Below are 70,811 nucleotides of genomic sequence, written 5' to 3' on the forward strand. Positions count from 1 at the left end.
TGGAGTGTCCCACAGGTTCCAGGCAGGGGCACAGGGCGGCCCGTCGCCAGGGGTGTTCCTCTGCATCTTTGGGTGCTGGGCGGGAGAGCCAGGGAGTGCGGAGGTCAGCAGCCTGCTTGTGCATCAGAGTTGTCCAGCCCTCCAGCCACTGCTGCCCAGGCAGGGTCTGAAGATGCTCCCTGTGAAGGGGTGGTGTGCCCTCAGCCTTGCGGGGTTTCTCGGTTACCCCTTCCAGGTGTCTCATTCCACACTGGGCAGGTGCCGGGCCATCCCGAGCCCTCAGTCATTGTCCACACTGAGCCGGGACACCAGGATCAGGTTAACTGGGAGGCTGGACGGCCCGGCCCAACCTGGTCGTGTTAGAGGAGGAAAGAGACCCAGAAAGCAGATGTGACTTGTTCAAGGTCATCCAGGCCATTAGAGCAAGTCCATGGTCACGAAGAGGAAGAGAGCTCAGAGGCTAGGAATCGGGGAAAGTCAGAGTAGGGGGAAGCCCCAGCTCCAGGACACCCAGAGAGGAGGTGCCACTTGCCTGAACTAGTGCCAGGTGTACGAACCATCCGCCTGACAACCTTCCCATTAACCACCGCCACGCCCCTCCCTCCTTACTCTGGGGCTGGGGCTGCGGCTGCTGCTGCAGAGTGTTATTTGGGTGGTGGTGGTGGGAGTGGGGTGGGGGTGGGGAGTGGGGGGAGAAGGTGGGGAGGGAGATGACAATGCTGTCCTCACACCTGCTCAAGGCCTTGAGCAAGACAGCCTACAGCCCTTAACCCTCTGGGGGGTGCTGACATTGAGCCAACATCCCCTTCTGGCCTCGTGTCCCGCCTGGGGTGGTGGGAGCCACTGGGTTAGTGACTGCCCAGAGGGTGAGAACAGAGCAGTGAGCCAAGCAGCTGGCGGGATTTATATGAAGGAAGTCTCCAGCCCCGTCCCCTCCCTTGGGGATGGATCCCAGCTTTATGTGAGGGCCTCCAGGAGCTGGTGCAGAGAGGCGCCTCGAAGAGTTTGCAGCTCAGCAGGTGGTCAGGGAGGGCTCTTCCTGGAGGGCGGGGGGGGGGGGGGCTGTGCGTGGCACCACTTCCTGTTGGGGCTGCCTTTCCTCCAGCCTGGTGGGTGTTGGGCTGGACCCCTTGGCTCCCTCAGCTCCAGCTGAAGACGGGGCATTTCTGAGTCTTCCCGAGGCTGAGACTGCGCCAGAGTCCACGTGCTCCACAGGTCCGCCTGGGGCCCTCTGGATCTCCGGAAGCGGGAAGCTTGTGCCAGGGCCGTGGGGCCTGCCGGGGCCACTCGATGAGGCGAGATTAAGGCCTTGGGGAGGGGTGTGCGGATTCAGCCCAGGGCCCCAAGCTGGTGGGCTTCCTTGGTGAGGTCCAGACCTGCCTCCAGGGGGGTCTGCGGGGCAGAGATCGCTGGGCAGCAGCCAGGAGGGAATCTGAGGCTGCCACGCCGATGTCACCACATGGCACCACCAGGTGGGCCTGAGAGCAAGTCCCCAGGGCCTCTCTGCCTTGAAGCCTCAAGAGTCTTCCATGTCATTGAATAGATCACGTCTCCTGGCTGGAGCCTCTGCCCCAAATGCACTGCAGCCAAGCACGGTTCCCTGTTGCAAAGAAGGCCCCGTCCCCCACAGTGTGACACGGCTGGACGGCACCCCCGTCCCAGAATGCAGCTGACACGGGTGCCTCTCTGCCCCTCAGCCCGAGTGGGTAGAGTTTGCATTAAGTCCTTCCCGAAAGTGTGTAAATGACTTAAGCTGCTGTCTGGTCTCTCCACTGACTGCTGTGACTCCATCCATTCTTTTGGGACTGTGTTTGCTCGGACAGCCGCTCAGTTCTAACACCCCGCTTGCAGGGTGTCTCCCCTGTCCTGCTCACCTGCTCTTTAGCCAGGAACTCACACATCCACACTAAATACACGGAGGGCTTCCAGGCCGGAGGAAAAGGCCCCGGTGACCCTTCTACCAGTGTTGGGGGGGGGGGGATGGTTGTCCGTGGGTTTGTAAGCGTGACTTAGGGGTCCTGGGCTGTCACCATGGAGACGAGTGCCTAGCCCACGAAGCAGCAGGCCGAGGTGGTCTCTCCGGCCTGGCTACAAGCTTGTAAATCTGGTGACTTGCAGTTTTGGGGTTTGCTCTTTCACCCTTTTATTTGAGGGGACACTGGCCACGTGCTCCTCCTCTTGGGGGATCCCAGGTTTAAGTTGTGCTTCCTCTCCACCCCCAGGGGCTGTCACCCCCACAGCAGCCCACAGTCCAGGCAGAAAGGAACCTTTGACCCTTCTAGATCTCTAGTCCAACCTCACCTCACCCACTGATCTTACGGGGGGGCGGGGCAGGGGGAGGAGGGGGGAAACTGAGGCCCAGACAGGGGGCATGGTCTGTCTAGGTGGTAGCTAAGTTGGGATGGAATTCAGGCCTCCTGACCGCTAGTCCAGGGCTCTTTCTAGCAACCAATATATTACAGCTTCCAAAGCTCCCCCCCCCCAGGCCCCCAGGCCCCCGCCCGCCTCCCCTGCCCCAACCCCCCTACACATAATTCGGGTTATAGCAGAGCATATTGAACTCCAGGCTCTCGTCCCAGTGCCGCAGGAGCACGAACAGCTGCAGGGCGGCGGCCTTGAGCGTGCCCCGCGTGCGGCCCTCCGGCACCTCCTGCTGCTCCAGCCACGCACTGGCCTTGGCGGCCACCAGCTCCCACTCAACAAAGTAAGACGCCGAGCTGTGCTCCAGCCACGCCAGGGCCACCACCGTGGCCCACAGCTTCCCTGTATGTTCTGTCACCGCGCTGAGCTCCCAGCTCGCCTTGTTCCCTGCCAGAGGCTCCTCGGAGAAGGTGTCACAAGACGGGTGCCGAGACGAGGGGCTGGTCTTAGACGCGGGCTGGCGGGCTGTGAGGGACACTCGGTGGCAGGTGAAGGGTGAGGTCCACTTGAGCTTGTCCATAGGGATGTGGATGGCCTCGCAGAAGGCCTGGTTCATCAGGAAGGCTCCGGAGGCCAGCTGCAGAGACACCTGTGGGTGCGGGAGCCCCTCAGTGGGCCTCCAACTTTTTAGGTGGTGGAGCCCCAAGCCATGCAAAAGTCTGGGTCCACACAGCCCACCATTCATCTTCCTGGGGGACCTGCGGGGCACCCAGGCCCACTGAGCAGCTCCCTCCTTTATCCCACAGGCACTCCAAACTGATCACTCTCCAAGCCCAACGCAACGCCTTCACTCCTAACCTGCCTCTTGTTCTGGGCGGGTGGGCCCATCCCGCCCACGGAGACTGTCCTCGGCAGTCAAGCCGGCTCTGGGCAGCTCACCGCCCTCTCCCACCCTCCGAGCCAATCAGCTTCCAAGTGCCAACAGGTCTGCTTTCTAAACATCTCTGGAGTCCACCATCCGCCTCCCCGCATTGTCCCTGCCTCTACTTCCTTCCTTCGCCCCCACCCCCTCATCTTCCCAGCACCACAAGGGGTCTGTAAGGCACAGATCATGTCACTCTCTGACGTCAGTTCAGTGGCGTCAGTTTTCTCTTAGAATAAGTCCCAACCATGATTTCCAAATTGCTGGTTCGTCCTCAACTTTTCCTCCTCAAGCCCCATTCTCCAGCCGCCGCTCTCTCTCTCTCTCCTCTCTAGGCTGCCAGCTATCACTCCTCGGCCTTCAGGTCTCAGCTTGACCTTTATGCTCCTCAGTCAGCCATGCGTCATTCCTTCCCGACCGACTGACCGACCAACAGCCTGGAGAAGGTGCCCCACCCGCCTAGCTTTGCCCCACCAACCCGAGCTCTCCTATCACAGCGCCCAAGGGGCAGAATTGCCTGGCTCCTTGTCTGTGTCCCCACCACAGCGCCATGAGCTCAGGGACTCTGCTCAGCTGGTTCAAGGTTGTCTCCCAGGGCCTAGCACTGGGCCTGGCTCAACAGGTCCTGGTTGAGTGAACCCCCGCACAGCGCTCTGCTGCCCCGGATGGCTGGAAAGGCTCCGTGCGCTCGGGGTGCAGGGACCGGAGCCACACAGTGAAACTCTAACCATGTCCCTCCTGCCGGCACCTCTGCTCCCCACGCCCCCTGGCCCGGAGGTGGCAGGCCACGCCCCCTGGCTCCTCAATTCAGAGATGTCCACGCCACACCTGGCTTCCCACCCTGCCACAGCGTGCTGGGGCGTCTGCAGAGCCGCTTCCCAAACACAGTGCATGCTCGTGGGGTGTGAATTTTACTCACCTGGGCGTCCTTTCAAGGCTTATTGTTATGCATTGAAAATCAGACACATGTAGATGGTGGGGTAGAATGTGGAACTCCCGTGAATTTTTAAAAAGGGCAGCCGATTGCCAAGATGATGCTGCCGCTAGCTTTTAGCAACATTCCTAGACCCTGGGTGGGGGTCTTGTGCAGACCCCTCTGCCCTGCTGACTACGTGGGTGCGAGGCCTAGGTTTTCTTCCCTTGGGGGGGGGGGCGGGAAGGGGGCTCCCGGGAAGGCCCCTCTGTGGAGCAGCCGGCGCCTGGGGCACTCACCAGTGGGACGTAGTCGAAGCTCTGGCTCCCCGGCGTTGACTCTGGAGTCTTGGTCAGCGGCTTGCCCAGGAAGCCCCTGGCTGCTTGCGTCAGCAGCCTGGACTTTTTGAGAGTCAGCCTGTGTGGGTGGAGCAGGGAAGAGCGGCCACAGCCACCCCGGTGGTGTCCCTGGTCATCCCACCCCCCGGTGCTCACTCAGCAGCCTCTGAAAGTCAGGCCAGAAGGGATCGGATAGGTGGCTTCCTCCAATCTCCTCATTTGACAGCTGGGGAGACTGAGGCCGGAGGGGTGTGCATTTTCCCTGAGGCCCTCAGTGAGTGAGTAGCAACCTGGACGGGGACCAGGCTATGCTTTTTTAGGACGGTCTTTAGCCCAGCGGTCAGCGTGTCTCAGGCTGGCCCTCCCAGGGGGTCGCGTTTGCAGAGACACCGCCCTGTGGGAGACGAACCACTGAGGTGGGATTTCTGCAGTGGGATGCCTGGAGGACAGTGATGTCTCTGGATGGGGCCTTCTTGGCACCGTTTGGACTGTTCATTTTTGTCTGAATGTCAGGCTGGGCCTGCCTTTGGCCTTCCAAGCCAGGGACAGCCCCTGGGAGACGGGTGGTGGTGGAGTGTCCCCCAAGGGAAAGCCCACATACCTGGTTCCAAATAGGGTCTCAGAGGTCTTCAAGGAAGAAGGGGTGTTGGTGGCCAGGCCGTGCTGGGGACCTGGAGAGCCACACAGTGACAGTTGTTGCCTGACAGAGGACCCTGTCCAACCGCTCACTGCCCAGCTGGGGAAACGGAGGCCCAGAGGGGAGCTAGGGGACCGTTAGGCTGCTTTCTGTTTATGACCCAGTTGGTACGGGGAGGAGTGACATCTATCAGCCCATGTGTAAGAAACAGGCCTCCAAGTGTCCTTGGCTGGTGGCCCCTGGCATCTTCTGGAAGGTTCCCTGTTGGGGCAGTGACAGCCTCATATGAAACCCTCTTGTCCCCGGATGGGGACATTGATTTTCCTTCCCTGGCACATTGCTGGAGGAATCTAGGCAGAGTGTGGTGGTGGAATGGTCAGCTAGAAACTGGGAGGCCGATTCCAGGCCTGGCTTCATCACGGACTTGCTGTGTGACCTTGGGCAAGTCACTTTACTTCCCGGAGTCTCCGTTTCCTAGCCTTTAAGTTGGGGATATTCCTATTTATCTCGCACAGGGTTGCTTTGAGCAATAAATGAGCCACTGAGGACTATGTTGGGCTAAGACACTCTCTTGGCCCGAGGATCAACCACGATCACTATCTTCATTAAGGGGAGAGCCGGGCGGTGGTTCACATACCCTCAGAAGCAGCGTACTTCTCCCCGCCCGGGGATGTGGCATTGCCGGAGGGCACAGCGGGGTTTTCCTCCACATCTGCAACAGAGGGAAGCCAGTGAGGCCTGAGCCCCCTGGCTCTCCCTTTCTCCTCTCCCACCCCTGCCAGGAGAGTGATGGCTGAATTCACAGAACCTGGGGCTGGGCTGGAGAACAAGGTAAGTGTTCCATCCCTAGTTGGATGGGCCTTTGTCTTTAAGGTACCACCACTGCTCTGCCATAAGAGTCAGGATGCCTGGGTTCCAGTCCCAACTCCCCCATTGACTAACTGTGTGACCCTGGCAAAGGGACTGCCTTCATAAGTTTTGATTGCAAATTAGGGATAACAGTATCGGTCCCACAGTATTATAAGGATTCAGTGAGATACTTGGCTCATAGTAAGTGCTCAATGAAATTCTGAGCTACAGACCCATCAGGGAAGCAGGAGTAGGTCAGGGGCTGAGGGTGGAAGTTGGGGGTTGGGGGAGAAGTGGGCATGAAGCACCAGGTCTGTGTCTCATTGAGGAGGGTTTCATGCCAGCACTCTAGGAGGCACCAGAACATGGCTCTGAGCCTCAGTTTCCTCATCTGTAAAATGGGGGTGATAATTATACAGGGTTTGTGCAAAATGTGTCATCAGGGTAGTTATTCTTAGGATCATTATTTCAAGAGATGGAGAGTGATGGGCAATCTATACTAATAAGAGGGTAATATACTAATTAGACCGGATAGACCGGACGTCTTCTGGATGTCCTTCCGGACAGAGCCGCGGCGGCTGCGAGGGCCGAGAGCAGGCGGCTGCGGCGACTGGCAGAGGCAGCAGCAGCGGGGTGGTGGGGGCAGCGCCTTCCCCTGATCGACCCGGTTGCTTCCTGCAGAGGTAGGACATCCCCTGAGGGCTCCCGGACTGTGAGAGGGGGCAGGCCGGGCTGAGGGACCCTCCCCCCCCACCCCAGTGCACGAATTTTCGTGCACCAGGACTCTAGTATACTATAAAAGAATAAACCAAATTATGGAAAAAGCTTCATGCACAGATATGTTCATCAGAGCCTCTGGTCCCCTATGAGATTGTCAGGAGCTCCATGAGGGCCAAGGAGCTCTGGTTATCACTAGGTGCTCGGGTGGAGTGGGGCAGCATGGGAGTGAACTAGTGACTGAGGCAATCAGGAGGCAAATTAACCTGGTGGTTAAACTCCTGGGTTCTGGGGCCAGACAATGCCTGAGTTTAAGTCTTGGCTCTACCTTATATCAGCTGTGTGACCTTGAGTAAGTCACTTAACCTCTCTGAGCCTAAGTTTTCTCATCTCTTAATGGGGACAATAAAATAAACCAACTCAGATGATTATGAGGAGCCATGGATAATTGGGACAGTGCCCAGCACACAGGAAACTCTCAGTACGTGTTAGCGATTATCACCCTTGGGGAGGGCAAGTGCTTGGGATAGAGAACAGCCTAGATATAATAGACACTTGGGTCTGAATCAGAGGACAATTGAAAAGAAGGGATTTTCGCCCAGCCGGCGTGGCCCAGTGGTTGAACATTGACCTATGAACCAGGAGGTCACACTTTGATTCCAGGTCAGGGCACATGCCTGGGTTGTGGGCTCGATCCCCAGTGTGGGGTGTGCAGGAGGCAGCCGATTGATGATTCTCTCAAGTCATCATTGATGTTTCTATCTCTCTCTGCCTCTCCCTTCCTCTCTGAAATCAATAAAAAAAAAATGTTAAAAAAAGAAAAGAAACAGAAGGGATTTGTGATTTTGATGGAAGTCATGGGCCACCGCTATGGAGAAAGGAAGGCATTTCCTCTAGACTGGAGGCTCAGCATGGCTCAGGGGAAGAGCAGGTTCCCAATTTTGGAGGCTCTGATGGAACCAAAGAGTTGGCAGAACTCTTTAATTCTAAAGAGCTCCTCCACCCGCTTACCCACTGTTCCCTTTTTAACCCATCAATGTCCGTGAGAACTTTCTAACCCTCAGGTTAAAATTGAATTATGATCTGGGCATCCTGGCTTGCGGCCAGGTGGGTCGTCCAATGTCCTCCCTGTGCACAGAGCAGATCTTCACTGCACACCCGGGGGCGTGAAGAAAGGGGTTAGGACTGGTGCAGCTGTTAGGATGTCTTTAGAGCAGCGGTTCTCACCCTGTGGGTCGTGACCCCTTTGGCGGTCGAACGACCCTTTCACAGGGGTCGCCTAAGACCATCCTGCATATCAGATATTTACATTATGATTCATAACAGTGGCAACATTACAGTTATGAAGTAGCAACGAAAATAATTGTATGGTTGGGTCACAACATGAGGAACTGTATTTCAAGGGCCAGAAGATTGAGAACCACTGCTTTAGAGGGACAGAAAGACATGCAGACATTCAGGACACAGAGAGTTGAAGCCTCCTGTGAATAGTGTAAAGTCACAAAAAGGCCAAACCACGGATCTTCAAGGACCAAGCTGCAGGCACAACGCAATCAGGTGAAGGCGGGAAGGAACGAGGCAGATGGTAGGGCCCAAACGATGGACCTGCCTCGTTGCTCTCCACTTTCCCCTATTTGTCAGGTTTTCTGGCATTGGATGCCTGGCAGGACTCAGAAGTTGGAGGCAGGGAATAGCCACCGGGGTTGGCGGACCTTCAGAGGGGAGAGGTGAAGGGATGGTGTGGGCACGCAGGCAGGGAGGCCAGGCTGCTCCTGGCTCCGAGAAGCTCTCCCAGCAACGCTGTGTTAAGGCAGCATGCTTGGGCCATGCTGCACCTCGCTGCCCATCTCAGGCCTCAGAGGGCCCGGGAGGCCTGGCCTCACCCTGGTCCTGCAAGGGCCCAAAGTGCAGACTCAGAGTGAGGCCTCCAGGGTCTTGGGCACGAGGATGCCATGACTCAGGAGCTCAGGATCCAGAACCCGCCCCAGGTGGTTCTTACTTAGGTTCTGGAATCTGCCAGGTCCTGCTGCCGAGTCTTCCGTGAACACGGACTGGGACCGACTGAAGCCAGCAGAGCTGCCCCTCCACTGTTGGTTCAGGGCCCGAGAGCTGGCCATCCGCAGTGCAGCACCTGCGTGAGGACAGGAGAAGGGGTCAGGTGGGTGCAATTGTGCCAGTCCTTTGCCTCCTTCCCAAGCTGGCAGGAAGGATTCTGGCTTCAGCCTGTTAATTATCCAAAGACAGGGAGGCTTTGTACAAGGTGAGACCATGAGCTTTGGAGCCAGAATGACCTGGGTTTGAACCCCAGCCCATCTTTTAGTAGCTGGATGGGGTGCTAACCACTCTCAACCTCAATGTCCAGATCTGGAAAATGGGGATAATACCGACTTTGCTAGGTAAATACTGCTGCCGAGAGAGAATGTTCAGAAAGCAGCAGTGTTTTCTAGTTAGTCTAAAGGCTGGTTTTCTCAAGAACACCCCATTTCCTCTCATTCCCCGTTGGCTGTCTCAGAGACCCAGGTCCCATGCCCCCCGCCACAGGCAGGTCCCTGCAGTCTCAGGGCATCACCAATGGGGCATGGATGGAAGCGAGATGAAGCTACAGCACCCAAGTGTGTTTTGGGGAACCCACTCTATGAGAACACTAGTCTGTAAGTTATTCTTTAAAAAAAAATAAAGAAGAGTTCTATTGGGCAATAAATTTTGAAGAAGCTGCATACTATGGTCCATTCTCTGAGCCTCCTGATGTATATTAACATCCCAAAGGTTCCTAAGACTCTGCTGTGAAGAAAGCCTTTGAGCTTTATTTAGTTCAGTGTTTCCTGAACTGGTATTTAGTTCAGTTTCTTCCTGATCTGATATTTCCTGTTCAAAATTTTTTTTAAAAAAGTTGATTTATAGAGAGAGAGGAAGGCAGAGGGAGAGAGTGAAACATCAATGTGAGAGCAAAACCCTACTGGGGATGGAGCCGACAACCTGGGCATGTGCCTGGACTGGGACTCAAACTGGCAACCTTTCGGTGCATGGGATAATGTCCAACCAACTGAGTCACATGGCCAGGGCTGGGATTTCCTATTTTTGTGCTGAATGGCCATTGAGGGATGGGGAACAAGGGTTCTAGTTTCCTGGATCACACTTTGGGAAGTGCTGAGCAGACCTTTGGGGTTGGCGGGATGGTCTCCATACCTCCCAGACTGTGGCTACAGAGGCCAGGAGGATGGTCAGAGGCGGGTGGGAGGGACAGACATCCTGAATAAGCATGCCAGTCAGGACGACAAGGCCCAGTGCATAAACATGGCCAGTGGAGCAACAGCCTGGCTGCTGGCCAGAACCCGAACTGAGAACAGTGATGACTATAAACAAAAGGGTGCAGGGCACAGGAGGAAGGAGGGAAGGCACATTCTGTTTCCAAACACAGTTCTTTCAGGAGGTCTGCTAAAAAAAAAAGACACTACAAAGAACGGGAAAAAGTAATTCAGGAGATGAAAAGAACACGTAGTTCCCAAACAGGTGAACAGCATCTCACCCCAAAACTAAAAACTAAAGAAATTCCCCAGGGAGCGTCTTTCCTCACTATCAGACTGGCAGGGTTTAGAAAGATGAACAACAGGCAGTGTTGGCGAGGGCGGGCATCGGAATAACTCTTGGGCCTGGGCCAGTTTGGTAACATCCAGCACAGTTTTAAACGGGCAATCTTGATACGCAATCTGACTTCTGAGAGTTCATTAACCCTGAGCAGATAACCAGACAGGTGCACAAAGATGTTCTTAGCAGCATCATTTATAATTGTCAAAAAGGAAATAAACTGAAGGTCTAATAATGAGGGGCTGATTCAGTAGGTTTTGAGAAACCGTAAGAGGCAGCTGGAGAGGAGCGGGGTGAGCAGAGATTCTGGAGCCAGATCCCTGGGGTTCAAAGCCTGTCTCTGCCTCTTCCTGCTGTGTGACCCTGGACAAGTTACTTAACCCCCTCTGCCTCTGTTTGCCCATCTTTAAAATGGGTGTAATAGTATCTGCCTAGCAGAGTTGTTCTGAGGACTAAATGATTATATATATCTCCATATATCCATCCATTCCATATCCATATATCCATTCCATCCCTGTCAAATTGACTATTACAATTAGTATTTTTCTGCATCAGGAAACAACGCAGCTGTTAAAATGATGGTAGATATTCACCTTCCCACCCATATTTCGTAAGGAACAGCACACATTGATATGATCCAATTCATGCAAAATTATGTTTTTTTGATTTCTCTATGGAGATATCCATAGAGAGAAGTCTGGAAGGGTGGTCACCAAGGAGGTAATCAATACTCATCTCTGGATGACTGTCACTTCTAATCACTTTTATTTATTTTCTGTCTTCCTACATTTTGGAATTTTCTACAGTGAGCACATATCATTGTCCTCATTGGAAAACTTCAGTGAAGTCATGCTTATTTGGTGGGCATAAGGGAGTGGCGTGGTTTCACAGGTTTCTGTGCCTCATGGTGGCTACACCATCTGCTTTTGGGGTCTTTATGCTTCTAGGCCAGCGGTTCTCCACCTGTGGGTCGCAACCCCTTTGGCGGTCGAACGACCCTTTCACAGGGGTTGCCTCAGACCATCCTGCATATCAGATATTTACATGACGAATCATAACAGTAGCAACATGACAGTTAGGAAGTAGCAACAAAAATAATTTTATGGTTGAGTCACAACATGAGGAACTGTATTTAAAGAGCCAGAAGGTTGAGAACCACTGGGCCTTTCTGTGTACCCCATCCTGCAGCTCTGCCCCTTAAGGTCCCAGCCACCTCCTCCAGCCCCCGGGGGCTGCCTGGCCACCCCCTGCCTTACCGGAGCTGGGGTAGGCCACCACGGTGGGCAGGTACAGCCTCTGGCTCACGTCCACAGGCACGTAGGCAGTGTACTTGCTGATGATGTTGCAGGCCTTGCTGGTATGCACAGCGTTCACCTGGTAGCGGCGGCTGGATCCTGCGGAGGGAGAAGCTGGGGTGACTGTGTGGACTCAGAACGTTCTCTCCCACACGGGAGCTCTGGAAGCCAGAGGGAAGGCTAGACCAGTGGTCCCATCTTTAGGATGAAATAAGCCCTTCAAATCAAGGGGTTTCCAACTTGCCGCTTAAGAACATACCGCCCCCCCCCCCCCGCAAATTGTTACCCTCCACTATCACTTCATACAATAAGGATGTTTTAAAGTAAAAGAGGTAAGACATCTAAGACTAAAAAAGACAGTTACTGCCCTTAAATAACTAGTGTTATTAAAGACAACCAAAGCCGTCTGTGCTGTCTGCATTTCCTATTTTCAGTTCGTAGCTGCCTGATGAGACTCTTGCCGCAGGACTTCATAGTATCCTGGCTGAGTGTGGGCCACTGGTCTGGCCCATTGGACAATTCTGCAGGGAAGGTTGGAAACCAGAGAGGGAGAGCGGCAGGCACAGGTCACACAGCGAGGTAGTCGTGGATTGGGATCGGGACTTAGTGGTGGTCTGTTCCCAAAGCCCAAGCTCTTTCCACGCAGCAAGTTAGCAGTCTCTGTGGCTTGCCACCTCCAAAAGGCTGTGTGAGGAGCCGAGGACATGCAGAGGGGACACGTTTTGTAAACTGTAAGGTGAAGTGCTCGTGGGGAAAAAAATAACATATTATGTAATGTTAAAATAAAAACCAAACAGAGATCAGCCTTGAAAATTCCCTGAGCAGGCAAAACCAGTTTCATTAAACAAACAAAGTTTAATTTAGCTCATTTTGCAAGACTAACGTGACCGGGGACATTTTTTGCTTCTGCCTCTGAGACTTGAACTGTTTCCCAAGGTTACTGTAAGGTAACTGCTGAAAATTCCAACTTTATAACCAATCACCATGAAGAATTAACTGTCACTGCTTCCTCACTCTATAAGCTGCTTTATGATAATACTAGAGCCCAGTGCACAAAATTTGTGCACAGGTAGGGTGCCTAGGCCTGGCCAGAGATCAGGGCCGATCTGTGGAGCTACCGGCAGGGTGATCAGGGGGCCCCCGCTGGCACCTGCATTAGCTGGCCTGGGGCCTGTGGGCTGGGGGCAGCTCCTACATTGAGCATCTGTCCCCTGGTGGTCAGTGTGCATCATAGTGACTGGTTGTTCCACAGGTTGGTCCGCTATTCAGTTGATTTGCATATTAGGCTTTTATTATATAGGATACCCCTGAGCTTCATTCCATATGTTGGTTTGGGTGCTCTTGATTTGCGAACTGTCTTTTTGGTGTGTGTGCAATAAGTTTTTTCTAATGACGACTTTACAATACAAATAATATAAAATATAAATCATATTATGTAAATAAAGCATACACTGTAACAAATAATAAAATATTTTCTATTTCTATCTCCATCTGTCTAGTCTTCAAGTGGACTCCATCAGGATCCCAGGACTCACTTTTAAAGAAAAGTTTGTCCCAATTCCTGAGCTAAATGAGCTTCCCCACCACCCTTGTTATACAATCTCTTGTATCCCTATATTTCTTCTTAATAGCACTTAGGGCAAATGCGGGCAATTAAGAGTGTCTATACTTATTTGATTAATGCTGGCTCTCCTGCTAGTCTGTGTCAAGCACTGGTAAGGGCAGGGATGCTGGTCACTGTGCTCAGCCCCAAGGCTGGCCCCCCGAGGATCTGCGTTCAGTAAGTGGCCTTGATGAGTGAGTGAGTGGGCCGAGCAGGTCTAGGGCAGTGGTTCCCAATGTGGGGCACACACCCCACAGGGGCAATTTGTTTTGTAAGGGGGGCAATTCGAGAGTGAGTGATTAACAGTGAATTTTTTGCATTTCTTATGGCTCTAGGGGCCTCATATACAGTATATAAGTATATATCGTGAAATGTTTATGCATTTCAGTTCTCTATTATATGTTTTGAAACTTTATTTGCTACTTTTCATAGCACTTCATATTATTTTTTAAACAATTTCTTAGTGATTTCTTCCTCAGTACTTCAACTGTCCTTTCACATTCTTTTATTTTTCTCTTTCATGGATGCCATGTTCTTTGGAAGCTTGTTTAGACTAAGTGAATGGCCTTTTAGGCTTCCTCCAGGCGAATAGGAGTTCACTTTTTGAATAATAAGAATTATATATCATGGGGTGGGGGCATCAGGATTTTAGAGATGCTTAGGTGGGGCGTGGCCAGAAAAAGGTTGGGAATCGCCGTCTAGTGGGGTCTGTGGGAAGGTAGGTGCGGTCCCAGAGGAGCAGAGTGGGTGGAATAGGGCTGTCCCCACTGTTCTGTCTTAGACGGCGCTGTGGGGAGAAGGTTGGGAAGTGAGGAGGGGTGGAGGACCAGAAGCAGAGGGCACGGAGGAGGGAGAGGAGGAGGGGGAGGAGAGGACAGATCACCGGTGAGGGTGGGAGGGCTGGAGGATCCCAGGGCTGGTGGGAGGAGGCAAGGGGATGGGGCAGATACCGGAGGGGCTGGAGCCTTGCGCTGCGTGTGTGTGTGTGTGTGGGGGGGGGGGGCGGGGGGGGCACCTGGAAGCAGCGATGCTTTGGGGAGTTGAGCACTGGGCGGTTGGGCGGTGGCAGGTCTGTGTGGAGAAGGGACACGTGTAGCCGGGGGAGGTGGGCGGGGCATGGGGCGGGGCTTGCGGAGGGGGGCGGGGCTCGGAGGCCAGGAGGCAGGCGCAGGCCCTGGCGCTCACCTTGCTCGATCTCGTCCTCGCGCTCCGCCAGCTGCTCGAAGTCGCGGATGATGGCGCGGGCCGCCAGGTGGTGGAAGGTCTCCTTCCAAAGGTCGGCGTCCTGCGCTCTGCTCCGCTCGTGGCCCGGGGGCTCCAGCTCGAAGCTCACCTCCCATTGTAAACGTTGGCTGTCGCGCAGGCCCTTGACCACGGCCTTGCCCACCACGGGGTCTGGGGTGGCTGGCCTGCCGGTGCTGGCCTGCGGCTCCCAGGCCGGGGAGGTCTGGGTCTCCAAGGAGGAGGGTTGATGGACCGGCTCTGTGGGCGGAGGGACGAAGAGGACAGTGCTCTGAACTGGGGGACAGAGGGCCAGTCCCGCAGGGGACAGCATCCGTTCCCAGGGCACAAACACCCCTAAACAAACAGTACAGCACCCCAGCCGCACTCCCAGGGATCTCGAAACTCCTTTCTTAGAACAGGTGGGGTGGCATGGGCTGGTCCCCACCTCCCAGGAAGCCAGGACCTGAGGGGTCCGGTAGGATGGGGTGGGGCACTCCTCGGGGAGAAGGTGCCGCAGGGAGGACGTGCGGTAGGGGACAGGCCTCTCAAAGGCCAGGTTGATTGGGAAAAGAGGGGTTGGTGAGGTCCTCAGGGAGAGAAGGGGCCACAGCAGACTCCCCCCACCCCCAAAGGGCACAGGCATCTGTCCTCTGGGCCTGTCATCTGCAGTCAGGCCATAGCCAAGGAGTCCTCCCTGTTCCCCGTCAGGCCCCGGGCCCTGAGGACACTTACCCTGGTCCCCAGGGCTGAGGCTGTCTGAGGCAGGCTGCAGGCTGTACCCAAGATCCAGCTCCCTCATGGGGCTCCAGGCCTGGGTCTCCTGGTCAGAGGGCACGAAGGGCTGGCAGCCTTGGGGCAGCAGAGAGGGCCTGCGGGCCCCTGGGCCCCGGAGTTTGGGGCCCTGGCACAGGTCCCAGCCGCTGTTCAGGAAGGGCTAGGAAGGCAAGAGGAAGGTGAGGAGGCTGGGCCGCTCCCCCCCACCCCAGCTCCGCCTGTAGCACCCAAGGACAAACCACTTACTCTCCACTACCCATGAGAAATGTCAACATGAATAATCCCAAACCATGGATGAAGTCCAAACCCCGGAAGACGATGGAAAATCACATACCATAGATAATCTACACTCACTTATTTTTGCCACAAAGTTTAAAACGTTTGTGTGTGTTTAAAATTAACCCTTTCCTTAGGCCTTCTCATAGGTCATGCTTAAAAGGTCTCTCCTACTTAAAAAAAAAAATTCCTATAGACTTTTTGTGATATTTGTTTGTTTGCTTAAATCTTTGATTCACATGAAATTTATTTTCTTGTAAGGAAATAGGAACCAGCCTTTTCGTTGTTTTTTTGAGTCCTAGCACCGTTTATTGAATACCGTTCCTTTCTGGAGTCTCTAGGGCAGCGGTTCTCAACCTGTGGGTCGCGACCCCTTTGGGGGTCGAACGACCCTTTCACAGGGGTTGCCTAAGACCATCGGAAAACACATATATAATTACATATTGTTTTTGTGAATAATCACTATGCTTTCATTATGTTCGATTTGTAACAATGAAATTGGGGGTCACCACAACATGAGGAACTGTATTAAAGGGTTAAGGCATTAGGAAGGTTGAGACCCACTGCTCTAGGGTTTATGAGTTCCCCACCTCTATGCCGACAAAGCTCTCATGCACATTTGGTGTTATTTCTGGGCGTTCTGTTCTGTTTTGTGGACTCAGTCTGTCCAAAAGAAAACATCGAAAGGCCAGGGGTAAACTGGGAAATATATGTGCAACATGCATGACAAAGCTCATTTTCAAGAAAATGCTCTTAGAAATCAGTGTGGAGACACACTCGATGAAATAATGGATTAAGGGCCTTTACAGCCCGTTTACAGAAAAAGTATCCAGTAAACCCATGAAAACATGCTCAGCTCTTGAGTGTTGCTCTAAATTAAAATGAATGACAGTCCTGGCCAGGTGGCTTCATTGGTTGGAGCATCATTCAAGAGTTCGCTTCCCAGTCAGGGCACATACCTAGGTTATGGGTTCGATCTCCAGTTGGGGTGCATATGGGGGGTAACGGATCAATGTTTCTCTCTCACATCGATGTTTCTCTCCCTTCCGTTCTTAAATCAATAACAATATATCCTCAGGCGAGGATAAGAAAATAAAATGAAATGAATTATGATTTTTCCCATTTTCCAGACTAGAAAATATGTAAATGTCTGATGACACGCAATGTGGTCATGGGGAGACGGGGGTCCCCCATGGACTGTTGGTGGGCGTGCGCGGTGACGTGTACTTGTGGAGAACGATGCAGCCCCGTACTAGCTGTCAACATTAACAAGGCCCACGCTCCTGGACCCAGCGATTCCACCTTTAGGAATTGAATCCTGTGGAAATACACAAGGTTGCAAATATCTATGTACATGTACTGTATCTTTGTTGCAGTATTGTTTGCTAAAAAAAAGAGTTTGTGAATATCTGGAAACTGTCTGAATGTACTTCAATAAGATTGGCAAATACTGGTAAGTTATGGTACGTCCATGTGTTGGAACACCACACAGCACTGCAATAAAACAGGCAGTTTCTTAAAAACTAATTTGGGAAGATGTCTAAGAGAAAACATTAAAACATTTGCAACTCTTCTGTATTCTGATTGTGGAAATGGTTACATGACTATTCATTTGTCAAAACTCATGGAGCCATTCACCAAAAAGAATAATTTTACTGTATATAAAAAAGTGAATTAAGAAGATATTAGAAAAGCAATTAGAAGGAAGTTTGTATATGTGATTATTTAAATCACGTATGTGTGTTGTGTATGTGTGTTTGTGTGTGTGTGTGTGTGTGTGTGTGTGTGTGTGTGTGTGTAGTATTTCTGGAAGGAAACACTCAAAACCAAATAGGTTGGGGTACTTTTCTTTTTACTTTATACTCAACTGAACTGTGTGAGGGTGTGATTTTCACAATCTGAGTATGTAGAATGTTTGTAATTAAAGAATATTAAATTAATTAAAAATGAATTTGTGTCTCTGGCAACATTTGCATTGCCTGATAGGAGACAGGGCGCAAGGGCACTTACTAGGTGTAACAGAGAGAAAAGACGTTTCTCAGTCTTTTAGGCCAACAGCTAACTGGGTGGTCTTTCTCATCACTACCAAGTATTTATTGGGAAGGGGCTGTACTCCCCATTGATGGGGGCTCCTGCTCCTTGGGGCAGGGGCTGAGGTGTCCGTCTCCTCTGGACCTGAGGTCCTGGGATGGTACAAGGGTGTGGGAGAAGACTGGGACTGGATGGCCTCAGTGGGAGCTGGTACCCAGCCGGGGCTGCTGCATCCCAGGGCGTCCCTAACCTCACCTCCCTCATCAGAGACTAGGATTCCTCTCACCTTTGCCCCGCCATCACCACCACATTGAGAAACAAGCTGCTACAGTCTCCATGGCAATAGACTAGTCTCAGGTTCAGCCTTCACCCAGCCAGAGGCTGTAGAGCGTGTATACATGTGTGCACATGTTGTGTTGGGGAGAATCAGATTGGGGAAGAAGCCAAGCAGGGGATGGGGCAGAGATGAGCAAAGATGGCCAGAAGCAAGTAGGAGAGAAGAGAAGCCACACTGCTCAGAGCGCTCACTAACCAGACCTGCATTTAAAGGACACCTACTGTGTGCCAGGCACTGCATCAGGCACTTGATCTCTTATCACCCGATGCCTGCAAGAGTCCTCCACTTGTAGTTGGCTCTCAGTACCTATCTGTGATGGCTGTTAGCTCAACCACCCACGCAAGCTATTCTCCCCATTTCACAGGCGAAGAAATTGGGGCTCAGAGAGGTTGAGGAACATGTTTGAGGAGCAGCATCTGCCTGACTCCAAGGTCAGTGTCTTCCAACTGCATCCCTGGCTAAGGACAGAGAAGGACCTCAGGGACGAGGTGGCAGTGTGTCTGCCCCTGGGGAGCGTGGGGGCTGATGCGTCTGTGGAGGCGGGGATGGATGGAGGTTGTGGGTGGGCGTGGGGAATGAAAGGCGGCTCCTGTGGAACCACAGACTCACCCTGACGAAGCTCCATCAAGCCCATTGTTTTAGGAAAGTGTTCCTTAAACTGGTGATTTTGCCGCCTTCCCCCAGGGACATTTGGCAATGTCTACAGACACTTTTAGTTGTCATCACTGGGGGTGGTGGTTTACTGGCATTCATTTGATAGAGGCCAGGGATGCTGTAAAATTTCTACAATTTCTACACAAGAGCGCCCAACAACAAAGAATTATCATGTCCAAGGTGCTGAGGCCAGAAACTGGTCTAGCTGGACAGGGGGCAACTGGCCCTGCTGTGGCTGTAGCGCTGAGATCACCCCTGCCCTGGGTGGTGTACCATCCTTGGTATCTGCAGGAGGTGCAGTGTGTGATGGAGAGGGAAGCAAGAGCTTTGCAGGAAGTGGGTCCCAGGTTTTAATCTCCAGACAAGCTGTGTGACCTTTACCCTTCATTTCCACACCCCCTCCTTTCCCAGGGCTGCTATAAAATCAAATGAGAGAGCAGATGGGGAGGCTCCTTGACAGCTGGGAAATGCTGTGTGCAGAGAACTGGTGCTGTCATTGGCCAATGGGTATCATTGTAAGGAAGGGGTCACTGAGGGTCAGGCAGATGAAGGAAGAGGTGACTCACTTCTCAGTCAGTTGTGGACAGGCTCCATCCTTCCGGTTGAAGCAGGAGACACAGCTCACCCCTACCCATGGCCTCCCCCAACTCCATCCTGCCCCGCCCGGGTACCTGCAAATCAGTCTGTCTCGGCTGGGCACCTGGGCTGGGCTGGTTGATGAGGTCCTGCAGCTTGGCTTTCCGCAGTGGGTATCTCCTGGCAGCCATCGTGGGGTCGCTGACCGTGGTGGCCCTCGGGGAGGGCTTGTGGTCGATGATCTGGTTGGTGCTATATGCCCGTCGTCGCTGGGAGAGGCCCACACCTGGACAGGGGCGGTGACAGGGGAGCCACCAGAGTGCAGGAAGAGGACAGCGGGCAAAGAAGGAGGGGCTTGCATACCCTTTCATGCCTGAAAACTTCTTGATCTTTCCACTGCTCACCTACTGACGTATGTTTGCCTGCCTCACCTCACCTGGCATTCAAAGCCTGGCCGAACCGGGCCCTAATCTATCACCCAGCGACTCTCCTTTCTGTTCCCTTTTCAAGGTTCCATGTGTCCAAGTATAGTAGCTGAGTAACCAGCTGTGGCTGTATTTTCTAGGTGTCACACCTCCACACCTTTGCTCGGGCAATGTCTGCGGCCCAGAACCTCCCTTGGCCCATGTCACTCTGCTTCCTCTCAGAACTAAGTCCAATTGTATCCCTCTCACCAGTTGGAGAGCTTCTGAAGAAAAGGCCACGTTTGAGTCATCTTTGCTGCTCACACTGTGCTCAGTACTTAGCCTGGGTAGGTGATCAGGAAATGCCCTCCGAGTGGAAACTAAAACCATGAAGTGGCTCTGGAGGCAGACAGGTCTAGACTCTCTGTACTCGACCTCTTTCAAGTTCCACGAGCTCAGCCAAGTGACTGAAGTTCCCTGTCTCAGTCTCCTCATCTGTAGAATAGGTGGTAGCCCCCCCCACCCCGCAGCTGCTAACTATTCAGTGCGACTGTTTGTATAAAGTGCTTAGCACATAGTAAGTGCTCAGCAAAATGTAGCCATCATAGCGTCTGGAGAAGTGAGGGAAGCACAAAGGGCGGCAGACTTACCAGGACTGGTGGCGGGGTCGCCACTGCACGGCCGGGCATCTGTGTCCTGCTGCAGGTTGAGGGGTTCCCCCAAGCTATTGGGACAATTTGCATTGTCTGAGCCGGGCCCCTCATCCTGTGAATGGTAGAAGACAGAGCTGCTGGACTCCTGAGAGTGCAGCATGCTGTATCGTCTCCTCTTGTCCTGGAGGAAGGGAGAGAAAGAAGGTTGGGAATTAGGCTAGATGGCAGGAAGAACAGCCACAGAGCAGCAAGCAGTGTGAGGCAAGGTGGTGGGGAGTCCATGTTAGAAGTGGAATAATAATAAAAAAAGTGTTCTGCTAGCTTGGAGAATTTAGGCAGACTTCTGTTTATGAGATGGTGAATGAAAATTACTTCATATCACTTACATTGTTTATATTTTAAATTATATTCTTTATTAAAAAATTTAAAAGGTAATTCTAAATGTCACTGCTGTCTCCAAATAAGTAAACAAAATGAACAGAATGAACCATCTAATTCCTCCCATTCCATTCTCCATAGTATATACATACATATAAAACATAAAGGCTTTTGGGGATCATTTTTGTTTTACAAAAACTGGACCATATTACTTTCTATTTAGCAGTATCTTGAACACTGCACTTTAAACATTTTGGAAGTCCTGCACGTCAACTACTCTTTTAAACATTTGATGATTGTGCAATATTCTACCACCCCTATGGTTAAGCATTCACGTGGTGGCTGTATTTATATTCACATTTAACGTTTTATCAGTCAAAAAGTCAACATGTCATCCATTGATAAATACAAGGTGATGACATAGGCTACAAGAATCACAAAGAAAAAATGCTATTAACCTTCATTCCTTCAACAGTCAGGCCTGATCAGACAACCAAAGTATAAGTCACCTGATGTAGGAAAGAGGACAAAGTAGAAAAGGAAAAAAGGAGTACAAAATCACCTTAAAAAATCAATTCAATTAAAATAAGTATGTGAGACCACAGTGTCTTATGGTACCTATTATTGTTGATCTACTAAACAATAGTTTGGGAGCTCTGGGGAGGCAATGGGTACCTTTGGACTAGAAAAAGAAGTTTATGAAGTCTTGGAATTTACAAGAGAAAATTAGAAACCGAATTGACCAGTTCAGTTGTACAAATTGTTGTCCTCTCTCAATAATTAAGTTTATTTGATGAGAAATTCATATTCTAGCTACCACATCATTTGTAATAATGTCTTTCACAATATTCTCCTGCTGCGTGTAACATCAAACGACATTTTGAGGGGAGCAGCATTAATATGTGGCCATAGTTTTTGCCACCACAAAAAATGCTACAATAAATCCTTGGACATAACTCCATCATATCACTTTATTTCTGTTAGATCCCTTAGAAGGGATTTCTGGGTTGAAAAGTTATGTCTTTCCAATCTCATTAGTTATTTGTAGATTGTGTTCCATGGCCTGGCATCTATACCTCACAGCTATAAGCCCAGATCCAGTTCGTTCCTTCCTGCCAGGAACAGTCTTTCCAGCGAGGATGGCCGCAAGGGCATGCTTCTGGACCCCCACTGACCCCGGGCATTTCTAAGATACTTACAGATCTGGAGTTGGAGATGTATAAGGAGGCATCACACACAATGCCGTATCCCACCAGCCGTTCCCCAGGGAAGAGGGTGCTGGTGCTCAAGGGGGAGACCAGCACTTCGGTGGTCTCCGGGAAGACCCACTCCACAGTCACATCACTCAGGACTGGGGCCATGGCCTTCTTCAGGGATTTGACCATCTGTTGGGCAGAATCAGAACACCGGTTGGGGAGATGTGTGAGCAGGGGTATGTCCAGACGCACGAAGCCCAGGTGGGTATGACCATGCGGGGATGTGAGCAGGAAAGAAGTGACAAGAGGCCTTGGGGTGGCTTGCCCGCCAGTGAGCATGCCACTTCTTAGGCTCCTACAATGCCAGAGTTGGAGCAAATGTCTGCTGGCATCTTCTCTAAGCTTAGCAGTTTATAAATGAGAAAATCCAGGACTCAAAGGAGGGTTGTGACTAGTCCAGGGCACCCAGAAAGTTTGTGTCAAAAACGTGAACCAGATAGTGATCTTGAGCAAGTCGATTTGCTTTCCCGGGCCTCCTTTCCCCCACGTGTTAGAGTGAGGGTCCAGCAGCAGAGGGACTGGGGTCCTTCCACCTACCTTGGGTTGCAGTCGCTCCCCCTCCATCAGGAACTCAGCACTGCCCTTGGACACGGTTGCCAGCCCCTTCACCAGCCTGTGGCAGACGTTGGGTCCAATTCCAAAGCTATAGCACCTGGGCAGGGGAGGAGAGAGGCTGCCACTTCCCATCCTCTCTGCCATCTTTGTCTCCTGATGGGGCGCATGTTCCAGGCGGACTCTCTCACAGCTGGCCCAGCTTCAGGCAGAGGGCCGGGGAAGAGGGCCATCAATGGGCATTTACACTCACACAGGAAGCCCATGACTTCCGCCCCAGCTCAGAGTCTAAGCAGCAGAAAGGGCTTCCTTTGCCCAGGCTGCTGGTTGGGAGCTGGGTGCAGAGGTGTGGGCATCTCATCCCTCCTGAGCTTTGAGGGGGAGAGGCTAACTTTGAGGTCAGCCACACCACCTTGGAAGCAAAGCTCTAAAATAGTGGTTCTCAACCTGTGGGTCGCTACCCCTTTGGGGGTCAAACGACCCTTTCACAGGGGTCGCCTAAGACCATTGGAAAACACATATATAATTACATATTGTTTACAGTAGCAAAATTACAGTTATGACGTAGCAACAAAAATAATTTTATGGTTGGGGGTCACCACAACATGAGGAACTGTATTAAAGGGTCACAGCATTAGGAAGGTTGAGAACCACTGCTCTAAAAGGTTCTTTCCTTGTCTTCTGGCATTTTTTCCATGTGGCCTGGGTTCTGGAACCCCCAGTCCAGGGCAGCCCGGGATAACCACGTCCCACCTTCAGCTTGTGCTCACCTGGTGGAGAAGGCGTGGTTTCGCACCAGCTCCAGCACCTTCCCGGTGTTGTTGACCGCCCCGTCTGTGACCACGAAGAGGAGTCGCGGGTGGCCTCGGTGCACTGGCTGCCGGATGACCCACCTGAGTGGGGAGAGGATGTTGGTGCCGCCCATGTCAGCCCGCATTCTCTGAATGTTTTCACAGGCTATGGCCAAGGTCTCCTGCAGGAAAGGCACAGGCAGGGAGAGAATTCCCAGGGTCACCGTAGGGTGCGGAGACTCTGAGCCCCTTGGGGGAGGAGTCCCTTTGTTTCCCTAGATCAGCAATTTTCAACTTTTTTTTTTTTTTAACATAAACTAATTACTAAAACTCTGAGGCACATCAAAAAATATATTTGTTGCTGATCTAACAAAAATAAAGGTATACTTTTGATTCATTCACACCACTTGGCTAATGTGTTGGCTGCTGTCATTTGTGTGTGTGACAATCTAGGGGAAAAGAGGTCAGTGCCCCCGACTAAGTAGAGAGGTGTTGCATGTCTTAGAAATCCTTGCAGCACACCCGTTGACAATCGCTGCCCTGGATAATACTCTAACCTCGCCAGAGTTGAGTCCTGTTCCCAATCTCACCTCGGCCCCACATACAGGAAGAATAATAGGTGGACACTTATTTGACATGGTTCTGCCCAATTACACCCCCACCAGTGCCTGCCGTGCTACCATTCGCGGTGTTATATTAACTTATCATTGTCCTTTCTGGCCCAGGGTTACTGGCCTCGGATGAATGTCCCTACAGCAAGGACAGATTCTCGCTGGACATCAGATGTCCTTCTGCTCCTGACTCAGGAAGGTGCTCTTCCAACATCCATGCTCAAAAGTCTTAAAATGTATAATGTACCTTTGAGCCAGAAAGACTAGAAATTTACCCCAAGGGAATCGTGAAGGAGGGATGTGAAGCCTTTGATACAAAGGTGATAAGAAAAAAAAAAAAAAAGGAAACAACTTCAGTGCCCAACTGCAGGGGTTTAGTTAAATAAGTCATGTCTATCTGCAGTGAAACACTAGGCAGCCATTAGAATTATGCTGCAGATTTATACTTCATGTCATAAAAATGTGCTCATGAAAGGCCTAATCCTATCTTTCCTGAAACTGTGGGTAATGCATAGAACAAGGTCTGGAGGGATTTACTCTAAGCTCTTAATATTGTTTTTCCTTTTGTTTTTCTGACGTGATTATGTGAGATTTACATATTTTTCTTTTTGATTATCTAGTTTCAAAAGGCTGTGGGATAATCAATATATTATTATTGCATTTAAAACACCCATAAACTACTTTTAATTGAAAAGTGACTCCGAAGTCCTCCCTCCCTCCCTCCCTCCCTCCCTCCCTCCTTCCCTCCCTCCCTCCCTCCCTCCCTCCTTCCCTCCCTCCCTCCCTCTCTCCCTCCCTTCCTTCCTTTCCTCCAATTCCTAGGCCTGCAATTCTGAACCTGCTGCTGGGACCACAGTCCTGTTATTTAAAATTGTAGTTTGAGTCTCGTGAGTCCCACTCTCAGCCCACTTACCCACTTATTCACTCGGCCATCCTTCCTGTTCACTTCTTTGGCTCAACCTTGCACGGATCTATTGTCCCCATGAGACAGGCTTCAGTGAGTGGCGGGCCTAGGCTATGCATCCTCTTTCTACCCCTCCCTGGACCCCTGTCTGCGCACACTCACACTTTGTCCAACATGTTCTTTATTTTAAAGAGGAGGGTGTCAGAAGGCTGAGGTGTCAGAGAACGGCCTGAGCAGAGTTAGCCTCTCTGTCCTTCTTGGCTCCTGGGTATCATCCTGGTCCTATACGTGTGGACAGCCTGGGAGCAGGCCTCCTCTCTCCTTTTCTGTCCATTGCTCCTCACCACCCGCCCCTCCTGGTCCCAGCCTGCTCCTTCCTTACCTCGTTGTAGGTCTGACTGGAAGGGAAGAGGCTCTTAAATGTGGATCCAAACCCAATGACATTGAAGAGGCAAGCTGGCATGAGGCTCTTAAGAGCCACCAGCATGGCATCCTGGCAGGCAAGAAAGGGATTTTCAGGATTCGGGAAGGAGTTATAACTTCTGCCACTTCACACCGGTATCATTATCCCAGCAGGAATCTGTCCCACACAGGCCTTCCACCCCCCTGCCTGCACCCAACAGCACCTTTTCCCCCAGATCAAGAATTCTGCTGATGCGGAGCGGAGGCTGGACCAAAGCCATCTCATGAAATTTCTCACTTGTGTAGCAAGTCTGACTTTTCAAAGCCATTCTGTTATGGTTGCCAGTTCCATCTCACCTCCTGCTGACCCTGAGAGGTAGGGAGAGCAGGGAGCACCCACTCCTTTCCACCAAAACAAAATTGATGTTGAAGGGAGGCATGTGGCCTGGTCCGGGTCACCCTGGCGATGGGACAGGCTTCTGGCTCCCACTCGGGGTCTTTTGCAGCAGAATTCACCCAAATTATCATTGACTAGGGATGAATCCCTTTGGGACAGTCTCTTTAGGTCATATTTGTTGAATGCCCAGGATGTACTTTACCTACATTACCTCATATAATCTTCACAATCACCCTTGAAGCAGGCACAATAGTATCACTGTTTTGTAGGAGAACACTGAGGTACAGAGAGGGGAGCAACTTGCTGGTGAGCATTCAGATAGTAAATAGTGGAGGCAGGACTCAGACACGAGTCACTTTGCCTGCAAAATCTGTGAACATTAGAATCGTAACCTACTTAACTGTGCAACATCAGGAGACCCGGGTAAAGGTATATTGGAAAAAACGATGCCAAAGAAGAAAAGGGGAGGAGATGCCAAGAGGGAAAAAGGATGATATTGATGAGGCGGCAATGGTAAGTATCAAGCAATTACTACAGATCAAGCACTGTGGCACACTCTTTATATTACCTCATTTAATCTCTAAAAGAGTGTCAGCCTGTCACATAGTAAACAGTCAGCAAGTGGTTATTATTATCTACCCAACAAGATGCATATTAATATTAATACCTTTATTTTACAGAGAAGAAAACGGAGGCTTCGAGAGTTTAGGAATTGTACTGGATTGCAAAACCTAAAGATAGGACCGAGGCTTTCAAAACATAGCCCTGAGCCCTGGTCGGTTCAGCTCAGTTGGTTGGACATCGTCCTGTGCACCAAAGGGTTGCTGGATCGATTCTTGGCCAGGGCACATGTCCGGGTTGGACGCTTGATCCCCAGCAGGGGTCATGCAGGAGGAAGCTGATCAAAGTTTCTCTCTCACATCCATGTTTTTGTCTCTCCCTCTTTCTCCCTTCCTCTCTCTAGAAATCAATTTAAACATTAAAAGAAAATCTTTAAAAAGCGAAGCTTTAAAAAACAACAACACAGCTCTGAAATCTTCATTCATGTTGGCTCTGCCTTGGCACAGAACCCAGGAGTTGGGGGGAGGGCTCTCCCTCACCCCCATATAGTCTATTGATGGCAGCCCAGGGATCTCAGCATGGCTTCAGGGAAACAAGCTGTTCCACTCCAGAATTTAGAAGTAAACAGCTGTAAGTGGATCCTAGCAACTTCCACACCATAAGGGCCTGCAGCCCCTCTCCCACCCCCTCTGTAAACATTAACGTTAATGTTCTCTTTGTTGCTTGTGTCAATCTATTTTGTGTCTCTACGAAAGAAGTCCAGATCTGCTTATTTTTTCATTAGCTTCTAGTGTATATTCCTGCTAGCAGGAGACGTCGCTGATCCATACAGATTGTCTCTGCTCACACCTATTAGAATTTTCAAAGCCATGTTTTTGGCAGCGAGTGGCAGCTGAAGAGTGACACCAGCTGCAGGAAATTAAATTGGTTGAACTTTCCCCTTCCGCGTGGCTGTTTGGATTTCTATTCTCTCCCACCTCCCTACTTCCAGTTTTTCCTAAAACTTCAACATAATCGGCCACAATTAATGATGCAAGCAACACCCCCCTCCAATGACCTCATTATCAACAGGGATGGGGTGAGGGTGGGGGTGGGGGGGTGTGGGGGGGGTGGGGAGGGGTGTGTGGCCTGAGTAATTTCTGTGTCTTTTTCTAAAAGGGGCAGGTGTATGTAGCAGAATGGATTGTGCTGATGCAAAGCCAGTTGTGAAAGGTAACCTTGAGGTCAGGGAGCTGAGCTGGAAAAGCAAGCAAGCAAGACTCCTAGAGGGAAGGAACTGTGAGAGGAGCCCTGGAGGAAGCTGTCATCAGAGAATTCTGGAATGTCAAGGTTGGAAAGGTCTTTAGTTCAGGAAATGGATTTCCACTCATGAACCAGCTCCATTCAGCTGGTAGTAATGGCCTGGAGCACCTTGATGAGAACAATACAGAGACTGAGTCCAGACTCAGCGCGGTAAAGAATGTCACGGTCAATTGTTGATGTCTGCCTGGGCTTGGGAGAAGGGAACAAAGCGATATAGGACATATCGTTGCCTCCCTGTATTAATCCTCCCTTCTCATTTTACAGACAGTATAAACGAAGCCCAGAGTTGAGAATCAGTTTGTCCAAAGCCACATAGCCAGCCAGTGGCAGACTTGATCCTGGAACCCGGGCATTTCTCTTTTACTAAGTCATGCAGCAGAAAAAACATAATCAAAAAAGAGAGCTTTTCTTAAAGGGGGAGTAGGTGTAACTCCCTATCAGAAAGGTGAGGAAAATGAGCACTGAGCCAGGATATGGAAAGCTTAGGCTCCCTCGCTAGCACTGTGATGTTGGAAAAAACAGCCTCTCTGGGACTCAGTTTCCTTACCTGGAAATAGGCAGGGAAGGTGGATTCAGTGCTCTCTAAGGGATGCTCCATGATCCCATGATACTTAGAGTAACTGTGGAGACATCTTACAAATTGGTCCCGTTGTGGAATGGGATACACATGGGCACTGGACTGTGCTTCAGCACTCCAGCACTGTGGACAGCTCCCCATTCCAGTTTTTGATGGCGGGCAGGGGCGGGGAGAAGGTAACAACCAGTCCTACATTCCAGTGTCAAGAGGCCTCAAACAGGAATTTGGGTTGCATATAGGATGCTCTCTCATGCTTCAAGACCAAACCCAGTCATAGCATGACTGAGGAGCTAGCTGGCCTCACAGATCCCACCTAACCTCTCCTCTCCTTGCTTATCCTGTTGCCCTGGGAACAAGAGTTTGCTCCAGGCACAAACTGGGAAAGGAGTGAAATTTCACGTGACAACTGAGCCCTCCCCCTTCTCCTTCGCTCATGCCTTGTTTTCTTGAACTGTGATCCTTTACCCAGTTCAATGAACCATGACTGAGGGTTTTCTATGCCTAAATATAGAGCAAGGCCCCATGGGGAGAGATAGATGAGCAAAGATCTGGTCCTTTCCTTAATGAGTTTCCCATAACTCCAGATGAGACCGACCTGCACAGCTAGACATACAAGGGAGAGGTGGATAATGCCGGAACTGAGGCGAAGAATCTCCTGAGGGAGAGGATATGCTTCGGGACACTGGGGGGAAGGTGATTACTCTGTCTTCCTCACGCATCAGAAGTCTCCACAGCAGCGAGACCATGCTCCATACATGACTGGTTTGAGGGCAGAAACTGAGTTTACACCCTGCTGTCTTTTTAGACGGCCAACCACAAAATTTTGCCCATATTAGGCATTTCGAGGGGGAAAAAAAAAAGAACCAAATTTTTTTCTACTGGATTCTACACAGTATTTGATGACAGGGGCCATCTCCAGTGCATTTCTGATGTCAGGTCGTAGGGACAGACAGACAGACAGACAGACATGGGTTGAGTATTAGACCACACTGGCTGTGTGACCTTGGGTAGGTTACTGAAACTCTCAGGGTGGGCTTTCCACTTTGGCAAACGGAGACAGTAGCACTAACCTCAGGATTATTAGCTGGATTCAACACCCCGCGGCACCCCTCTCCACTCAGTACCTACTGAGGTGTGTGAGCCTGAGCAGCACTCAGCGAAGGTTGTAGAATGTCAAGGGAAGATGTTGATAACTGCATCCCTTCTAAGTGGACAACCGTTCTGCCTCTGCTCATGCCACTTCAGGGTTTTCTTTTGGGAGCACATTGAGTTTGGGTGTCTCTGTGGTTGTTCCTTTTAGACATGGAGAGCCATTTAGGAAGGTGGTTCAGGTATGGAAAGGGGACTTCTTGGAACCAAAAGTGCTGATGAGGCTGGTTTGGGGGAGCACAGCTGATTGACCCTGGAGCACAAGACCCCGGGGAGGGGTCCTCTAACAGGTACCTTGACACGGTGGATGTTGGTCCCACTCATGCTGCCGCTCCTGTCAATGAGGAAGATGAACTCGCCATGGGTCTTCCTCAGGTTCGGCTGGAACGACTGGAGGTCAGGACAGAAGTTGAGCATGATGACAGAATGGTGGGGAATGTCCTTGTGGAGGCGTTTCCGGATGATTTCTGTCTGGAAGAGAAAGAAAAACTCTCACTTGGAATTCAAGGGGTCCATGCTGCTCACGTGGTCTCCCATTACTCACCAAGTATAGCTAAGATCCCGCTCATGCTCTGCACGCGAGACTTCCAGGTTGACTGCACCTGGCTCTCTATTTGCTAGCGTTTCACTGGTTGCAACAGCCAACATGGACTTTGGAGGCAGAAGGCCTGGGTTTGAATCCCAGCTCTGTCACCGTCTTGCTGTGTGATCTTGAACAAGTCCCTCCCCTGGGCCTGTTTCTTTAATTTTAAAAACGAGGCACATAATATTCCCTTCTCAGGGTGGTTATGAGGACGAACTGAGCTGGCGCCCCAGATGGGAGGCCTCGGCACACGTGCAGGCCTTCCGCTGAGTAGCAGTTTCTTTCTCTTTCACACTCAGTGTCTGAGCAACTCTCTGGCTTATCTGGGCTGTGAGCTTGGTTTCTCTGGTTTACTGAGTCTCTCCCACTGATAACTTTCTACTCTTTCTCTAAATTTTACCTTTTGGAAAGCCTGCCCCAATCTTCCAGGTGGACTCAATTACTTGGTCTCCTCATCTACGAACTAAGGACAAGAGCACGTGCCTCCCCAAGTTGTGCGAATAAAGGCAATGCTTGTGACGCCCGCTGCCCGGCAGTCGTTGGCTAAATGGTACCATCATCCCTGTTGCGGTTGGTCGTGGGCTCAGGCCTTGCTCACAGGCAGCTTTGTGCTCATATCTCTGCCTCCCCTCTCGCTTGTGTGTTACTTGAAGGTAGGTCATGCCTGAGCTTCTTTTTTCTCTCTAGGGCTTAACACAGAGCCTGGTGCAGAGGTGGGCTCGGTAAACAAAGGGAGAACAGCCCCATAGTTCTTGACCTTTTCGTGTGTTCTCTTGGCTGACGTGGTGCTGAGTCTTCCTCTCTCTCCATCTCCCGCCTCTCTCTGTCTCTTTATCTGACTGCCTCTGGGGGGACAGGTCCTTTTGTGTCTGTTTTTCAGTTTTGGTCTCTTCGCATCCCTTCCCCAACTCAGTAGATGACATCATCACCCATCCAGGTGTTCAAACCAAAGATGGAGGAGTTGTCGTTGCTTCCTCTCTTGCTCCTTCAGCGAAGGATGGCTAGTTCTGCAGCTAAAACACACCCCGAATGTGTGCTCTTTTCTGTTTCCACTGCCACCACCCAAGTGCAGGACACTACCATCTCTTGCCTGGGCCCTTGCCATCGCCTCTTACTGGCCCCTTTCCTCCACTTTGACTCCCTGGTGGTCCATTCTGTGTAGAGCAGGCAGCGAGATCATTCTTGCCATTCTCTTGCCTAAGCAACGGTTTCCCCTCATACCCTGTGCCATGGCGTATGAAGCCCCCAGGGCCTGGCCCCGGCCTGCCTGTCCACCTCATCTTTGCCCACTCCCCACATTTCACCCACACAGCCGCCTGTTTCCCAAACATGCCACCATTATTCTGTTTCCAGTTCTTCATCGTCCACCAGGTCTCACTCTCAGACAGGCTTTTTCTAGACACCTGGCTGAACAGCAGCCCGTGCTTGCCACTCATTCCTACATCATCCTGTTTTAGCTCTCTCCTGGTTCCCAGCCTCTCCAAACGGACTCTGCTCATTTGGTTACTTCTTGTGTATCTCCCTGTGCTAGAAGGCAAGCCCCATGAGGACAAGGATGTGTCATTTTCAATGTGGCCTCCCCAGTGCCTAGACTGGAGCCTGATATCTATTGGACAGGTAGTGTTTGTTGACTGAATAAATGAGAGAATGAATCTGTGTGGGTCTGTCTACCACTGACCTGTGTGTGCAAGTTTGTTTTTTTCTCTATTTGTCTCTGCTTCTCACCGCATCGCCGTCTTTTCTACATGGTTATCTTCCTGTGCCATTTGCTCCCTCTTTGCTAAATCACAGTTTTGACAGCTTGTCCCTCCCACTCTTCCTGATTGACATTTGCCTTCTGGCTGCCCGCCTCCCTCCTTGGCAAAGGATCAGGCTCTCTGTCCCGCAGGGAGCTCCTTTGCCAGAGCCACGCCCAGCCTGGCTCTCTCGATGGCAGTAACAGCCACATCAGCCTCTCAGAGAGTGGGGGCCCCTGGCTCAGGATTCTCCAATGGCTCCTCAAGTTGCCATTGTCTAATGATAATAAACTCATCGCTTTGGGGCAGCTTCAGGCGGATGGCTGTCATTCCTGGAGCTCATGAGAATACAGGGCATTTGCATAACCAACCCAAGGTGGCAAACTAATTCTCATTCACTTCAGTGGTCCCAGAGCTAACTGACTTAAGGTTTGGTAGGTGGGGGACCCAGCGCCAGCCTGGGAGGCCCATTGCTCCCCCCACCCCCCCGCCCACCACCACGTTGTCCACATGCTGTAGTTCTCAGAGCTCAGGACACACCTGGCATTGCCACCCCCACTCTGAGAACCAGGCTCAGCCTCTTCTCCCATCTGACTCATCTGGGTGAGGGGGCACTTCTGGGAGAGGTATTTCCAGTGGGTCGCTAACGTGGCAGTGATGTGATGGGCACCGAGCCATCTACACCTTCCTTTTGTCATCCTCCCTACCCCACCAAGCAGGTGTTTCCAGTGGGACCTCTAACAGTTGGGGTGAGCAGAGGGCTGTCTACATGTGTTTCCATACACTCCTCAGCGGCCACATCCTCTGCCAGCCAGGCCCCCAGGAACGGGAAGGGCTCCTAAATCTAGTGTCACTGCCCTCGGATTGAGTCTAAGTCCTTACTTAGCTTTGTTGCCATCCAAGTCAAATCCCAAGAGAATGGTCTTCCCATGCCCCAGCTCATAGTTATTTTGGGGTGCTAAACCTCAGTTTTTTCAGCCAACAAGCAAAGAGAATAAAAAGAAGTGGGCCATCATTCTTAAAGGTATCTTGGCATCGGACCTGGCTTGGTGTGCAGGGTCATGAACAGGAGGGCAACTGCCGGTACAATTTGTGGCCATCGGCTGAGCCTCCTAGCATTTCTTCCCCACTCGGCCCCTCAGCGTAGGGTCTCTTGTCCTTTGGCTTCGTGGGGGAGAGGGTAGGCAGAGGGGCAGGGTCTCTGTTAGGTTTTCCCTTCCCTGTCTTTACTGTCTATGTAACAGCCACCGAGGAACCAGAAGAAGGAACAGCAAGAGACCCATTCAACAGGTGGGAAAACAGAGGCCCAGGAGTAAAGAAAGAGCTGGGAGTGCACCGGCTGTCAGGTACCCCTCAGGGGGTAATACCTGGGGAAGCACCAATTGAGAATTTTACCTGGCTCAGGTACCTTGGTACCTTAGGTACCTGGCTTAGTCACCAGAACAGTGGTTCTCAACCTTCTAGCCCTTTAAATACAGTTCCTCATGTTGTGACCCAACCATAAAATTATTTTCGTTGCTACTTCATAACTGTAATGTTGCCACTGTTATGAATCGTAATGTGAATAGCTGATATGCAGGATGGTCTTAGGCAACCCCTGTGAAAGGGTCGTTCGACCGCCAAAGGGGTCGCGACCCACAGGGTGAGAACCGCTGCACTAGAAGCTGACCTGGCAGACAGTGTGAGGACAGCACCAGGGTGACTGCTACATCTGAGAGCCATTTGCCTCTGCCCCGCAGTGCCGTGGCCCTTTGCTGCCCCCCTCCCCGACACCCCGCCCCCCCCCCCCACTTTCCCAAGGGAAACACTGGCAAGGACCTGCCACCAGCCGCTGCGTGACCTCAGGCAAGTCCCCGCCCCAGCTCGTTCTCCGCAGTGAAGTCCAAGTCCCCAGTGCCACCCCAGTTCTGCCACCCCTGGCTCCCTCCTTCAGTCACCCTCACCTTTCGCTCTGCACTGCTGTCCTTCTTCATCCCTTTAATGAAATCTGCTCTTCCCCTCAGGTGCTGCTCAAATTCTCCCACCGTCATGTCCCCTTTCTCCATCAGGACATGTGGCATGTGGGGCTCTGCAGAGATGAGATCAAGTCTTGGCACGTGCCCGAGTGTGAGGGTGATGCCAGGGGCCTCAGCTTAGGGGCGGAATCCTCAGAGTGGGGAGGACTCCCAGTAGGAAGAGGGGTACAGAAGCCCTGGCTGCCCAAAGCAGGACGGGGCCATGAGAAAACTCCTTAGCTGGGAGGCAGAAGTGCCTAGTGACCATGGCTGACCCATGACCCCGCTCTGGGCCTCAGTTTATCCATCTGTAAAATGGGAGAGGGACTGGTTGCTCTGATATTTTCAGGTCCTGACATTCTAATGAATTTTTAGAGACAAAAGAGTTGTTCCCCGAGAGGTCAGAGCTGCCAGGGCTTTCCTGAGCTTGGGTTTCAAAGATCCTCTGCTCAGCTGGCCTGCGGACAAAGTGCCCCAGTGGGTGCACGAGACCCTGGAGCCTCTGGGGCAGGAGATACTCAATTCCACCAGCTGGAGCCAAGTTTCCTAGGAGGCTGGTCTCTCCTCTGCCACGCACCCCTACCCTTTCCCTGGCTGACAACTGGGCAAGGGGCCAACTATCTGTGCCCCACGGGCTCAGCACCTCCTCCCTCCCACAGGCTTCCCAGAGGCCCCCCCTGGGGCACGGTACCGCTGGGGTGGATGAGTATCTCCACAGGCCGGTCGAAGGTGTGCCTGTTGGCCAAGGTGATGATTATGCTCTTGGCCGAGCATGCGGACGGGGCGGCATCGGCTCGAATCTCATGGGTCGGACTCTCTACCCCTGAGTGGCACAGAAAGGCGGGTTAGGCTCAGGAGCCCTGAGACAGGGGCTTTGTGGGGGGCACTGAGATGCAAGCCAGAGATGACACTCCTGCCCATCAGGGGCGCCTGCCCGGCTGGGTAGCCATGGACAGGTCTCCTCAATTTCCCCATCTGCAAAGTGGGGACCCAGTGGTGGGGAGTCAAAGGAATTGCCTCCCATGGAGGCACATAAGACAGAAGATGCTCAACGCTCGATCGGTGGGCACCCCATAAACACCACTCAGGCTGGAATGCCATGCTGCTCTGACAACACACTTGTTGACAAGAAACCACAGCCTTTTAAAGCCTTGAGTGGGCTGGAGAGAGGAGAACTGTCAGAACGATGGCTCCCAACTCTGGCTGCAGGTTAGAATGGCCTGGGACCTTCTGAATAGCCAATACCCAAGGCATAGCCCAGACCAAGGGCCCCAGAAGCTCGGGCGGGAGATGGGTGGCAGGATTCTGGAAGATCCCTGGTGATTCCGCTGTGCAGGTGAGAAGCAGGAAGCGGCTCTATGGCTGAACCGTTGGGAGGGGACCAGGACCCACGGGGGCCATGCACATTCCCCAGGAAGCCATGGCGGTGGGGTGGACAGCCTGGAAGGCTCATTGGGAGGGGCTCATCTGTGGCTGGGGAGCAGGAAATGGGAATCCGTGCAGCTCCATGTACTTCAGGATGTCCTCCATCCGGGCCTGTCACATCCCCCACCCTCCCCTTACTCTCTGCTCTGGGCAGCTTTGGGCCGGAAGCCCTCCCCAGCCTGGGGCCTCAAGTCTTCCTGGCGCCTACCTGGGTCTGGGCAGCTCCCTCTCACCTGCGAGCAGGCATGGCCCACGGATCTCCAGCTGGAAGTTGAACTCATATTCCATGGGGTTGGACACATCCATGTCCAGAAGAGTTGCCAGGCACAGCTTGTTCCAGGAGTCCAGGGCCCGGGCGCCGAAGCAATGCCTGTCTTTGCTGGGAAGGGGGCCGAGAGGAGGAGGAGGAGGATGAGGAGGAGGATGAGGATGAGGAGGAGGAGGAGGAGGAGGAGGAGGAGGAGGAGGGCAGCCAGGACCAAGGCAGAAGGGGTGGGGGTGCCTTGTGAGAGGACATCGAGCGGACGGTGAATCTCAGGCAGCCCTGGCTCCCCTGCAGCCCAGCCCGAAACGGGGCTGAGGAGCTCCATCCTACCCCAGACCCTTACTCTCCCATTCAACCTGATCCCGGGGAGACCCTGGCTTCAGATACAGGCCCCGAGACCCTGGAGGGCTGGGCCAGGGGCCAGGCTCAGTGCTCCACAGCATTAGCACACATTGTTCTCACCAGAACCCTCAGAAAAAAGCCACTTGGCCCCCATCTCCCCCATCTCCCACACGGGGAAACTGAGGCTCAGCAAGATGAGGCAACTAGCCCCAACATTCCCACAGCCGGGACTTGGCAGAGTGAGCATGCTCATCCAGTCTGTCTGGCTCCCGTTTGACGATATCACAGCCCTTCTCAAATCCCTGCTCTGTGTCTGGGAGCTGGGAGCCCTCGAATAAGCCTTGGTTTTCTCATCCATTAAATGGGGATAATAATGACATAGTTGTTTTTCATGAGTGTCTGTCCCCTGCTGAGCGTTCAAGTTTGTGCCTCTCTTTCTGTGTTGTCCCCCACCCTGTCTGTGATCCTGGTCCCTCTCCTGCCCTCCCCATGGGCACACATTCTGTCTTTGATGAATGTCCTTAAGGGCACATATCCGTGGTGGCGTTTGGTTGTGAATGCACTTTAAACTGAAAAGATTATATTCTATTATGAATCTCACTCATTACTTCCCTTATTATTTAATTAAAAAATATATGTTTTTATTGATTTTTAGATAGAGAGGAAGGGAGAGGGAGAGATAGAGACATCAATGAGAGAGACACATCCATCAGCTGCCTCCTGCACACCCCCTACTGGTGATCAAGCCAGCAAACCAGGCATGTGCCCTGACCAGGAATCAAACCCGGGACCTCTTGGTCCAGGGGACGATGTTCAATCCATTGAGCCAGACAGCCAGGCCATTACTTCCCTTTTTTTTCATTCAACACTGTTTCTAAGTTCTGTCCAAGTCTGTAAACCAAAGTCATTGCTGCTGACATGGTACCTGTCATTATATTGTGTAAGTACTTTATATTGTACTTATTTGTCCTGCCTCCACCTCATGTCCATGGGCACCACCACCATGAGGACCCTCATCTGTGTCCCCTTTTTGAACTTATGAAAGGATTTCTCTGGGATCCCTGGGTCAAAGGGCACACACGGAGTGTTCCAAGACTGCTCTCCGCGGTGCTGCCCCAGATTCCACCTTCACCAGCACTGAACACGTTTCCTCGCCTCATCCTCGCCAACACTGGGTATTATCTATTTTTCTCTCTCTGAGCAGCTTTGAGGCTCATCAGGATCTGATGCAGGCCTCTCCCACAAGCACCTCTGCTAACTCTGCCTGCTGGGATGGGCAGGAACATGCCTCCTGTCCCTTGATCTGCCAAAGTCCTGGCTGTCCCCAGCTCCGCCAGGTCCTGCCTCTCAAAGGCACCGAGCTTGGCGCCTATGGCAGTACTTACAAAGGTAACATGCAACCTGGTGTCCCCTGGGCTGAGACTGGCTCGTGCCTACAGCTTCTCTGCTGTGGCAAAAGTGTCCTCACCCTTGGCTTCAAGGTCCTACATGATCTGACTCCACGTCAGCCCTCTGACCTCTCTCCTTCACTCTCCCACCGGCTATAGCTATCCTAGCCTGCCCGTCTCCTCACACACACCAAGTCTGCTGCCTCAGGGCCTTTGCCTCTGCTGTTCTCCCCTGCAGGAATGCTGATCTGTGCCTACATCCCCCGCGCCCCCCAGGTCTCAGCTGAAATATTACTCCTCAGAGAAGCTTGGCCTGGCCCAGGACCTCTGGGTTGGGTCCCTCTTTTGTCTATCTATCTATCTATCTATCTGTCTGTCTGTCTGTCTGTCTATCTATCTATCTATCTATCTATCTATCTATCTATCTATCTATCTTATCTATCTATTTTAATCCTCACCTGGCGATATTTTTCCATTGATTTTTAGAGAGAGTGGAAGAGAGAGGAAAAGACAGAGCGAAACACATCAATTGGTTGCCTCCTGCATGTGCCCTAACCAGGGTCTGGGCTAGAGAGGAGCCTGCAACCGAGGTACACGCCCTTGACCAGAATCGAACCCGGGACCCTTCAGTCCACAGACTGATGCTCTATCCACTGAGCCAAAGCAGCTAGGGCGGGTCCCTCTTTTACACTCTTAGCCCAATGAATGTCTCTTTCTTTGTACTTTTCACATAATTAATTATGCATGCAAGTGCACCAGTGGTTCCACATTAAGGGTGTTATTCATTGGATAATGATCTCTCCCACCAAGTTCTAAAAAGGCAGGATCTGTGGTGATTTTGGATCCCTAACACTCAACTCAGTGTCGTAAGTGCATGAAAGAATAAAGCCTGGAAATTCTAACCCCAAGGTGTCCAAATTCCAGAACATCTGGCCAGTAGCATTCCAAGGCATCAGGGAGACCTCAATGCTCTAAAACTGAGCAGGGCAGGAGCCGTTGTTCAGGGGGTGGCCTCCAGCGCCGAACCTCACCTTTAACTCCATCTCCACTGCCCTGCACACCCTGACAGGCTCCCCACTGCCCACCTGAGACGCTGACCCTTGTCCCCTTGTCCGGCCAGGGGCTCCTTACCCGTGGGCCTGTTGGCTGGAGGGGTCACCGCTCTCTGTGCAGAACTGGGGCACAGTCGGGGCGCAGACAGCAGGCAGCAGGACCCGCATGGCCCCGCTGGGCAGCGTCGGGAGCTCTGAGGAGGTGCTGATGAAGACCTTGACGTTCTCCATCGGGGTGATGGTCCCCAGGTTGACCACGAAGAGGATCCGCTCCAAATCCTCATCCAAAGCCACCCTTCCCAGTGTGCAGGGGGACGGGACCACGGAAACCCCCTCTCGCAGGATGTTTCCTAAGCACCAGGCCTGGAGTCAGCCGCCACGTACATCATCGCTAGCGCCCCCTACGCTTGCTGTGCGGTAGGTCTGAGTCGCCCATTTTGCTGATGGGAACCAGGCTCAGCGTAGGGGTGACTCGGCCAAGTTCCTCAGCAAATTACTAACTCGTTGAACCAGGATCTGAACCTGCATGGGCCTGACGCCAGGCCTGCTGGGATTGGGAGACTTGGACCCACAAAACCCCAACAGAGGGTCACGTCTCCATCCGCAGACTCTACCTCCCCACAGGAACCACATTCAAGCATGCCCCACCTTGGGATCCATGCTTTTGCTCTGTCCTTTTAGCTGTAAGGCCCATCCCCCCACCCCTACTTATCCAGTCTTACCCTTCTATCCAACCCTTCCAGGAACCCCTCCATGGATACCCCGCGGCCCCAATCTGTACCCCTCTTTCCCTCCTCTGACATTATGCAGACCTCTTTGGGCACAGCCACTTTCCACCTGCTCTCATGGTCACTGCTAGGCACATCCTAGCTATGCTTCCAGGCTGTGAGTGGTCGTATCAGCCTGAGGGCAACTTTGCAGCTTACATATGGTAAGTGCTCGTTAAAATATTCTTGAATGTCTTAATGATCAGATGAACAAACATCACTTTAATCATAGATCCAATGGTGAGGATCTCTTACATCATGTGATGCTTGGTCTGGAGTCAAGCCCTGTCTCAAACATGTGGAAGGGAGCAAAGGAGGGAAGGAATGGGAGACATCTAAAACTATAATACTGTCAACAACAACAATATATATACCATGCTGTGTGACCTTGGACCAGTCACTGATCCTCTCTGAGCCTCTTCATCCTCAATAGCAATTTGAGGACTTAGTCTGTACCAGGGACTGCGGTGTGTGCTCTGCATAGATGCTCTCTGTTGAGCTTTGGTGTGTATAATTATTAGCTTCATTTTACGGACAATTTTAATATTTTTTCTGAGCTCACACCACTTGCAAGGACCAGAATAGGGAGTCAGACCCTGGTGTGACTCATTCCACAACCTCTGAGCTTAAATGACATGCTGTTCTGTTCTGCAGAGAGAGCTTTAGAACCTGTGGTTGAAACCCTCTGATCCTCACCACGCTTCCTAGATGAGAAGGGGAGAGATTGCCTCTGTGTACAGACAGTAAGGCGAGGTTCAGAGAGGGCCAGTGACACACAGGATTCCTGACTCCTACTGTCATGCTCTCTCTACCCTACGCCATCGCTATGCTTTCAGCCTGACCAGACCCTGCCAGAGCCCTTCTGGCCTCCTTACCTGTGACAGTTGTGGCTCGAAGGTGGGCGGCATTGAAGTGGCCACTCTCCATCTTGGCTTTGTCCTTGATCTGTACCGTTATAACGCGGTCAGCAATGACCGCCTCAAAGCCGATCACCGTGGTGTACTCATCCAGCGGGTACACGAAGAGGCCTGTTGGAGCAGGACCAAGCATCACGGGGTGCCCCGGCCCCACCCTGCACGCCCCATCCCTGGGAAGGAACCCAAGCCTAGGCTGGTACTCACTGCCATGCAGTGGTTCTCAACCTTCTGGCCCTTTAACACTAGAAAGACTGAAATTTAGTATATACCTATATTGCCCAAAAGCAGTCAAAATGACTGCATTGTGAAAGAATAATATCGGAGCACTCTTCACTTATGTTCCTTAGCTTTTCCAATAACTCACTTCTATTCGACATTTCTTTCATGAATTTAGGGCGCAAAAGAAATAAAATAAACAACTTATTAGAACAAGTATCACTGCATAAAGATTCGAATAACAAGTACTAGTTTAGCTTATTGAGCAACTGCAACTTATCAAGTATCGACAATTTATCATGTACTTGTATGTTATCATGTGACGGTAATCGAAAAAAAATGAAAACTGTTATTTCAATACAGAGCCGAACTGGTCATATAAGAAATTTACTCAATTCAATAATAAGAGTCATTTAATTATTTAAAATTTCCCAAGCAGTCAAAATGACTGCTTTTGGGCAATATAGGTATAACACATATATATATACCGGAAATGAAGGAGGGGGAGGTAATTACAATTATTAATAAACGCATTTATATGTTGTACAAAAAGTCACAAAATTCTAAGACATTGTGTCCTTATATACATAATTGTTTTTCTAATTGAAATTAAAAAGCAGGCAAAATGACTTCCTTGGGCAATCTAGTGTTAAATACAGTTCTTCATGTTGTGACCCAACCATAAAATTATTTTCGTTGCTACTTCATCACTGTAATGTTGCTACTGTTATGAATCCTAATGCAAATATCTGATATCCAGGATGGTCTTAGGCGACCCCTGTGAAAGGGTCGTTCGACTGCCAAAGGGGTCGCGACCCACAGGTTGAGAACCGCTGCTTTAGCGGATGTCAGAGAGGACTTGGGCTGGGACCTCACGGCTCTGCACTGAGGCCAGGCACTCTGTGAGCACAGGGGCTACTGGAAAAGGGACAGCAGCCCCCCTGTCCCAGCCAACGCTTACTCTGCAGGCATGTGAGGCCAGTGTGGCCAGGGCCTCTGACTTTTCGAGAGAGAGTAAAATTCTGGATTGGATGTGACCTGTTGTGTGGGCCAAATGAAACACATGTGCGTGGTGAATTTGCTGTCCGTGGCTCCCAGGAGCTGGGCGTTGGAGGAAGTAACTAGGGTTTGAATCTGGGCCCTGCCGCCTCTCCTCGCCTGGTGACCTTGGACAAGAAGTTCAGTTTCTCTAAGCCTCACAGCCCCATCTGTAAAACGGGGATAAGAGAGCCCCACTCGTAGGGTCATCATGAAAATGGAAAAAATAAGCTATGTGCCCACATTTTTACACCTTAGTGCTTCTCAGCCTTTAAGAGCGCACAGATCACGGGCGAGGGGCTGTGTCTTGTTAAAATGCAGATTTTGACCAGGAGTTCTGGGGTGGGGCCTAGATCTGCATTTCTAAGCAGCCCCTGAGTGAAGTGGATGGCTCCATGGGTTCGGGAACCACAGGGCGGATCAAGGCTGTATCTCATTTAATCTGCCACCAACATGGGGGGCAGCACAGTGGTGGGCCCCCAGTGAGCCCTTCACAAACGCCTGCTTCCCATCCCCCTGCGCCTCAGTTTTCTCATCTATAAAAGGGGGACTGGGCCTTTTTACATGTAGAAAGCCAAGGGGCTGTCCCCGAGTTATGCATCATTTAGTCTCCTGGGTCCCCGGTGGGTCCCATTTTCAGCCACCCTCTCTGGGATTCCTTCCACAGGGTCACTGTCTGCCCAGGGGATCTCGGAGGGGACCAACTGCGGGTGGGAGGGAATCCTACCCCCGACAAGTCTCACACAGCGCCCTCCCGGTAGCTCCCTCCCTTCAGGGGAAAGAGAGGAGCTTGACTTACACATGACTCCTCCAGGCAGACATCTGTCCGCAGTCCTGGCTGCCCCACCCAATGATTCATATTCGCAGGCTGTTTTATTCCACACTGTTCTTCTGCACTCCAGACCTCACCTGCTCCTCCCCACGCCCCACCGGACAGGCAAAGGGGCGTCCTGCTTCTGAGAAGACAGTGGCTTCTCCAGAGTCGCAGGGACCAGAGCCACACCTGGGGCTGGCAACTCCTGGCTTCCACTGAGTCTCGAGGCCCCTCCCACCGTGAGGCTCCCGGAGAAGTGGAGGCGGGCCCTTTGACGCAGGGGGGCGTGCCTTGTGGGACCTAAATAGCGCTGGGCCAGCTGGCAGGGCTGGGCCAAATCTGGGCTCAAACCCTGACCCAACTTGCTACCAGCTTTGAGGCCTGCTGGGCAGAAATGGTATCCCATTTTACAGGTGAGGAAACTGAGACTCCAAGAGGGTCCAGGCCTTGCCCAGTGTCCATCGGCCACCCTGGTGGGCGGGATTCAATATGGAGGAGGGGTCCTTACCCTGGAAAGACTGGGCTTCCAGGTTGCCATAGGTGAGGGATGCAGTCAGACCCAGGGCATAACCACTGACGAAGGAGGTCACGTCAGAAGCAGTGAGGGGCAGGGCTGCCCCTGTCATCTGGTTCAGCAGACCGGGCATCCCGCTGGCTACTCAGCCTTCAGGGTCTGCGGGAGACAGGAAGTGAGAGTGGCCCTCATCCCCCCACCAGCCCAGTTCTCTCACGTTAGACCCCACAGGCAGTGGGCCCCTCATTCTCTTCCCTTTCCCCAAGCACTCTCCCGTTGGTGACCCCCGATAACGTTGAACTAGCAGAGAAGTGGTGGTCCGTTTCTTCCCATTTCACAGTGGAGAAACTGAGGCCTGAAGACAGGGGACCCGCCTGGATTTGCTCGGTGGGCTGGTGCACAGGTGGGGCTGGAGCTCATCAGAGCCCCCTCTGGCCTGGAGTTCTCCCTGCAGACAATGACCTCCCGGCCTGACCCACCCTCTGTCAGCCCCAGAGCCTCTGAGCTGCCATAGGTGAGGGATGCAGTCAGACCCAGGTCTGACTGAGCTGAGATGGTTCCTTTGCCAAAGGAGGGGATGGAATAGCTCATCAAGCCCCTCCTCCTCTGATTTCAGTCAATCTACCCACTGTGTCCTCAGTGCTGCTTAAATGAATAAAAGGATGGATGTCCGTCCTCATTCCAACAGGAAAGACTTCCGAGCACTTCTTAGGGCGATGTTCCATTCTCTGTTGGGCTCCTGAGGCCCTCCTGGATGACCACTGCCCGTGAGGGGTGGGGTGGGAGTGGGAAGTGAAGTCAAACAAAGGGCGTGGAATATCCCTTGGAGGGCAGGCTCTCTCTGGGTTTTCGTCTCTGAGCCAGGTGAAGCGACCATGGGCTGGTAGCCTATTTGCAAGGCTGTTCAATGAGTGCTGACTACTCTGTCTTTTCTCTAAGTCGGAACTCTTCCCTCCAGGCTCTCCTCACGGCCCACCAGGATCCTCGCCCCCTCTGCCACGCCAGCAGTGTCTTTTTAATTATGTTCTCCTTTGTGGCTCAGGCCCAGACGGCTCTCAGCCCTGGCTTATCTCCCGCAGGCTGACTGACAACAGGAGGTAGATAAGGAGCAGGCGGGGAGCTGCTGGATCCCCCAGCTGCCTTCTCTGGGGGTTCTCTGTCCTGGTAGCCTCAGCAAAGCCTGGCTACTGGCAGGGTCAGAACCGGAGGGTGGAGCTCATTTCCTGAATCTCACCTGGGGCCACCCACACTCCCCCCCTCCTCCGTCCTCCTGCTTCACTCCTGGCCCGAATGCTGATTGGGGAAGGCACCTGCAGGCAAGGAGCACCCACATGTGGGGCAAACTTGGACTTAAGGTTCAGTCCATCTTGGGGTGGAGTGTTGCCAAGGGCAACTTATCCAACCCAGTCTTCTCCTCCTATCCCTAGTGCCCACCCCAGGCTTCCTGGGGGCGTCCCTGAGCTGGGGAGTGGTGCTTGGATGAGTGATGTTGATAATACAGGGCAAAGGCCCTGGGAACCGGCCCCTTAACAGTATCAGCCCTCTTGGGAAGAGTACACTGGAAACTCTTCGGGGCCTAATTCATGCTTATTTTCATCAATCCATCCAGCATTGGTAAGCACGGACTACCTTCCACTGGGGATGAAAGAGGAGACCGCTCCGTCCTTAAGGAGCTTACAGTCTAGCTGCAGAGGAGATTGGGGAGGGGGGAAGAATTGCAAGAGCAGCTGAAATTTGTTGAACATTAAAAACTTGCCAGGCACATATATTTTCTCGTTTAATCCCCACACCAATCTTAGGTGCAGTATTATCCTTGTAGATGAGGATACTGAGACCTCAGAAGAGATGTGTTTGGTTTGCACATGAATTTGGGGTGTCTGAAGGACATCGCGGTACAAGGGGCACTTGTGTAGGGCTTTCTCCTGGGAGGAGCCCAGGGCCATCCCCGTGACAGATGGGGACCAGAGCAAATAATGCTGAACATCCGCCCTCCAACCACCCCAGGCTGGGCCTCCAGTGGGCACCAGACCACAGGAAACACCGGGAGAGACTTGACAGGGAAGAAACCACCAACGCTGTGTCCAGGACAGTGTGAAAGCGAGGCCTCAGCCTCAGGAGGGGTGTGAGCGGGTCCGACGTGGTGAGAGGGGCTGAATTTAGCGCATCAGGACCACACGTTCCCCTCCCCACCTTCTCCCCCTAATCTGCCGCTCAACCTGTCTTCACCAGGTCCTTGACTTATGTGATGCTGAATCTGGAAAATGGGCTAGAGCAGTGGTTCTCAACCCTCCTAATGCTGCGACCCTTTCATACAGTTCCTCATGTTGTGGTGACCCCCAACCATAACATTATTTTTGTTGCTACTTCATAACTATAATTTTGCTACTGTTATGAATCGTCATGTAAATATCTGATATGCAGGATGTATTTTCATTGTTAAAAATTGAACATAATTAAAGCATAGTGATTCATCACAAAAACAATATAGAATTATATATGTGTTTTCTGATGGTCTTAGACGACCCCTGTGAAAGGGTCGTTCGACCCCCAAAGGGGTTGCGACCCACAGGTTGAGAACCGCTGGGCTAGAGGGATGAGAGAAAACAGAAAGGGGACTGAATGGGTTGGGAGGAAGGAGGGGTGGGGTCATGGGGATGGAGGGGCCACTAGAAGCTTTAGAGCAGCCACGGGGAGAAGTGGGGAGAAAAGAGGATTCCTTAGAAGGGGTGCCCTGAGTTACAAATTGGGCCCCATTCAATATTTTTTAAGAGTCACAAAGAAAGCTTTGAATGATGTGGGGTGTCGGACTGTGTTTCTTTGAATGAGATGTTGTGCTGAGCCTGAGCTCTGAGGGTGCTACACAGGTTCGAGAAGGTTCCCATGTTAAATACCACGACTGTTTCTTACTGGTCTAGAACTTGTAAATCCCAAATGATCGCTGTCCTTCAGACAGGCCTCTTTGAAGCCAAACTTAGATTTGAATCCTGGTGGATAACTTTCTGCCTCACTCACCCTGAGTCAAGTAATCCCTGAATGCCAGTCCCCTCATCTATAAAACTGGGTGAGGGCAGGGGCACTGTGAAGACTAAATCGAATTAAATATGTAAAGTACCCAGCACAGTGCCTGCCATGTAGTAGGTGCTCAGTAAATATTTACAAAGTGAAATAAATAAAGGAATGAATGTCAGCACCCTTCCTGAACAGGTCAGGTTCTTTCCCATCCTTGAGCCTTTTACGGGATGATTGTTGCCTTCCTCTACTCTACAAAGTCCTGTTCACCATTCAAGGCCCAGGTCCACTGTCACCTCCTCCATGAAGCCTCCCCTGATACCCCGGTCCATCAGACACACCCCTCCCTAGGGCTTCCACAGCCTATGAGCACTTGTCTGTCACATCCCACATCATGAAGCACGGTAACCGCCCTTCTGCAACAGCTAGTCTACCCCACTGCCCAGGGCTGTGAGCTCTGTGAGAACAGCAGGTCCACCCCCTTCTTCTTGGCCCATATCCCAGCTTCCTGAACAGGGTGCAGCTCAGAGGAGGGGCTCTTAATGGGGGCACCTTCCAGGTCCTAATGCTTTACAGTCATTGCCAATGTTCATACCCACTTTCACTTTCCAGGTGGGGCAACTGACATGCAGAGACGTCCAGAGCCCAGTATTACACAGCTGGTGAGTAGCCAGGTTCGATGAGACAGGAGGCAGCCTTCCTCCAAAGCTTGTCCTTGCCCTTCCCCAGGGGCTTCCCAGTCTATGCTGAGCACAGGAGAGAGTGATGGAGGGGAGGAGGGAGAACCAGGAGCCTGGCGAACTGGGGTTGTGGGTCTTAGGGACACGGGACTTCCTGATTGCACCCCGAGCTCCCTCAGCCCCTGCCCGCTCTCCAACTCCACAGGCAAGGCCTGTGGTCTGGGGTGCTGTTTGGGCCCTGAAACTGCCTGGAGTGCAGTGTTCTAGGCTGAGAACAAAGATTGGACCAGCAGGTACCTGCAGCAGGTGTGGTGTGATCTGATTTAGATACAATAAAGGACTTGCAGGAAAGGGGGCGGGGAAAACAGAATGCTGGGGCCCTGGCTCTTTAGTCATCATGCTGGCGGCGGGGAATGCCAGCATCAGGGCTTCTGGGGTCAAAGAGAGCCCCCCCCCCCCCCCCCCGCCAAGGAATATTTGCGTCAGAAAGAGATTGGAAAGGGGTATGTTTGCCTGGCCCCTGTATCTAGAGTACTGCCTGGGGTCAGAGTCCCTCATGGCCACTTCCTGGTGGCCTTGGGTCAGTTATTTGGCTGGGCTCTGCCACTTGCATATTGTGTGACCTTGAGCAAGTTACTTAACCTCTTTGTGCCTTGGCTTCTGCATCTGTAAAATGGGACCAAGATGGTGCCCAGGTCCTAGGAAACTGAGAGGATAAAGGAGAGAATGTCTGCTGAGTGAGTGGGCAGGAGCCAGGCGGATCCTGATGGGCTGAGGGCTTCTCTTCTCCGCCTTCTTCCATGGGCCCTCCCTTCCTGGGCTGCATGACCCCTGTGCAGGCTGCCAGGTCAGCAGAGCTGGGAAGATCCTTGGTTCTCTTCCAAAGTGCCCATATCAGTAACCCTCTGATTTGCCCTTGGAGATGGAATCTGCCAATGTTGTCCAAGAGACAGTATGGCAGACCTCCTCCCTCCACTTAGAAAGCCATTCTGGAGACCGCTCACCCTCATCCTGTCTAGGTCCCCCCAGATTGTATCCACAGAGTTGGGGGGCTGAATGGGCGCAACCAGACCTGACCCAGATGCAGACTGAGCCCACCAAGCAATTCTGGCTCATTTCCTCGGATGCTCTGCCTTCTTACATTGAGCTAGGGGTCCTCATCCTTTTCCCTGTCGCCTACCCTACTAGAAGTCCATGCTGTTGCACCCCCCACTGGGAGCCTGTCCTCCAAGGACCATTCACTCACTGACCTGTACCAGCACCCCCATCAAAGTGGGGGCAGGATTTCTGGATCTGATCTGATGGTCCAATTGTTCTAGGCTTCTAGAATCCTGAGGTTCTCACATTCTGGTTCCTTCTTTCAAAGCTCTTCCCCTTGGGCCCATACCCAACTGATATAGCTAACAAATCCATGTTCCTGACCACCCCCCACCCCCATGCTCCAGCCAGCCAAGACCACTTGTTCTTTCTCCAGACAAGCCTGGCTTCCCTTCTTCCATATCTCTTTGATGCTGCTGGTTCTGCCACCCCCACCCCCAAACCCCTCTCTGGAGGAGCTCTTAGCCATCCTTCAAGGCCTAGCTCAAATGCCACCAACTCCATGGAGCCTTCTCGGAGTCCCGTACTAGGTATGATTGCCCCCACTAGCACAGTTGGCACCTCTCAGGTCAGCCATCTCATGATCCATGTGTGGTATGTCCATTCAACAGTATATGGGGCACCTACTGTGTGCCGGACACTTGCTAGGCTGGGCCACAGCGGTCAACAGATGGACAAGGACCCTGCCTTGAGGCCTTGTGTCGGTCCTATTCCCTACCCAGCCAGCTGGGCTGTCAGCTCCTAGAACTCCAGACCAGAGCTCTGTGTCTCCGCTGTCTGGTCTATAGCTGGTGCTCAACAATGAACTGAATGGATGAATGGCATGGGCTCATTTGCTGAATGAATGGATGAGTGGGTGAATGGAGGAATGAATAGGATGGAATGTTTCAGGGATGGGAATAGGCCTTGGCTATGGGTTCAGCTAAAGTATCTAGTAGTGGGCAAAGTGCCTCTATTTCAGCCCAAAGCCTGTGGGATTCCATCCTAGAAATGCTGTAGTCTCCTTTTGGGTGGGGAGTTGGGGGGATGATCAGAACAGAAAATGCCCAGGTCTCTCAGTTTTTAGTTTGAGGACAGTCAGCCCTGGCCACCCATGGCTTCTGAGGCAGCCGGGAGGCTGCGTGGGGACCCGCTGAAGGAGGGGGAAAGAGCCACATCCAAATTTGAAAACTCCAAGTAATTAAGGGCTGTCTGTAGGGTTTCTGAAGAGAGACTTTGTTGTGTAACATTAAGGAGAAGGTGGTTTAAATACCCATAAATGATGTGGCTGATAGGTGGACAAATATGGGTTCCCTGGGGGGCAATGAGGTTCCAGTGCTGGAGTCCCTGCCCTCTGAGGGTCCCTGAGAAACGAGCCCCCAGTTGCTGGGAACATTGGACTCCATTTACACAAGCTCAGCTTACACCCACCTTTCCAGGAGTACACTGGCCAGATGAGGTCCCCCGGCTGAGCTGCCAGCATCCCTGTGGCCCCATTGAAAGGCACTAAAGGGTTCTCTATGTGGCTTGGCCTCGCCCGTATCGCCAGCCCGCCACTCCCCGACTGCTGAGGAGCTGAGGAGATGATGGCGCAGAGGGAGGCCTATTGTAGAATCCAGCCTGTAGCCTTTCCCTTCCAGAACGGCTCCCTTGCACTGGGGCTCCCAGGGAATCAGAGAGTCCCGTGTACCGTGCCCTCCTGGACACTGAGTGGCACCATGACAGACTAGGAAGCGGATTCCTGCTCCTGGGACCTGCCTTGCTTCCTCCATAACAAACACTTTCTCATTGGAAAACCTTTGAAACTCAGTTTTGCCCTCTGCATAATGGGCACGTCAAGTGGTGGTTTCCTTCCCAGGGCTATTGTGAGGGCGACTAGGGAGGTACTGTGTGTGAAGTGCTGACCCCAGCCCTCTGCTTGGCATGGCCCAAGCCCCCTTTCCAATCTGGCTGGACTGGGGACACTCGTGTGACCATAAGAAAGCTGCCAGCTTGGCCAGTGGTTGCTCAGGACATGTAGTTGGATGGTAGGGCTAAGGGAGACCCATTCACCCAGCAGACAGGACAACTTGAACCTGAGCAGGAGCCCAAGGCCAGGGTCCTAGAGGAGCCGCTGACCTAAAGCCCCTGGGTGCCTCTCCCACTGTCCCTGTTCCTCCAGGATTGTCCCTTTCCCTGTGGAACCGCAATCAGCAACATGTGTGGTAAGGAGAGGCCACCGGCCGGTGCAGGTGCTCACTCAGAGCTGAACACAAGGAAAGGAGCCGGGAGGGACAGAAATGCCACTCTTCCCTCTGGGCCCAGGTCATCCTCACTAGCAGTGCATTCCACCGGGGAGCAAGCCACTGGCCAATGGTTGGCGTCCCTCCTGGAGAGTCATCTGGCCAGGACTGGAGGCTGGTCTTCCACAAACCCCGTTACCTGGGGCTGGGAGGATGCTCAGAACTCCAGCCGCCCCGCGCAGGAGCCTCGGCCTATCTCACGACAGAGAAGCAGTGGGGTCTGCGGGCCACTCCTCAGGGCTCAGTGCCCACCTCCCCTTGGGCCCTAGACCATCACGGGGTGGGTCAGGATTGGGAAAAGCCAAAGCACTGTCCCTGGAGAGAGAAGCCAACCGAGGCTGGGCGACGAGGGGACTGCATGCGGCTGCCACATCAGACCCTGGGGAGCCTGCCCAGCCACCTCTAGGTCAAGTTCAATCTACAATGGCCTGCATAGGTGCATGTGTGCGCTCACATGGGCGCAGACACGGGGCATCCCACACATGCACCCCTAAACATGTAAGTACATCTACACATGTCCTCCTGACCATCTCATGTGGCTCACTCCATGCATGTCACCACCCTCCGGGACACACCCCTACACACACATGCCGGACACTTTTCAAGCACTCAGTGACACCCCCTCCTGTCCAGCTAGCCAAGGGAGCCTCCGTGCCCTCTGCCCCCACCCCTGGGCGGGAGGCCTGGGGTTCCCTGTGCCCTCTGAGCCTCTGCCCAGCTGCGGCGTCCTGGCTGGGCTCAGACTGCTGATCCCAGGAAAGGCTCCCCCCAGCCAGCGTGGAGGAGGGGAAGAGCGCTCTGCCTCCTCCCAGTCTTCTTCCGAAAAGGCACAAAAGAAAGCGACTAGGAACAGAGAAGGGGGTGCCTGTTGCTCTTGGGGGGCGGGGGAAGGAGCGCAGGGAGAAGGTATGCCCCTGCCCCCAGCCTCTGTCTGCGGCGCTAAGGCGCGCTGTGGTGCGGATCACCCAGGGAGTCCAGGGAGGAAACTGTTGCAGCTGCTGCGGGAGATGTTATGACGGGACTTCCAGCCGGGGCTTGACGTGTTAGCAGACGCCACTACTGCACTGCGGTGGTCCCCCTTGCCCGCCCGCCCTCCTCCCTCCTCCGGCGGACCCCCTCTCCCTCCTGGAGCCCCGCTTACCTGCAGGAGCCGGGGGACTCGGGGCTCTGAGAAGGGCACTTGGCCGGCTGGCCAGCGGCTTTGGGGACAGTCACCGGGAGGGCAGCGGGCACGAGCCCGTCAGCTAGGGGTGAACAGCTCTCAGAGCTCCTGACCGCCGGGGCCCTGGAGGACAAACGGGAGATAGGGGACTGGGAGGTGGTGGAAACAGGTGGCAGGAAGGGGGATAGAGAAAGGGGAGAGACAGAGAAAGAGAAAGAGAGAGAGAGAGGGAGGAGAAGGAGATGCAGAGAGAATCACACAGAAAAGACAGAGAGAGAGAGAGAGGTGGGGGGCAGTGAGAGGGAGAAAGAGAGAGAGAGAGAGAGAGAGAGAGAGAGAGAGAGAGAGAGAGAGAGAAGAGAATTCGAGCAGCAACATGTGGTCGTGTTATCTCTCACTTCTAATGCTGGAGCACCCGGAGCCGTCTTCTGCTGATCCCCCTCTCCATGAGGGCAAGCACACAATGTACACACACACACACACACACACACTCACACACGCACATGCCCACAGAGGCACACAGATCCACCACACATACACCTTCCCGCGCGCACACACTCCAGACAGCCCAGCTGCCGGCCCTCATCCCCACACAGGCGGCACCAGCCCTTACCTCGCCCCAGAAGCAACACGTGTCTGGGCCAATAGTCCCTCTGTCCAGAGTGCCAGCAACTGCCTCCCTGACCCAGAGGAGCTGGAGGGGGCACCTAGGGCTCAGCACCCCAGCCTGACAGCCGGCTTGATCAATGCCCACATTGCGATGGCTGTTTAGGTGGCCTGCAGGAAGCAGAGCCATTTGTTTTGTCAGAGCGTAACCATGACAATCACCCCATGCGCACATGCTGGTGCTACTCTCCCCTCACCCCGCCCCTCCCCCTTTCTCCCCAGCACAGGAGAAAGCAGGAGGCCACTTAGCTGCCTCTGCTAATTCCTGCCGGGGCTGATGGCGAGGACCTGGCCAGTGCGAACAAGTCTGCGGGCAGCTCCTCCCTGGGAAACGGAGCACCGTGAAGGGCCTGCCCGGCCCTGGGGACCCTCTGCATGGGACCAGAGCCAAGCTGGCCTCCCCTACATCTCCTTGTCTCCTGGCAAGTCCATTCCAGGGCCAAATGATACAAGCTGTCAATCCAGTCTTCCCTTCTCCCCGCGGCCATGATGCAGCCAAGCAGATGGCTCTGCCCATAGCTGGGCATGGGCAGGATAGCTACTGAGACTTTTGGTCATGCCTGTCCGGCCTTAGAGTCCCCAAGTCATCCCCTCCTGCCCCGGTCATGCCAAAGCCACAAGGGAAATGTCAAGGCTTTTGGTGGAGCTCTGGGAAGCATCAGGCCAGAGGCCTGGCCTCTGGGTACAGCGTTGGACAGCCCACAGAGCCAGAGGTTTATTTTGATCAAGGACAGATAGATCTAGAAGCCAAGAGGTCTGCCAGGTGGGACTGTGAAACCTCACTTAGGAGTCTAGAGTTAAAGGGTCCCCAGTTGAGAGGGTAGGTGCCCCAGAAGCACAGGGCAGAGCTAGTGATCACACGCCTACGCATCTCATTTAATCGTTATAAAACTCCCAAGGAGAGGGGATCCATTCCAATTTTATAGAGAAACTGCAGGTTTGAGAGGGGGGATGACTTGCCCAAGGCCACACAGCAAGGAGGTGGCAGGGCAGGGATGCAAATTCATGCCGGTCAGATTCCCCTGCTGGGAAGTTTCCATTCCACTGGCTTGGTCTTTTATATCTGTCACCGTTCGAATCCCCGAGAGCTGTCAGTCCCACCAGACCTTCATTAAACGTCAACCCGAAACCCTGTCACTGCAGGTGTCAGCCAGCTTGAGAGGGTAGGCCCAGGAAGAGAATTTTGGAGAACAGTCTGGAGGGAGGGATCTGGGGGTACTGCTGGGCAGGGTGAATGGAGGGTGGGGGGAGAAGAAAGGGTAGCAGCTAGCCTGTGGGAACACAAACTTCTCCGGCGTGGCTATGTTACCTCGGCTGCTTCTGCATGCTGCTAGGGTGTGGGATCAGCCGTAAGTAGAAAATGAGGGTTTGGGGAATGGAATGTTGACTTTCCCCATAATGAGGACTAATCAAGATACAAGGCAAAAACCACTTCAGTTAATACTTACGGTCACCCACAATGAACCTGACTTTGGTTCCAGTGCTTAGAGAAGGTGATGGTGAGCAAGACCCAGATTCCAGGTACTTGGCCACATGGGGAAGAGGCACAAGGATTCCCAACCAGCCTCTGTCCCACTCGACAGTTCCCTAAAGTCTTTGCACATTCACTGTCTACCGAATCCTCACGATCACCCAGTGCCATCAGCAGAATCAGCCCTGCTCTCGATGGGTGGGACCTGAGGCTGACAGGTGACAGGCATGCCTGGCACCTGGAGTGGCTCTGAGCCCCTTTTCAGCTCAGAGGGTTCCGGATTCCTCAAGGTCAGGGACTAGGGCTTAAGAGCACGGCCACTTAGAATTCTGAGCCTTCCTCCAGGCTCCCAAAGCCCCATGAAGTTCCAGATCTCTGTCCCCCACTTAGCTCCCCATCCGGGTTCCACATCCACTGGTCATCCTTCCAAGTCAGTCATTCCAAGCCTGGAGCTTGCATTTCAGCACCAAGGTTCCCCGGGAATGAAGATCAGCTTGGTTGAGTAGCCATAGGCCATGAAGAAGAAATGAGAGGTGGCAGGAGACAGAGGATCTGAGAGTGAATGAAGGGGGCCAGCTTGGAGGCATTTTCCAGAGCTGGCTCTGCTTAAACATTCAGGGTTTCCTTATCCAGTGCATTACTTCCCAGGGCTGCCGTAGCCAATGACCACAAACTGGGTGGCTTAAAGGAACAGGCATTTATTCTCTCACAATTCTGGAGGCTGGAAGTCTGGAGTCAGGGCCGGGATCCCTGTGAAGGCTCTAGGGGAGGTCCTGCTGGCATCTTCCAGCTTCTGGGGGCTGCCAGCACTCCTGGGCGTCCCTCAGCTTACAGACGCCTCACTCGGATCCCTGCCTCTGCTTTCGCATGCCATCTTCCCTGAGCCTCTCTGGGTCTCCATGTGTCTGTCACCAAACCTCCCTTTCCTTTCTCTTATGAACGCCCCTGGTGGTTAATTAAAGCCCACCTGAGTCCAGTACAACCTCATCTTAACTTGACGGTATTTGCAAAGACCCTGTTCCAAGGGCCACATTCTCATACCAGGGGTTAGGACTTGGGGGGCACAAATCATCCTATTCAGAAGGAAATAAAGAAGGATGTGAGGCAGGCATGACTCCGAGGGGCCAGTCCTTGGGGTTTACAGACAGTGGGAAAGGAGCGGAAAGCAGGTGGTGGCCAAATGTGGACTCGCGCTGGACGGCCTGTGCTCAAGCTCTGACGCTGTCATTCCCTGGCCGTGTGGCCTCGGGGAAATTACTGAACCACCCTGTGCCTCAGTCTCCGAGCTCTAAAATGAGGAGTGCTGTTATGAGAATCGAATGTGTTAATGTTTGCAGAGCACTTCAGAGAGCATGGCACGTAGGAAGCATCACATGAGTGTTAAACATTCAATGATTCCCGGTCCAATCTTACTGTCTTATAGGTGTGAACACTGGGATCAAGAAATGGGAGGTGACATCCCTTGGTCACCTGGTTGGGCCATCAGCTTAGAGGCCATTTCTGCTTCCTTCCTCCAGGGTTACCCTCTGGGGAGATTAAACCTCCTTCCTGACTCTTGCAGCAGTTGGAGAAATCAGGTAGACAGTCTGGAGGGGCAGCAGGAGAGGAGAGGTGTGTTCAGCGGGGATCCCAGTGAGAAGTAGTAGATTCCTCCCACTCCCAGACACACTCTTTTCCACCCACCCCTCTGTTTGCAGGACTGGAAGCAATTGTGTGACTGTTTCTGCCCACATGGAGGAAAACAACCTCAGAAATGTGTACTTAACACAGTCCGAGTGAGAAGGGAAGGCTAGTCTTCCAGTGACTCAAGCTGGGGACCCAGGGCAGGGCTGACAGGCAGATCAGGAAGGCCTGGGTGGGGCTCGGGCTCAGGTGGGAATTGGTTCGTTCCTCAGAACATCCTGAGCAGGGTGGCCAGGCTGCACAGACATTGCACCTGAGATGACCCCTGTGTCAGGTATAAATCCTGATGGGGCTGGACCCAGCTGAGCATGGCTGTGGGATGAAAGGGGAGCAGGTCCAAGCTTTGGAGGCAGTTGGGCTGACATGTGCCACACATTCTTGGCCAAAAAACCTCATTACATCCTCCCTCTCTTTACCGTCCCCTTGCAAACCCTCATCTGCTGCTAGAATTTGCATGAATGGACCCAGTTTTCCTCCCCTCCATGTATCTATGTCTTGGGCCATGTGGCTAGGAGGTTCCGCCTCTAAGAAGGTGGAATATAGCTCCACCCCTTCACCTGGGGTTCAGCCCCATGACTTAACCAATGAGATGTTAGTGGATATGAAAGGCTTATAAATTGCTTGGCTGATTTGGTCTGCTTTCTTGTGTCTGTGCCCTCATGGCCATGAGCAGAACAGGCCCCACTGGTGGAGGAGGAGTGACACACAGAGCAGGACCAAACCTCCCCAGTGAAGTCCAGCCAAGATCAACCAACTCTTTGCTGATCTAGAATAAAGCTTGGTTGAAATCACTGAGATTGGAATGGTTCGGTTTTCAGCATTTTCTGGCAATAGCTACCTGATATGCCACCCCTTGTAGATTTCACCGTCTTGATGTCTTTTGGGCACATCCATCATCTCCATCTTCTGCCTCAGTTCCAGCCTCCTACTAGCTTCCCACCTGGGCTCCCTGTCTTCAATCTCACGTACTCCCATCCATTCCCCGTGCTGCAGCCACCCTACCTGTTATCCCCTTTCTCAACCCAGCCTAAAACCCTTCAATGACACTCCAATGGCTTTTAGCAAAAAGTTTCCCTTCTTAGTTTAGCAGTCAAGGCCCTTTTTGATCTGTTCCTGACCTCTCCCTGGCCCTTCTCATGCCCAGTCACCCACATGGACTTCTCAGCCACATGGAATGACTTGTGGTTCACTGACTTCATGTAGTTTCATACCTCTGGGGTTTTGCCTGTGTTGATCCCTCCATTTAGAAGATACCTTCCCTTCTCCATCTTCTACTTGTCTGCAAAGGAGAGCTGAAGTAGCATCTCCTTGAGGAAGACTAACATTCTCAGTTAGATAACCTGACTGAGGGGCCACAGTTCCCATGACCAGCACAGGGCTTGGCATACAGTAGGTGCTCATATTGGGTGAATAAATGAATGTGAGAATGAATGAATGAGCCTCTCCCAAGGGCAGTATCATGTTTAACATATGCCTTTATTTGTTAGCATCTAATGCTGACCCTGACACATACCAGGGCTGCATAAAGATTTGCTGGATAAGTGAATAAATGAGCACCTGACTCTATCATCTCAGTGTTCCAAAGAGTCATAACAAGCTGCCCCTCTCACACCCAGAGGAAATGGCAAAACCGGGAAGAAGGTGGGAGGGAGGTAGTGACATATGAGGGGCAGGGAAGATGGGGTCCAGCTGCTCTTAGTCCAAGCAACTAGAGTTGCATTGTCTATGGAGAGTTTAAAAACAATCACACAGGCTAAAATCAGTCTGCATTTTGTTTTCACGCTGCATTGGTGAAGTAAAACAATGTCAGCGATGAAAGGGTCCTCCCCTATGATCCCTCCCACTGGCTCTGCCTTGGGGCTTATAGCCTTGGTATAATGGTCCCAAGTGTGGGTCTGACTCCAGGAAGCCCTGGCAGGGTCAGGGGACACACAGCTAGGAGAGACAAAGTCAGGATTTGCACCCAGGTCTGCATGCCTCTGAGTGCACATCTTCATCTTTTCCAGGTCCTGTCCCCAGCTGGCCCTCGAGCTTGGTCTCCTCCTGCCCAGGGCTGCCACCCTTGGACTTGGGCAGAACTGGTCAGCCTGGAGGCTGCTTTCCTTGCCTTTGGTAGCATGAGTCTTGGGAAAGAGGCCGCCCTGGTCTGAGGGACCAGTCTTCCTTCGGCCACTTAGACTGGCCTAAATGATGATACCTGACACTGCTGCCCATCCCCCACCATCAAACCTCTGAGTCCGGAGACTGGCCCTGAGCCTGCGCTCATCCTGTGCTATTTGTGGGGACCACTTCTCCTCTCTGAGGCTTGGTCCTCTCATCCTGTCTCCCCCTGGTGAGTGCAGCCCTGTCCATCCCATGGTGCAGCCAGCTCCCTGGATGCTCTCCACAGTTCTGCTGCCACCAGGATGACCAGGCTGCCCTCATCTTCCTCCGGGATGATTATGGTAGCCTTCTGGCCCCTGCTTTCCCTCAGGCCCCTCCAACCTTGTCTCCATGCAGCAGCCAGAGTGAACCTGGCAAAGCATCAACCCCGCTCCCATGATACCCTGATTAAACCTGTGAATGCTTCCCATCTTTCTCAGGATGAAGACACAGGCCCTCTGTACTTCACTCAACAAGGACCACCCGCAGGCCTGGTCCCTCCCAGCTTCTCCCATTTCACTCGCACTCCACACCTTCCAGAAACACCCACTTCCTTGCAGGCCCTCACGGGCTCTGGGCTACCTTCTGACCCAGGGTTTGTCCAAGCTGTTCCCTTTCCCCAGAACATTCCCTTCTCCTCTCTTTGTTAACATCTCTACTTCTTCAGGTGTCAGTTCAAGCATCACTGCCTTAGGGGACCCTCCTGGGTGAATCCCCCATTTCAGGCTCTCATTGCCTCAGCACCTAAATATTTAACACTTTGCTATGGAATCATGGGATGGGTGTCTTTCTCCCCTACTCAATGCAAATGAAGGCCAGGACCTCATCACTTTGGGCAACTGTATGGTCACACATAGCATGATGCCAGGCACAGGGTGGCACTCTGTACATATTTGTTGAATTGAATAAGTGACATGAAATGAAACCATTGATGAAAAATATTTTATCAAAAAGTCACCTCTCTCTCTCTCTCTCTCTCTCTCTCTCTCTCTCTCTCTCTCTCTCTCACACACACACACACACACACACACACAGTTTCACGTAATCTTCAGAGCAGTCCCCAGAGAAGTTTTTGCTGTTGTTAGTTTTGTTTCAATTCAACAAATACTTGAGTGTCTCCTCTGTTTATAAAAAATATAAATCCTAGCTACCCCCTTGGAATTAGTATTACGCCCACTTTACAGATTAGGAAAACTGACAGTCAGAAAAGCTAAGGGACCGTGCCCAAGTCTCCTGGCTTAGAAGCAGAGCCTGGTAGGAGCCCAGACATAGTTCCTGGCACATGGAGGGGCTTGATCCCTGCTTGCTGAGCTCAAGTGGGTTCCGTCTGCACCCCCAGTGCACGTCCCCACACCTGCTACCTCTCCAGGAGGTGGGCTCCTGGAGCTTGCAGATGACTGCTGGCAGGGGTCAGTGCTGACGGGAGAAGCCTGCTTTGCCACCAGGTGCCTGTTTCTTATTCAGGACCTGTTACCATACGTGCTGCCTTGGTACAAACAAACAGGCAGTGACAACTCCTGGCTTCAAAGCCCCCCCGGGGTCAGGAGCACAGCTCGGCCTGGGGCCCCGCCAGCTCGGTGAGGTGGGGAGAGAAGGAGGCTGGGGCCGAAGCAGGCATCTCGGAACAGGTGGCTGCTCGAGAGCGATTGGAAAGAGGCGAGGGAGGGCTGCTCAGGGGACAAGAAGGGCTGACTCTCTGAGGCTATTACTCCTGTAGCTCACTCTTCTAGCTCTTTAAAAATAGACACATTGCAAAGAGGGAAGGGAGGAAAACAGATCAAACAAATTCTTGCAGTCAGGAGCACTTCCGTGTGTTTCTGGCCCTCCCGTCTCTCAGGCGCTCTGCCCTGGAGAGGGGGATAATGTGTTTCTAGTTCCAGAAATCTGCAGGCCAACCTGGGACACCGTGAGTGCTCCCACTCAAGCACTACTTCACATCATCCTCACAGCAGCCCGGGCAGCTTTTGCTGTTGTTGTTTTATTTCAAGTCAACAAATATTTGAGTGAAGACAGACACTAACTCTACCGCCATGAATTCTACATTCTATGGTCTCAAGACCATTAAAGATTTGATCTTGCGAATGCAACGAAGGGGAGAATTTGAGTGACGTGACTCAGAGTCACGAGGGTGGGGGCTGGTCCATTGGATTGGGAAGCCAGGGGAGGCTTCTCTGAGGAGGTGACATCTGAGCTGAAGCACGAGGGAGGAATCCAGCTGTTCAAAGAACCGGGGAGAGGAGAAGTCAGAGACAGAGCAGCAGGTGCAAAGCACAGGAAGGGGGCTGTGGACTCGGGCAGAGAAAGGAGGCGACACCGGCCGGGCACCGTGAGAATGGCCCACGCTGAGCGGAGGGCAGGCAGGAGGTGACAGGGAACAGTGCAGGTGGCTGTGGAGTTGGATTTTTACTCTGAAAACCATGGACAGTCCCTGAAAGGTTACAACGGGAGAGATATGCTCTTGTTTACATGTATGGTATCAACCTGCCCACTGAGTAACAAATGAATTGGAGTGGGGTAAGCTGGGAGAATGTGAGTGGGGATGTTATTGTGGTAATAGAAGGAAAACATGATGGCGATGGCGGTGACTGAGATCAATGAATAGATTGGGTGTGGAAGGGGGAGGGAAAGGGAAGAATATAGGTTGAGTCATACTTAAGTAAACAGGTCTTGCAGGACCAGATAATTAAGAGGGGGCAGGGACTAGACTATTGGCTGATTCAGATTGCTAGCCCCCTTTCCCCCCAAAATGTCCTACTTTCCCCATCATTCGAGCAAGCGTGCTTACAGAAGCCGGAAATAGCAAGGTTACTTCCTGGAATTAACAGAACAAAGGACCATCTGTGTTTAGTGGAAAATCTTAAACGGCAGTTCCTACAAAATTTATGGGAACAAGATGGAGTGCCTATGGTTCAGATGGAGGGCGAGGGACAGGATGGAGTCAGCCCTTTCAAGGCCCATTGTTCAGGTTGGGCACCAATTGCAAATACCATAAGAGCGGGGACCATGCCTGCCATTGCTGTTGCTCTGTGCCCCCAGCAGCTACAGCCTCGCACGTAGTAGGTACTGGGTAAGTAGTTATTGAAGACTGAAGGGAGGAGATGCAAAGAAACCAAAGACATGACCTCTTTCTTCAAGGAGCTTGTTATACTAGAGCAGTGGTTCTCAACCTCCCTAATGCCACGACCCTTTAATACAGTTCCTCATGTTGTGGTGACCCCCAATTTCATTGTTACAAATTGAACATAATTAAAGCATAGTGATTCATCACAAAAACAATATGTAATTATATATGTGTTTTCCGATGGTCTTAGGCGACCCCTGTGAAAGGGTCGTTCGACCCCCAAAGGGCTCGTGACCCACAGGTTGAGAACCGCTGTACTAGAGGCTCAGTGAACAAATTCGCGCACAGGTGGGATCCCTGTGGGGATCAGGCCCCAGCTTGTGCCCCCAAGCTTGCAGCCCCAGCTTGCACCTCCAGCCTTGCAGCCCTTCAGCCTTGCCTGGCACCCTGCCATGGCCTGGCACAACCCCCTCACCTGCTCCATCATCCCACCTGTAGGGTGATGAGTCAGGGCCGGGGGTTCCCCCTGCCTGACTCCCTCAGTGCCTGGGAGCCAGGCAGCGGCCCTGCCCCCCCCCACCATTGCTGGTTGCTGTCTGCAGGGCAATTGACAGGGCAATCGGGCCCCCGCTCGCACCTGCCATGGCCTGGCAGCGCCCCCTCACCTGTTCCACCATCCTGCCGCAGTCCTGCTCTTGTCAGGGCCCATTGGGACCGGCAGCAGCTCCACTGCCGCCTGCTGCCAGTGCTGCATAGCCACCGCCCACCATGTTCTGCGCCGCCTCCTGGTGGTCAGCGCACATCATAGCGAGCGGTCAAACTCTGGGTGGAACAACGGCCCGAGGGAATAATTTGCATATTAGGCTTTTATTATATAGGATGAGGCCACCCAGAAGCAAAGCCAGTGTCTCAAAGGCAGAGGACAAATAGCTGCATAACCAGTTTGGGATCTGGGACCATTTGAGAGTCAGCCTTGACATTCACATTAGCCTCGCAGAGCCTGCCTTGATGGGTGGTTTAAATTAATGGGCTAAATACACTCGTCAGTGGGCTTCTACACCTTTTGGTTTGCTTTCCTGGAGCATGTTGTGTGTGTCTTGGCTGCTGCACTTGTCTTAGTGCATTTACTCCTTTACTTTGGAAATGTCCTTACCATCCTCCTCCAAACACCCCTCCATCCACACAACTGTGAACTTGGTGAGGGCAGAGAGCTTTATCTTCATAACGCCAGGGGCTGGCTGGGTGCTGGGCATGTGACAGAGAACAGAGAACTGATGGCCATAATAGATAATGGAAGCTCGGCGGGTTTATTGAATAAATGAATTCTTAGCTATTTATTGAAGCAAATTCTCCAAAGATCTCTTAGGTAATGTTTCTTGGAATTACCATATATGGCCTAATAGCCATATAACTACATTTGGGATTTTTAAACTCACTAGATGGAAGCTGTGTGATCTGGAGTAAGTCTCAACCTCTGCCTTTTAAACATAGCCTGGAACTGGTCTGTGATGCCTGATTTCCTGCTGTCTGTAGCATGTATGAATTCATAGGTGCCCACTGGGGTGGCCTGGTGCTCCTGGCTGAGCCAAAGCTAGTGCAGGGCACTTAGATAGTTGCAACCTCTGCTTGGGGAAGGAAAACTGTGTGCAGAAAGCTTTGGGTCCCAATGCCCAGACTGGGGAAGTTATGTAAAGTATCTGGTTGAGAAAGGCATTGAAATAAAGAGTGTGTGTTATTTTTATAACACAAATAATCAAGATATCCATGTTCCGTTCATCAGCAAGCATGGGTGATTGTCTTTCCAAAATATTTCTCAAATTCACCCACCTCTCACCATACCCGCCCCCCCCCCCCCCCGCCAGCACCTCCTACCTTGAACTCTGCAACAGCCTCCTCACTGCTTCTGCTCTTGCTTTGCCCACAGAGTGACATTTTAAAAACATAAGTCAATGCACATCTCTGCCCTGCTCAAAACACATCACACTCAAAATCCAAACTCCTCACGTTGGTCTTGAATGACCTGGCCCAGCCTCCCTCTCCAACCTCACCTCTTACCTCTCTCACTCCAACCTGTGCTCCAGTCACTCACCTTCTTCTCAATGCCCTCTGCTGGAATGCTCTGTCCCTCACTTGCCAAGGTGGCTCTTAGGTTTCAGTATAAACGTCACTTCCTCAGAGAAGTCCGCCCTGACTACCTGATCCCAAAGTACTTCCTCCAATTAGTTTATGTAATTGAACAGCATCCTGTTTATTTCCTTCTCATAATTTTTAATTTTTCTGTTCATTTGTTGGTTGTTGCTCTCACCCACTAGACCATAAACTCCCCGAAGAACAAATAGCACGTCACATTTATTCCCATAACTTAGCACAGTGCCTGGCACATAGGAGATGCTCAATAAGTAGCGCATGAACAAATTCTCCTCAATCTTCATGGACTCTAGCATGTCATCCACACAGTGAGGACAGAAGGGGAAACGAGCTATTTTGACACCTTGAGGCTTTAACTTGGGGAGCACTGAACCTTGTAGCAGCACCCTAGCATAAGCAGCAGTTTGAGCACCCACAAAAATGGTACCCAGAGCACAAGGTTGTCTAGTATGGGCTCCTCTGAAGGACAACTCTTCCCCCCAGGACTTCCAGAAACACTGAAAGGAGATGACTTTGTGGGGTCCTGAGATCCTACCCCGTTGGTGGAGCCCCCAGCCTGCAGGTTTTGTGTATTCATGCTAATGGTACTTGCTAATGGTTGCTCACCTTCATTTTGGCCCTTTGCTCTTAAGTGGTAAATGAATTTGCATTTGGGTTTAGTAAATTTGTCTGCATTCCTGCCAGTCTTGAAGCATCCTCCAACAGAGTCAGGCTCAGCCACCTTTTTAAAGCTGGCTCTGGTAGAGGTGGAGGGTCTTCATGAAACAACGACTTAGTCCTGCGGAAAATGCCTTGGTCTCAGCCCTTGTCGCAGCACCAGGGCCTGGCAGACCACTCCCAGCAGGCTATCAATGCCATGTACTGAGTATCCACATAAGAACATAACACACAGTTTAGCAGTGCCCTGTTTACACTATCCGCAGTGATGCTAACTGTGGGCTTTGAGAAAGAAGAGACGTACAGTAGGGCCTTGACTTACGAGTTTAATTCGTTCCGAGACAGAGCTCGTTAAGGAGCTCGTTAACTCAAATTCTTCTGTCAACTCAATGCAAAAAATCGGAGGAGAGACAGCTGGTATCTCAAAAAACTCATTAGTCGGGACACTCGTAAGTCAAGGCCCCACTGTACTAAGAAGGGCTCCTGGTGGCTCACTGGGCTCAAATGAAAACAACAAATATCAGAGCCTAGCAGCCATTTTTACTCAGGGGCCTCTGCAAACTGCATTTCAGGGAAAAGCGTGCACTGAACTAACTACCTGTATCTGTGCTGAATTGTCTGCCTGCTCTGTTTCTGCCATCTGAGCTACCCGCTTTATAAAAGAGTTCCCATTTCAACCAATAGGACTGAGTCCCCATTCAAGTAGAGCTGTGCAGCTATATCCCCATCAGTATCTTCATCAACCAATCAGAACAGCTCATTTCTGACCAATCAGGATAGTGCCTTTTGGATTAATCAGACTGTGAGGATTTGGAGTCCTCATTTGCATAAGGATGGACCAATCAGGGACCTTCTACCTATATAAACCAGTTCCCCTCTGTCGCTGGGAGTACACTTTCTCTTTCCAGTGAAGCCTGGGCTGTGTTTCCCTGGTTGAACTGAAATACCAAGATGTCTTGCCAGAGCAGAAAGCGAGGTGCAGAGCTCCCGGGCCGCCTGGCCCCAGGAAGGCCCCCATAGTCATGCTGTTTTCATAGCCGTGCTGCCTGCCATTGAGCTGTGTTGCACTGAATCAAGTTTTCTTCACCTCATTCCAAACTGGGGAGTCTTGTTGGTGTTGAATTGGTGCCAACAACCATCAGAGGACATAATGAAAACAGCTATGATTTGGTTTGCACTCTATGTTCCAGGAAGCTTTTACCTGTCAACAGAGCTGATCCCCACCGCAGTCCTGCAAGATATGCCTTTATTATGGTCCCGTTTGGTACATGAGGATGCGGGGACTCAGAGAGGCGAAGGGAATTAGAGGGCAGAACAAAGATTCGAACCCAGGTACCTATCTCAGCACCACGCTCCTCTCCCCCACCTCCATGGAAGTTTCCAGTTACCTGCTTTAACTGTGGCTCCTCCTCCCCCCACAGAGCCTGGCCCCTGTGGTGGCAGTCACTGCAGGCATGCAAACAAGCCTATCAATAGGATGAATTGATCTGTGGCTCCCCTGGGCTCTCAGGTGATTAATCGCAATGACGCATTCCCAGCATCTTTGAAGGTGGTTTTTCTCCCTTAATACTTTGTCCCTCTGAGGTTGGATCCCAGATCAGTCCCCAGAGAATGGAGAAGCCTGATCTGGCATCCCCAGGAGCTAGGCCGTTGTCATGGTATCTGCCTTAGCTCCTCTGAGGCTGGGCCCAGCCAGTCCAGTCCAGATAAGCGTCAGATTAAGCCAGGCTGGTGGTAGTGTTGCCAAGGGGATGCCGACCTTCAAGATGCTCTGATGCTGTGAATACCACAGATGAGCCAATAGGGAGCAAGGATAGGGGTTCAGAAGGACCTCTCTCTCCTAGGGGATGGTCCTCTGCTCCTTAAATTTCCCACCCTGTTGATGACTCCCCAAAGTGCCTAGCACTGTGCCTGACATATAGTGTACATGCATTCATTCAACCGATGTTCCTGAGCACACGTATGTGTGCTGGAGATGCAAGGAGAGAACACACACACACACACACAGCACTGACCCTTCTGTAGCTTACATTTTAGTGGAAGAGGGAGCTGCTAATGAATGTAAAAGCAACTATGACAAATGCCACCGAGAGAGCTACTTGGTGCTGGCCTGACATCAGGGACTTTGATCTAATCGGGGAGGTGGGGGGGTTCACTTGAGTTGAGATCCGAATGCGTCTGTGTTAACGAGAGGAGGAGGAGGAGGAGGAGGAAGAGCAGAGGTGGAGGAACAGCCTGTGCAAAGGCTGACGGGTGGGGACAGGATGAGGATCAGACCCTGCAGGGCCTTGCAGATGGTGCTGGGGAATCTGGCTTTAATCTCGAGGACAATAGGAAGCTACCGGAAAGCTTTAAAGCAGGGCTGACGTGGGCAGATCCGTTTTGAAATGATTACACAGCTGCCAGGTGAAGGTCTGGCGGGAAGGCTCTGAGTGGATATTGAGGGATCAGAGGTGGTTGGAAAAGGACTCAATAAATATTTTGAAACTCTTTTCCAAATCTGTCTCCCTTCCCTACTGCCAGCGCCATGGTTCAGGCACCTCATCTCCTCCACGCAGTTCTAACCAGTCCCTAACTGGACGCCTGGCCTCTTGCTAGTTCCCATCTGTCATCCGCCCCGAAATGGCTGGCAGAGTTCCAGTCAAAGCTCCAAGTCTGAGCATGTTCTCCATGGATTGCATGGTGGTTCTCTGTGTCTTCCTTCCTTCAGCCTGAAATGAGGGCCTCTCTCATTGCAGTTACATCTCCTCCTCTCCTCCCCTCCCAAGCTCCCCTCCAGCTTCCGGAACGCAGGGTGACCTTTGTCTCCAGGGCCGCTCTCTGCCTGGAATGCTGTCTTCTTCTTCCAGCTCCGCCGTTCTGCCCCATCCTCCTTGGTGGTCCCAGCCCGGCATCTGTCCCGTACATTGGTCCAGGTCCTGGTTGGTTTCCAGGCTGCCTCTTTAGGTGAGAGAGAGAATTGATGTCCTTTGGAGCATCAACCCAGACCAGGCTCTTAAAAGTACCTAAATTCATTTCATCCTGGTAACAATGGTCATGTAAAGGAAATATTGTTATTTATAAAATAGCTAAAGAGGAGAACATCAAGGCCCAGAGAAGGAAAATATCTTGCCCAAGGTTATGCTGCAAGTAAGAGGCAGAGTTGGGGTCTGTCTACCCCTCCCCTCCAAATCCTCTCTCTACACCAGTGGTTCTCAACCTCCCTAATGCCGCGACCCTTTAATACAGCTCCTCATGTTGTGGTGACCCCCAATTTCATTGTTACAAATTGAACATAATTAAAGCATAGTGATTCATCACAAAAACAATATGTAATTATATATGTGTTTTCCGATGGTCTTAGGCGACCCCTGTGAAAGGGTCATTCGACCCCCAAAGGGGTCGCGACCCACAGGTTGAGAACCGCTGCTCTACGCTATGGCAGCTGCCTCTCCCTGAGCAGGGCTGGGAGACGGGGATGCCATTTGGCCTCCTGGGGTTCATTGCACCGGGAAAGAACAGAATCAGAAAATAATGCGACTAAATAAAGGCAAACCTCTTACTCCCTCTGTGTCTGCTTTGTCTCAATGGTATTAATATTGGGTATTTATCTGTCATAAGCATCTATCTGTTATCTATCACTTATATGTTATAACAGTAATATGTTATTGTACGTGCACATGTGTCAGGCTCTGTGCAAACTGCCTAGCCAGCATTATCTCAAGAAAAACTTTACAGGAACCCAGCAAGGGAGGTGCCATGATTGTACCCTTCCTGTGAAGAGGAAACTGAGACTCAAGCCCTCATTTACAACAAGAGAGGCTGCCTGGGTTGGCCCCAAGCTCACAGTCCCTGCCTCTATGAAAGATGCCTTGCACATGTACAAGGAATGGCTTACCCTGGGCCTCAAGGTCATTAGGGGCTCACCCACTTTTGTGGTCCTCATAATTTTTCCCAGAGCCTGAGCCCCGCTGCACCCCCAGCTCAGGGTCTTCACATGTTTATGGAATTCCCTGGCAGAAAGGAGGCAATTTTCATTTCAGTTCACTGAACTTCATCCATCCACCCATCCAACAAATGTTGATTAGTACCTACTGTGTGCTATGCCCTACTATGTGCTGGGAATATGGCAGATCAAAAAGGCATGGCCCTCAAGGAACCCACAGGCCAGTGCTATTTCCTGTCCATGAAAGCTATCAGTGACAATTCAGGGACCAGTTAGAAAATCTGATTTCTGGAAGGGCCCAGTGAGTCATTGAAGGTTGGCGGCCTGTTTTCATGCCCGGAAAGTGCCTTTTTTTTTTTTTTTTTCCACCTCCAGTAAAGGCTGGGGCAGATGCTGAAATCGATAGGGAAAGGAATTAGCTCAGCTGCTGCTTGCCTGTCATGAACATCAACCATTAGGAGACTTCTTGCAGGGTCTGGGCATGTCATTATGGTTGGATTTCCCCTGACCCAGGCTGCTTGCTCAGGTTTTTAAGAGGCAGATTGTCACAGCTCCTCTGTCAGGGTCAGCTCAGGAGGCATCTCTCAACATCTTGCTCTTCCTGTTGACACTTCTGCCAGCAGGGTGACTGTCAGGCAAGCTCTGCCTTTGTGAGGAAGCTGTTCGCACAGCTGGCGTTTCTTCCATGCCTTCTGTGGGCCAGGCTCTTTCTAGATGATATCACCACTCCCCACAATAATCCTGGAATTTTGGGGTCTCTTATCCCCATTTTACAGATTAAAATATTGAGGCTCATTGAAGGAGGGCAACTTGCCCAAGATCAGACAGCCAGGCAGCAGTCAGGGTTCCTCTGCTGCAGCCTGTACCAATCATTGTATAGCACATACCATATTGTTTCTCAGCCAGGCAGCCCTGCCTGCAGGGCAAGCATTGTACAAAATTGTGGTACCTTCTAAGTTGCTGATCCCTTTGCTTGTGGGGATTAAAGCATTCTGAGTGCCTTAAGCACAGCAGGGGGATATGGGAGGCCACTAGCTATGGCTCTCAGCTTATACGAAGAATTATCTGGAATCCATTGGCCTGGGTAAGGTGGTGCTTGGATTTCCAGACTGGCCACAAAATCCCATGTGACCCTCAAATATGTGGAGGATCATTAGCAGTATTTCAACTCTACAGAACTGTCACAACCTTGTTGCTGCAGGACACGCGTTCCAAGATGTCACCAGCAAGGTCTCTTGTCTTCAGTGCCCCACACTCCCGAGCCTCAGCGCTCCTCCCTGAGGGCAAGGATTGCGGCTTCACTCCTTATCTGCAGGGAGAGACCCGTCTGGATGCCAGGAACCCTCTCCTCTGTCTGGGTCAGTGCCTGACGTGCAGCATGTTCTTAGTACAGCGGTTCTCAACCTGTGGGTCGCGACCCCTTTGGGGGACGAACGACCCTTTCACAGGGGTCGCCTAAGACCATCGGAAAACACATATATAATTACATATTGTTTTTGTGATGAATCACTATGCTTTAATTATGTTCAATTTGTAACAATGGAAATACCTCCTGCATATCAGATAGTTACATGACGATTCATAACAGTAGCAAAATTAGTGATGAAATAGCAACGAAAATAATTTTATGGTTGGGGGTCACCACAACATGAGGAACTGTATTAAAGGGTCGCAGCATTAGGAAGGTTGAGAACCACTGTTCTTAGTAGATGTTGACAAAACAAGAGAGAAAGTGAGGGGCAAGGGAACAGTGGACAGGAAGGGAAGTAAGAAATCAGGAAGGGAGAGAGATGGACAGACAGACAGACAGGAAAGTAACAGCTTTGATCCCTGCTCAGGTGCTCTGAGGGGCAGATCCTGCAGGCAGGCCGGCCAGATGTGCCTGTGCTATCCTTGGCCTCCACCCACGAAATTTTGCTTCTGGCTGCCTGGCCTGTCTCAGAGATAAAGAATTCTTCAATAAGCAGCGAGGGCGGTCATCCTCCCTCCATCCGGACACTAGCCCGTTACACATCAGCAGCAGCCCCTCCAGGCCTGTGCTGCAGAGGGCTGGTGCTTGTGCCTCGCAAACGACTCCTTCCCATCTTGGGTCCCTTTGCCCTTTCTTAATGGGAGAGACATTGTCTGGCAGACAGGCATCGCTGGGTGTTGCCATGGTGATGGCTATGATGTCACTCGGGAGTAAATCAAATTGCAAATCTCAAAGTGGAACTGCTCTAGGTTGGGAGGGTTGTTAGAAATGAGGAAAGAATCGGTGTGGCAGGGGAGCCGCAGGGTGGATCTACACCGTGTCTGACTCCTACCTTTCCCTTTGCTTTGCCATCTGAGATGAGGCTCATTAATTCATCCAAAAATTTTTCAGCACCTACTATGTGCCAAGCACCATGCTAGGTGCTGGGGAAGGAGCTTCAGATAACATGATGTGGTACCTGTATGGCTGCATCGCTTACAGTCAGGTGGGAAAGACAGGCACACAAGACATTACACAATAACATGCCATTAGCATGGTGATTCATGCTGTGAGGGAAAGTGCGGAGTGTATTTGTTTACTAGGGCTGTCATTGCACAGTGCCACAGAGTAGGTGGCTTAAACAACAGAAATTTATTTCCTCATGGTTTTGGTGGCTGGAAGTCCAAGATCAAGGTGTTGGTAGGGTTGGTTTCTTCTGTGGCCTCTCCTTGGCTTGTAGATGGCCATCTTCTCCTTGTGTCTTCACATGGCTCTCTCTCTCTCTCTCTCTCTCTCTCTCTCTCTCTCTCTCTCTCTCTCTCTCTCCCAATCTTCTCTTTGTATGCCAGATCACACAGTAGGCAACAGTAAGAATGTGGACTTCTTCAATACAAGTGAGGGAAGCCACCAATGGGTTTTAAGCAGAAGATCAACTTGATCAGAATGTAATTTTAAAAGATAGTCTTTCCAGTGGTTTGGGGAGGATGCCCATGGTAGAGGCGGTCGGAGTAGCTCAGGTGTGGTAGATTGCATTATTTGCCTTCAATTCTTTCTCCCTTCCTGGCTCTTGTGGTAGCTTCACTTTTATGGGAGAAATAATATATTCCACGTATTTGTCCCATTGTCTTTGGGCTTAACTATATGACTTACTTTAATAGAATGTTAGTAGATATAACACAAGCAGGGGCTTTGAAAGTACTTGCATGTTTTGGCTTACACTCTGATGCACCTGCGATGAGAAGGTGCCCCGGGTCGCTGCTGGTCCCTGGGGAATGAGACCTATACAAAACACCAGAATCCGGCTTGTAGCCTAAGAAAGGACGGCCCAAATGATTCATAAATCTGTCATTAGGAAAAGTACAAGTTTGTTGTGGCAGCCACTGAAGTCTGGGGGGCATTGCTCGCTATGTAGCATTATCATAGCAATAGCTGACTAGCACACTGAGATGAGGTTGCATTGAAGATGATGACAATGGGCTAGAGAGAAGTGGGTCGTTAGGATGTATTTTGTAGTTGTCAACATATAGGTGGCATTCGAGTACTGGGATGGATCTACTAGGAATAGAGTGTGGAATAGGGAGAGGGAACAGGATTAATTTTTGAGAGATTCCATCAACGAAAGGTTGGGCAATGCATTAGTCTGATTCAGCTGCCCTAGCAGAACACCAGATTGGGTGGTGCAAACAACAGAAATTGCTTTCCTCATGGTTTTGGAGGTTGGAACTCCAAAATCAAGGTATGGGAAGGGTTGGTTTCTGGTGAGACTTCCCTTCCTGGCTTGCAGATGGCTGCCTTCTAGCTGTGTCTCGCTTGGCCTCTGTGCACATGCATGTCTGGTTTCTTCCTCTTCTTACAAGGACACCAGTCCTGTTCAATCAGGGGGCCACCCTTATGACCTCCTTTAACCTTAACTATGTCCTTGAAGGCCCTATCTCCAAACACAGTCACATCGGGGGTTAGGGCTTCAGCATGTGAATTGGGGGGGGGGAGGGTAACATGTCCTAAGTGCCAGGTACTAGGTGCAAGAATGCAAGCCACAGGTCTTATCCTAAGACCTCGATGGGGAAGTCACACAGCATCATATCCACTGGGTTTTAGTAGTCACCTGAGCAAGTCATATGGCCAGCTCAGATTCAGGGGGCGGGAGAAACAGATTCCATCTGCAAAGGGGCACACAGATGGGAGGGATCGTTTGAAAGCGAGCCTCACAGAGGCTTCGAGGATGAGTGAGCAGGAACCTTCAGAATTCCCCCTGGACCTCTGGTCACCGCCACAGGGCTTGACAGCTCTCTGGAGGTAGAACCCCTCATAGGCCAAGATATCCCCAGGAGAGCGCCTTCAGTTTAGCTCAGTGGTTCTCAACCTTGGCCGCACATTAGAACCACCTGGGAATCTTTATAAAATCCTGATTTCTGGGCCTCATCCTCCGGAAAGTCTGTTTATTTAATTATGGGGTGGGGCCACAACATTAGCAACAAAGAAACAGAATTTCCGGAGGATGAGACCCAGAAATCAAGATTTTAAAAAGATTCCCAGATGATTCTAATGTGCAGCCAAGGTTGAGAACCACTGGTTTAGCTAGTTGTCTGAGAATGCCCACACTGAAGCATACCTCATTCCACAGCTCTGACAGGGGTAGAATCGCCTTCAGTGTGAAAGGAGGACCCCTTAGCATCTTCTAAAGGCCACATGGCTGGTGACATTGGACGTCTGTGTATTGCCTCCTCAGCCCCCATCCTTCCTTTTCATGATAGTGCAGCTCTGATGCTCCTTTGTGAGCTCCCCTCCTAAGCTTTGGGCAGAATGGGTGGGGCTGTC

General features: G+C 51.9%; 1 protein-coding gene across 1 annotated transcript; it reads right to left on the bottom strand.

The window, feature by feature from the left end:
• Window positions 1-2,524: 2,524 nt before the first annotated feature.
• Window positions 2,525-42,213, bottom strand: VWA5B1 (von Willebrand factor A domain containing 5B1). The gene is made up of 21 exons (XM_059690955.1): window positions 42,075-42,213; window positions 39,457-39,609; window positions 37,894-38,164; window positions 35,001-35,146; window positions 34,034-34,165; window positions 33,292-33,416; window positions 29,324-29,500; window positions 25,024-25,134; window positions 23,106-23,308; window positions 22,321-22,435; window positions 21,727-21,912; window positions 20,147-20,330; window positions 19,188-19,378; window positions 15,177-15,378; window positions 14,406-14,702; window positions 11,579-11,716; window positions 8,737-8,868; window positions 5,809-5,883; window positions 5,136-5,205; window positions 4,496-4,613; window positions 2,525-3,010 (listed from the first exon to the last, which is right to left on the bottom strand). The coding sequence occupies exons 1-21, from the start codon at window positions 42,211-42,213 to the stop codon at window positions 2,525-2,527; spliced, it is 3,651 nt and encodes a 1,216-aa protein (XP_059546938.1).
• Window positions 42,214-70,811: the final 28,598 nt, after the last annotated feature.

Source organism: Myotis daubentonii, chromosome 3 (assembly GCF_963259705.1).
Source record: "Myotis daubentonii chromosome 3, mMyoDau2.1, whole genome shotgun sequence".
Lineage (NCBI taxonomy): Eukaryota > Metazoa > Chordata > Mammalia > Chiroptera > Vespertilionidae > Myotis > Myotis daubentonii.

Excerpts from the sequence above, each read along its gene's own strand:
- VWA5B1 (XM_059690955.1), bottom strand. The coding sequence starts at position 42,213 with ATGCCCGGTCTGCTGAACCAGATGACAGGGGCAGCCCTGCCCCTCACT. Across the intron at positions 35,147-37,893 it reads TCCAGCCAACAGGCCCACGG|CAAAGACAGGCATTGCTTCG; the intron begins GTAAGGAGCCCC and ends CCCCCTTCCCAG. Across the intron at positions 19,379-20,146 it reads CGACCCCGCCACCAGTCCTG|GTGTGGGCCTCTCCCAGCGA; the intron begins GTAAGTCTGCCG and ends GCCCCTGTCCAG.